The sequence below is a fragment of the Callithrix jacchus genome, chromosome Y (assembly GCF_049354715.1).
Source record: "Callithrix jacchus isolate 240 chromosome Y, calJac240_pri, whole genome shotgun sequence".
NCBI classification, from domain to species: Eukaryota; Metazoa; Chordata; class Mammalia; order Primates; family Cebidae; genus Callithrix; species Callithrix jacchus.
The window spans coordinates 11,178,632-11,250,720 of NC_133525.1; the positions used below are offsets into that span (position 1 = coordinate 11,178,632).

The 72,089-nt window shown below is 38.6% G+C and overlaps 1 protein-coding gene and 1 pseudogene across 1 annotated transcript; both read right to left on the reverse strand.

Moving 5' to 3' along the window:
* Positions 1-8,568: 8,568 nt before the first annotated feature.
* Positions 8,569-32,901, reverse strand: LOC144581324 (eukaryotic translation initiation factor 1A, Y-chromosomal-like). Its single transcript, XM_078364508.1, has 7 exons — positions 32,737-32,901; positions 29,791-29,874; positions 26,277-26,380; positions 24,421-24,471; positions 14,896-14,977; positions 13,437-13,528; positions 8,569-10,492 (listed from the first exon to the last, which is right to left on the reverse strand). The coding sequence occupies exons 1-7, from the start codon at positions 32,750-32,752 to the stop codon at positions 10,487-10,489; spliced, it is 435 nt and encodes a 144-aa protein (XP_078220634.1). The 5' UTR covers positions 32,753-32,901; the 3' UTR covers positions 8,569-10,486.
* A 38,717-nt stretch (positions 32,902-71,618) lies between these two features.
* Positions 71,619-72,089, reverse strand: part of LOC118150876 (testis-specific chromodomain protein Y 2-like) — a 1,015-nt pseudogene continuing 544 nt past the window's right edge.

The following is a 72,089-nucleotide window of genomic DNA, read 5'->3' on the forward strand; positions in this document are numbered from 1 at the left end:
AACTTCTGCATTTCTGTATTTCTAATCTCACCCAATATACAGACAATATTAACAAACCAATATAAGGCCCATAACAATGAACACAGATTTAACTCTCTAAGCCCTAATTTGCTTTCAACACAATCTGTCTTCATGTCTATCTCTGGGGCACCTACTGTCCCATTAATACCACTGTACCTTGCAGTTTCAGGCCTCAACTATTAAAACTTTCAAGTCTTCCAAGCGGCTCTATTTAATTGGCCTGTCCGCTTTTATAAGTAGAGTATTTTGCAATACTCTACTTATAAACAGTGAGGATTTTGCAATGGGAGGCATACTTGTTGCATGACTATACACCCATGGACTCCTTGCAGCCTATCCCCCACCCCTGAAGAATGCCTCCTTATACCTACATTTTACCACTCTTCTAAATGGATCATAGTAGATAAAAAATAATTCTTTCTCCAATCGGAAAACAAAACACAGAGAGCCACTCATTCTTCCCCACTAACCGCTTTTTAGCCGCTTCCTAGAGCTGCCCTAGCTAGCACCCTAGGCACATGGGAAAATGAGAACAGTAAACTCACACAGTTTTTTTTTAACACACATAAGCAGTTCTGTCTGCTGAACCAAGCCGTATTTTTCATGTGTGAAGCCTCAACTCACCTTGCTTCTCCACCAATTGGACTGGCTTCAGTACCCTGTTCAATTTAAGTCCCAAAATAGACATTGCTCAAGGGAACCGAAGCTTACCAGTCCCCATCAAAGCTCAAGTCTGCCAGCTCTGAGCTGTACAGCTAATAACTCTACTAACAGGACTTGGAATTACTGTGGCCCAGGAATAGGAATAGTAGGGCTGTCCACCTCCCTGTCCTACTTCACACCCTCTCCAAAGATCTCCCAGACAATCTGCAACATATAGTAGAATCCATTCTTACTCTTCAATGCCAAATAGATTCTCTAGCAGCAGTTACACTCCAAAAACATCAAGGTTTAGACCTCCTCACTGATGAAAAAGGAGAACTGTGTACCTTTTTAGTGGAAGAATCCTGTTTCTGTACTAACCAGTCAAGAGTAGTACAAGATGCTGCACGACAGTTAAATGAAAAAGCTTCTGACATCAGAAAGTTCTTCTAGGACTCCTGGGCTAATTTTTGGGGCAGTCTGGCTCCTCCCAATAGCTGGACCTCTTGTGTGTGTGTGTGTGTGTGTGTTTTTTCTGAGACGGAGTTTTGCTCTTTCTACCCAGGCTGGAGTGCAATGGCTCGATCTCGGCTCACCGCAACCTCCGCCTCCTGGGTTCAGGCAATTCTCCTGCCTCAGCCTCCTGAGTAGCTGGGATTACAGGTACGCGCCACCATGCCTAGGTAATTTTTCGTAGTTTTAGTAGAGACGGGGTTTCACCATGTTGGCCAGGATGGTCTCCATCTCTTGACCTCGTGATCCACCCGCCTCGGCCTCCCAAAGTGCTGGGATTACAGGTGTGAGCCACGGCGCCCGGCCCAGACCTCGTTTCTATCTTTCTCCTAGCAGTTGAGCCCTACCTTTTACAACTCCTCACCCAGGGCCTTATTAAACAATATAAGCTATTGTTTATATTTAAACAATATGAAACAATATAAGCTATTTGCCCTTGAAACAATATAAGCTATGTTGCTGATCCAAGAATACGAATAGTTCCAGGAAAGTCAGTCCCTATAATCTAGTCACTGCCCAAAAGTCACCTCTGTCCAGCCAGAAGCAGACAGATGACAAAGGCACTCCTCCTCTATAACCTATTAAAAGGCTGGAATGTTAGGAACAAGCTGCCTCAGAAAACCCACTCCATGCAGGTTGACCCATTCCCTCCATTCTGATTGCTCTGCAGCAGCATTCCTGAACTCCTATGTGGGCACCACATCAAGGCTGCCTGAAGTACTACAATGAAGCAAAACTTGATTACAGCCATCCCAGGCAGCTTGGGGGAGGACAGGGAAAACAAATGTTTATCCATACTTGTAAATTCCTGTTTGACACTTACCTGTAAAATCCGTTTTTGTTTTTGTGTTTTTAAATGCTGCCACAAAGTTTCATAATGTATTGTAAGTCTGTCACAAGTTGAGAAACTATCTCTGTGCTTATTGCAAGCTGATAGATTACTTCAGTCCTGAAACTCCATTTTGCCCCTTTCACCCTGTAAGGTCTATTACCGAGAAAATGAAAAGCCAATTTATTCAGCTCCCGGGAGAAGTTCTATGGTCCGGGAAAGGGCCAGAGAAGTCACCCTTGACTTCTCTGTTATTAAAGAGGAATTTGCTAATTTCCATGTAGTTTAGTGGGTGTTGTTTTCTATTTTTATTACAGTGTGGTTCATGAGTGTGACTGGTATGTTTTTTAAATTTTATTGTGGTGTGTTTTGTGACCAAGCATGTGGTTAATCTTAGGATATACGCTGTGTGCAAATGAGAGGAATGTATATACTGTGCCTGTTAGATGGAGTGGTCTGTAGATATCAATTAGATTTAACTGGTCAAGGGTTGTGTTCTGTATAAGAATCTCACTGGGGATGTTGACATCTTTTATTATAATTTGTAGTTGTTTACTAAATCTGGGTGATTCAATATTGAGTGAATATACATTAGGATGGTATCATTACTTCATGCCTTTTATTATTTTTATTAGTGGTTTACAGTTTCTTTTATGTAATATATAAATAGCAGCAATTCCTTTTCGTTTTCCTTTTCTTTTTTTTTTTTTTTTTTTTAGATGGAGTTTTTCTCTTGTCTCCCAGGCTGAAATGCAATGGCATGATCTCAGCTCACTGAAACCTCCACCACCCGGGTTTCAGCAGCATCTCGTACCACTCCTGCCTCAGACACCCCAGTAGCTGGAAATACAGGCACCTGCCACCATGACTGGCTAATTTTTATATTTGTAGTAGAGACAGGGTTTCATCATGTTGGCCAGGCTGGTCTCAAACTCCTGACTTTAAGCGATCTGCCCACCTCAGCCTCATTTAAATGATAAAATATAATAGAAAAGAAAAGAAATGGATGCAGGGATACAAATTACATTAAAGGGGAGAATAAAACAGACATCCTGAAAGGAAAAAAACACAGTAACTCTCCCCTGTAAAATATCTCAGGAAAAACAAAATACAGAAATTACTGAAGAAATAATCCAAAATAAAGGAAATGAGACCTAAAGATAGAGACATTTAACACAATCAGAAAAATTAATTCTTCTTAATCAGAAAGTTAACAGAGATAGGTATCATTTAAAAAATGAAATTTGACTCTGAATTAAATAAATTAATTTTTACAAATAACAATACTTTTAACTGCAGACTGGAACAAGCAAAAGGAAGACTCTGAAGACAGGCTGCATAAAATTACTCAATCAGAAAGTGAAAAATAAGAATGAAAACGTATGAAGGCAGCTGACAAGAAGGGACTCTGTTAAATTACACAAACTTCCACATTATGGGAGTTCAAGGTATGATGTCACTTTTGCTTGTAATGGCTGTATCCAAGACCTAAAGGGGTGTATAAGTGACCATGGCAAATGTGGTTGAGTGTGATAGGCGAGGGGTGGGGAAATTGAAAAATAGTAAAAAAGGTTAGTTGGATTTGAAGTCACATGGCAAATAAGGGTTGTTGCGCTATCCCTTAGCTGGCTGAGGCAGTACCTTGTAGAATCAGAAAAAGGCAAATTAAAGAAAGGTTTCCTTTTTACTTACAATGGCAACTAGAACTTTGTTTTTAGCCCTATTGAAATTTCTAAAGTTGGTAGGTTTTGTTCCTTAAGATCTGTAGAAGCATTTTAATGAGGTAACTTATTCAGATTACTAGTAACTTTTTTAAACAAGACCCAATATTCATAAAAATTAAAGATGCATTTGAGATATGAATTATTAAAAAACCTAATAAGAGTATGTGAAATTAACATATCCCTTCAAAAACAAATTATACGAGTAGGCAGTGAACTTCTGAAATAAAATATCCACTAATACTCTTTATCTTTTTATATACCTAACAAAAGAGTATCTTAAATTAGCAATGACATTTTATATTTTGTTCTACATTTTGAATCCTTTATTACTTACTAAACTGTGAAGTGAACACAACACATAATGAAAAAGACGAGCCTACTCTGTATTTATTTTGAGATGGATTCTCGCTGTGTCACCAAGCTGAATGCAGTGGCGTGATCTGGGCTCCCTGCAACCTCTGCGTCCCAGGTTTAAGTGGTTTTCCACCTCAGCCTCCTGAATAGCTAGGATTACAGATGCCCACCACCACACCTGGCTAATTTTTGTATTTTCAGTCGAAGTGGGGTTTCACCATGTTGTTCTGGCTTATCTAGAACTCCTGAACTCAGGCGATCAACCTGCATTGGGTTCACAAAGTGCTGGGATTACAGGTGTGAGTCACACTGTCCAGCTCAAGGTTTGCCTTTTAAGAGTTATGATGTTATTAAAAAGTAAAAATATGTATTTCATATATTTCCATATAGAATATTTTAAAATGTTAATTTGTCAAATATGATTTAGATCATGGTTTGCCATGACTACTGTACATCACTCAAAAAATGCAATCCCATATTTAGAATTTGGCCAACAGCCTTCATTCAGATCAATAAAGAAGAGGCATACACTTCCTTTACATTGTTCCAAATAAGACAAACACAATTTTATATGAAGTTGGTACAAATTAGTTATAAATTATTGTCAAATTCCTGATTAAGGACTTGAGAATAAAATATCAGTGGTATCAATATTAAAACTATAAAATTTTTGTAGGAATATATAGTAGTGGCATATCCTTCCTTTTGGCAAAGTAGGTTCAAGCAACTTATAGAACGCTATCTTGTCTGGAGTTAAATGATATTGACTACAATTATTTTAAATACTCTGTTAATAAGAATATACAGATGTCTAGTCCACATAGTCTATGACAGGCATTACGAACTGTAGATGTACGTGAAATACAGAATATAAAATATGTAGATATCTAATACCCCATACCTCTGATATCCACTATGACGTGTTAGAAATCACTCTACCTACTGTAAATGAATGTACACACATAGATCTTCCAACACTTCTGAGGAAATATTAAATTATTGTTTTGGATAGTATTGATGCACACTCCTTTATTACAGTGATGTCCATTTCACTCTCTAAACAATATAATTGAAATTTCAGTTAAGAATAATTAACTGTAAGCCCAGCACTTTGGGGGGCCGAGGCGGGTGGATCACGAGGTCAAGAGATCAAGACCATCCTCGTCAACATGGTGAAACCCCGTCTCTACTAAAAATACAAAAAATTAGCGGGACACGGTGGCGGCGTGCCTGTAATCCCAGCTACTCAGGAGGCTGAGGAAGGAGAATTGCGTGAATCCAGGAGGCAGAGGTTGCGGTGAGCCGAGATTGCGCCACTGCACTCCAGCCTGGGTAACAAGAGCGAAACTCCATCTCAAAAAAAAAAAAAAAAAAAAGAATAATAATTAACTGTAATGATTGTACTTTAAAAGTTTTTAATTTTTAAATTTTTTATACTTTTAAGTTCTGCAGCTGTAATCATTTTAAACTCAAACATTTGTATATCATGATCAATGACAACCACATTTTATTCAGTCCATCACTAATTGTCATTGCACATCTATTATTCACTTCATAAATATCAAAGAGCATGGTTTCATTTCTTCCTTTGTACCATTTGACAAGCCCAGGTGATATTTCACAAAAATAAATAACTGAAAGAGGCAATTGGCTAATTGCCTCAAGTATAGCGGAAAAACAAACTAAAGTGCAACACAGGTAGTAAAATCTGAATGAAATATAAATGGGAGTTGTAGAAACAACAAGTGATTGTAGGGATCTAATATTCCCAACATCCCGGCTAGATATGCAGCCAAAGAAACTTAGTAAACTTAATTAAAATAAACGAGAAAAAATGGCTGTTCCTAAAAAAGGTAGAAATATTGCAGAGAATATGACACCAGGAATAAAACTCATGTAGAAATCCTGGATTTATTTCATGACATTAAAAGTGAACTGATGAAGCATTGATATTTGCCAAGTATGTGTGACATTTTGACAAGTTAAGGAAGATAATTAACTTTTGGGAGCTGCATGGCAAAATGCAAGCACTGTTGGGCCTACTATTAGTATAATTTTTTGAAACAAAACATTTAATACTCAATGCTTTTAATATTTTGTGTTAATGTACTATATAAAATACTGTTTTCATTTCTCTACAAATTGTGATTAATTTATAATGTTTTTTTAACAAGAAATTGTAACAATCATAGAGCAGCTGTAATTTTTCTCATTATCTAGCGCTGTCTTCAGTTTTACCTTGTGGTCATCTTGGTAATCATGTACCAATTTGTGCTTTTTGTGGTTTTGTACTACCATGCAAAGCAAGACCAGTCTGCATTATCAATACTAGTTTACAGATTGTTGAGACCGCTTACACATGGCCACCGTGCCAGAGGGTGGAGGTGGAATTTGGATGCAGGCAGTTTAACTCCAGAACATGTGGCTGTATACTTCCTTATTGCATTAGCTTGCATTCGGTGTGGTGAGGATTCAGAGGAACATATAAAATCCAATTAAGTTTCAAAATGCCTGTTTATTCCACACCTGATAGTCTCCAGTCCTGTCAAATTTGTAATAGAACATAATTTAGACTTATTCCTGTCTTGAATATAAAGAAAAAACAAGAATAAAATGGATACACTTTTTCTTTATGAGAAAGCATCTTATTCTGTTGCCCAGGCTGGACTACAGTGGTGCAATAATGGCTCACTACAACATTCACCTGCTGGGCTCAAGTGATTATCATCCCTCAGACTCCTGAATAGCTGGAATTACTAACATGCACCAGCACCGCAGCTGGCTATCTTTTGTATTTTTAGTAGAAACAGAGTCTCACCATGTTGTCTAAATTGGTCCCAAACTTCTCATGTCAAGTGATCTGCCCGTCTCAGCCTCGCGAAGTGTTGGGATTACGGGTGTGTGCCACTATGCCTGGCCAAAATGCACATTTGAAAAAGGCTGGGAAGGCAGAAAGCAAATGAGGAGCAGAGTCAAAACTTGCGTGGGGGCAGATAAGAGAAGTATGGGTACTCCCATTTACAAATCCATCAGGTCTCATGAGACCATCACAAAAATAGCATGGGAAAGAACTGACCCCATGATTCAATTACCTCCTGGTCGCTTCCAGATTCGAGATGAGATTTCTGTGGGGTCACAGCCAAATCTATCACCCAAAACAGTATAAATTAAGCTTATCCAATTTTGGGAAGGGTAAAAGTCATCAAATGTTTGTCATATAAGCTTATTAAAAAGCCTCCATTTTAATATTTTGTATGTCAAGTCAAACAATGTTAAATGTAATTAAAAAATTTTTTGAGACAAAGTTTACTTTATCACCCAGGCTGGAGTGCAGTGGTGGTGATCCTGACTCATTGCAACCTCCAGCTCTCAGGTTCAAGTGATTCTCTTGACTCAGCCTCTCGAGTTGCTGAGTTATCACTATGTTGGCCAGGCTGGTCTCAAACTCCTGAAGTCAACTTCTGGAGTCAAGTGGCCCTCCTGCATTGCCTGCTAAAGTGCTGGGATTACAGGCATGAGCCACCACACCAGGCTGAAATGTGCTTAAAACTATATAAAATACAAATAAAAGTATCATCAATATATCTAGCCAGGCATTTTATTCAAAATGTGTTTACTTATGTGTGAATGATGACAGCATATACCTAATTAGTATTTACTTTACATGCTTGAGTAAACTACCAAGCACAGGTTTTGTAAGCAAATGTATTAGTAACTACGGGTACTAACATATGGGAAAAAAAGGAGTGGGGGGCATTCCTGAAAATGCAAGACTTTCCATCACTCATAATTCATAAGCTCCCGAAGAACTTTTTAGGCTCAATATGAAAATGTTGGCAGGGCGCAGTGGTTCACGCCTATAATCCCAGCACTTTGGGGAGGCCGAGGCAGGTGGATCAGGAGGTCAAGAAATCGAGACCATCCTGGTCAACAAGGTGAAACCCAGTCTCTACTAAAAACACAAAAAATAGCTAGGCATGGGGGTGTGCGCCTGTAGTCCCAGCTACTCAGGAGGCTGAGGCAGAACTGCTTGAACCCAGGAGGTGGAGGTTGCGGTGAGCCGAGATCGCACCATTGCACTCCAGCCTGGGTAACAAGAGCGAAACTCCATCTCAAAAAAAAAAAAAAAAAAATTGTAACACTTATGCAGTTCCAATATTTTTACCAAAACGTGCAAAGTGGATTAAGTACCACAAATAAGCCACAGTTGTTACAGAAAGCTGATAAGAAAAAGAAAAAAGTGTTTGAGTGGTTTTACTCCCATTAAGAATTGTATCACTTATGCAGAGTTCCAACGTTTTTACCAAAATGTGCCGAGTAGTTTAAGTACTATAAATTAAGCCATATACTTTTATGTACATTAGGCTAAAAATGTCAGGAAGTTTTGATAATCAGTGAACACAAGTTAAGTCAACTCTTCAAAAATATTAAAAAATAGTCTTCAGATACATTTCACCTAGATAAATGTTTATGAGTGACACAGAATAAGAATCATAAACCAAAACTGTAAGCTTTTATTTCTTAGATTTAATAATGTACCAACATTCTGGCCTTAATTTTGACTCCAGAGTTTTCACATGAAAGAACTAAAATGACCTTTTTCTTTTCTTTTTTTTTTTTTTTTTTTTTTGACAGTCTTGCTCCGTCACCAGGCTGGAGTGCAGCGGTGTGATCTCGGCTCACTATAACCTCCACCTCCTGGGTTCAAACAATTCTCCTGCCTCAGTCACCTGAGTAGCTTGGACTACAGGCATGGACCACCATGCCCAGCTAATTTTTGTATTTTAGTAGAGATGGGGTTTCATTATGTTGGCCAGGATGGTCTCAATCTCAAACTCATGGATCAGCCCACCTCAGCCTCCCAAACTGCTGGGATTACAGGTGAGAGCCATCTTGCCTGACCAATGAAGTTTTACTCTCTCGTATACATTTGTATTAGTGAAACCATGTGATTTCATATTCCCTTTATATTTTCATTACTTATGAATTATCGAGAAAAAATATATTCCACAACTCTATTAAAGTTATGTAAGACAGTACCCAGAGAACTCTAACTAGTCCAGCCTTTATTTTCACTTTATAGCTTTAAGAACAAAACTTAAAAAGGGAAAATTATAATACAAAATCTTACTAGTATGTATTTAAAAAAAATCAGTACCCACAATGAAATACACTAACACCACAGTTATGTCAAAATACAATGATCATTACTCTTTCTTATTACGTTAATTGATGTAGCTCTTCCATTCAGATTTTGAGAGGAAGTCCTGCTCTGTCACCCAGGTTGGAGTTCAGTGGCAAGATCTCGGTTCACTGCATCCTCCACCTTCCAGGTTCAAGCAATTCTGCTGCCTTAGCCTCCCGAGTAGCTGGGATACTGGCATGCACAAAGATGACCCACTACTTTTTGTATTTTTAGTAAAGATAGGGTTTCGCCATGTTGATTAGGCTGGTGTTGAACACCTGAACTTAGGGGATCTGCCCACCTTGGCCTTACACAGTGCTAGGATTACAGGTGTGAGCTACCACACTCAGCCTGAAATTATCTTCCCCTAACAGTATTGTTGCCTCCTCCTCTGGCAGTTTAGGGACAATGTGAGAAAAGCTGTTTATACAATGTACTATAAAATCAGTTTTTCATTTATACATTGCAATTTTCTTGTTCATGAAGACAAAGACTGTGGGTTGCAATGAATTACTTTTGAAAACAAAATGGCATAGCAGTATTTCCAGTGTTAAGACAATTGGTTGCCACCTAGGGTTCAATTTCTGCAACGGTTACACATTTTAAATTGCTACTCAAAGTTGCTACAATTTAAAAACTGCACGTTGGAAATGCTTCTTTTTTTCCCTTAACAGGAGGCACACATGACAAAAAGAATTTATAAGGCATCAATGTTAGTATAAAAATACATATGGCTAGATTAATATAAAAATTATGTCCACTTTTTTCTGATACCAAATGTAGATTTGTCTTATTTAAATTCTGTCAGAAACTTTAGGAGAACATCTGAGTAGCTGAAACATACACAAAGACTGTAGAGTAAATAGATTAACGGGAAGTAGGACTTATTATAACTTACAATGATTACAAAGCAGAAATGTATGCAAAATATCAAATTACTTGAAGTAAAGTTATCACAGTAGCAAAGGCATTTATTTGTTTTTATAGCAAATATGATCTTTTATCTGTAAGTTTACATCAAAACAATAAAGTATTAACATTTAAGATAATTCGGTGTCATCAGCTTTTACAGAAATAAATACTTTAAAACAATGAAGACAGATCAGTTTGCTTTAACAAACTATAAACTAAACGAATTTCTCTTAACTGGTGATAGTCAAAATCCCAACTGGAGAGCAATCCTCAGAAAACTTCAAATGTAAAATCACTCAGTTCAATTTAGATCTGTAATTGAAAAGAACATCAGATCCATATATCTAATTGCAACATTGTAATGCATACAAACACTCCGGGTAGCAATCTGAGAAGTAAACCCTTTTGACCTGGGTATTCTGTATACTAGATTTTTCTCATATCCTTTGTGTTACCAGTAAATCTTTATGGTCTTTCAGAATGTTACTATGTAACATATTATCAAAACATCTTTGAAGTTTTGCATCTCTTTATTTCCTTTGTGGTAGTGATTATACATCTTATATTCTGAGGGTGGACACAGACAAAATAGAATGTAATTCTTTTAAGAATGGGACAAATATTGTCCTAATCAAATTCAGAGTTCATTTAGTCAAAGAAGTAAAACTAAAACACCTATAAATCTTCTACAATGCTCTCTCGAGATAAGCAAAACAAACTCTTATTAATAAACTAAACTTCCTCTCATAGCCATTGTCTTTATATTCCTTTCCTGATTACCCTACTGGGTCTAGTTCCAAAGGAAACACTGGCATCAATCTAAGTACTTTCCTGACCCACTTCCTGAGAAAAGTCTTAACATTCCTAGATCCTAACTCTAATATCTGTGTATGTAGCTTTGTGTTTCTGTATGCAGTCTAGGTAGGTTCTTTTAATTTTCCAGACGCCTTCAAGCCCATTGGCTGTGGAAATGTTCACATTTGCCCTTAATCTACAACACAGTGTTTATGCTTGTGGTTACTGCAACATGAAGTAAATGTCTTTTCTGTTTAATTCCCAAAACACCTCTGACTCAGGGTCCCCAAAAGGAGGTATATAAAGAAATCAGAATATGAAAGGAAAATATCTTGGGCCCCCCAAATTGCTAAGAAAAACTCAAGGTGGAAAGTGCGGCAAACCTGCCTCCCATTCTATTCAAAGTGGTCCTTCAGCTCACTGAGTTAGAAGCATATCTGACCGCCTACTTTACAAAGGCTAACAAAGACACCTTCCCTTTCCTAACTGAACCAATGTGCTTCTCATATATATTGACTGACGTCTCATGTCTCCCTAAGATGTTCAAAACCAAGCGGTGCCTGACCACCTTGGGTGCATGTCATCACAACTTCCTGAGAATGTCATGGGTGCATCCTCAATCCTGGCAAAAATCAAGTTTCTAAATTAACATGACACCTGTCTAAGATTTCCTCATTCACAAGAACAACAGGTTTTTCAGGCTTTTTCATTTTCTCCTTTTGGTTGTACCTTAAAATTTATATTACATGAAGGCAGATTTATGACTCAGAAATATTTCCTGAAGAAAAAAAATTTATAAATTTTAGAGTATTTTATGTTTTACAAAATGTACAAATGCGTATGTACAACAGAATTATGTCCTGTTTATTTTCTTTAATTCAAAGTGTAGGTTATCTAAATAGTTTGGAAATGTGCCAAAATATAAGCTATAATATCAGAAGAAGAGAAGGATGGGTGTGATAGATGAAGAAGAAAAACTGTAAACTGTAGAATCCTGTTGGTGAGTATATGAATGTTTATAGAGGAAGTTTAAAATCCTTCTATTCCTCTGAACAGCTGGAAAACAATGTTAATGAGAAGGATGGGTGTGACAGATGAAGAAGAAAAACTAAACTGTAGAATCCTGTTGGTGAGTATATGAATGTTTACAGAGGAAGTTGAAAATCCTTCTATTCCTCTGAACAGCTGGAAAACAATTTTAATGAATGTTGGGGTCAAACAAAAGCTGTAGAGATCCCTGATGTAAAATAATGGTTCCCAATGGAGTGAGAGCATCAGTATCACTTGTGCCTGTCTTAGACTTTCCAGAGACTTGCCTTAGTAATTTATTTTTGAGACAGAGTCTCAATCTGTTGCCCAGGCTGGCGTGCAGTGGCAAGATCTCTGTCTCCCAGGTTCAAGCCATTCTCCTCCCTCAGCTTCCTGAATAGCTGGGATTACAGGTGTGAGCCACTGTACCCAGCTGGCCTTTGTAATTTTGAGAGCTCTAGTATTTGCGCAGTTATGTTAAGGATGACTACTTATTAATGTCCAGTCAATCATAATTTTGGGGTTTCCATATACACATAGTTTTTGAATCATATTTTCATTATAGGGATGTTGATCAAGAAAGCCTACACCCAAATGAAGTTAAGCTACACCACCAATTCCATATTTAACACACACACACACACACACACACACACAGTCACTCTCATAAAGGGAAGAAATCAAAGTAAATTTTATTTGAATACAGTTAACTTAAAAAGTAAGATGAGGCATTTACTGCTTTGTGAATTCTACTGCTTTGTTACTAGGAAAAACAATCATTTCCATAAAATAGGTGCAAACCAAATCTGAAGTCTGGCCAATACAAACTGATGTTCAACAACGTAATTCTATTACGTACCATGGCAACAGGCCCAACATTTTAACAAGCCTTTCAAGTATATTCTAAATTTCAGTGCTGCATCCAACTGGTTCAAACAAGATTCCTTTTTTCGTTTGAGACGGCGTTTCGCTTGTTACCCAGGCTGGAGTGCAATGGTGCGATCTCGGCTCACCGCAACCTCCACCTCCTGGATTCAGGCAATTCTCCTGCCTCAGCCTCCCGAGTAGCTGGGATTACAGGGACGCGCCACCATGCCCAGCTAATTTTTTTGTATTTTTAGTAGAGACGGGGTTTCATCATATTGACCGGGATGGTCTTGATCTCTTGACCTCGTGATCCACCCGCCTCGGCCTCCCGAAGTGCTGGGATTACAGGCATGAGCCACCGTGCCCGGCCAAGATTCTTCTAAGAGACTAAGCATTTCTCTTGAGAGGACATGTTCTCAGAACTACGTGTTTAGAAACTCTTACTTTAATTATGATTGCCGACTGCCAAAGCTAAAATTGATTTTTGAAGAAAAGAATATTCCAAAGGATTGTAAAGTTTACAGATAATGCACAGATAAAACACCTATTAGGTTTATCTACTTACATTTTCAATGTCTTCATCATCATCTTCAGCATCAACAAACTGGATTTCATCATCATCTCCAGGACCAAATGTGTCTGTTTCACTGATTTCAGCTAAAGATAAAATAATATACTGATTATATAATCAAGATTTTGCCTGTAATCTCAGCACTCTGGGAGGCTGAGGTGGGGGATAACCTGAGGTCAAGAGTTTTGAGACCTGCCTGGCCAACATGGTGAAATCCCATCTCTACTGAAAAAAAAAATAATAATTTCCTGGCTTGGTGGTGCACACCTGCAATACCAGCTACTTGGGAGTCTGAGCCAGGGAATAACTTAAACCTGGGAGGTGAGGTTTGCAGTGAGCTGAGATTGTGCCACTGCACTCCATCCTGGGTGACAGAATGAGACTCTGTTTAAAAAAAAAAAAAAAAAGAAAGAACATATGTGCTGTATTTTTTCTTTCATTTTAAAAAGATAATTATAATGTTCACGTAGCACACATACAAAAGGTATTTTAAATACGGCAAACAGACTCTAATTATACTAACTAAACAGCTAAACATTTCCATGTAGCCTTCAAAAATGATTTGAGCTCAGGTTAACAACTTATCCTCAAAATATATAGTTATCTTGAAATTACAACAGCTACTTCACCAATTATTAAACAGATTTATCAAATCAGTGAAAAATACTTGGTTAAATCGTAATCACGGTTATCATTAAGCAATAAAGGTGAAAAAAGGAGGTGCTAGCTAAATTCCCAATTATTTCAGCAGTTCCTGAAATGCCAATAATTTCATCAGGATGTTCATGTTTATGTAAAAATCTTATTTTCATAAGTTGCAATGTGATAAACAATGAAAACATCTCCTTGTAAAATACATAGGCTTTAAAACAGTGCATATTCTCTTTGATGGTGTTATGAGGGACTTATTTTAATCTTGTCAAGTTTTGTGCAGTAAGCATGCATGATGTCTACCTTTAAGAAAAAGAAAACACAATTGTTTGTTAAAAATAATCCCACAGTTACAACTTTGGTAAGAGAAACTGAATACTTTTTTCTGTAAGATTCAAACATTACTATTATAATTGTTGCCTTTCCTTAAATGAAAACTGCCAATCTTTTAAGAATTGTTTAGAAAAAGTCTATACAAAATATATTCCTTTGAGAGATTATATACAAATCCAGAGCTTATGAATTAAAAAACTCATCATCAAAGGAAATTTCATAATTCAAAATCTCTTTATTAGAGGCTTCTATTTTTAAGTTCACACTGGCTTTATTTGAGATTTCCACTTATTAATATCTTTTCGAAAGTCTTAGAAGTATACTGAAGTATAGGCAAGACTACTTACCACAAATTTTGTACGTATACACTAAAATAGTAAGCAAAACAGAATTCTACTAAAATCCCTTCACCTAAATTCCACAAACATTAATATGAAAGAACAAGTAGATATAATAATTTTGATATTACCATGTTCTGGAAGCTCGCCATATGCCTTCAGACTTCTAGCTTCATCTGCATTGTACTTGAAAATTACATCAGCTTTGCTATCCTGAGAAATAAACAAATAATGTTCAAAACTGCTTATACCAAAGTATCACCAGTTGTTTCACAATTTACTTTCAAATTAAAGACATCTAAAGAAAGGCCACATAATGTTTGTTACAAGTGGTCCTGCTTTTCTTTGCCTACCCGAATACCTTCTAGAAAAAATTGTTGAGTCTGAATAATTAGGAAGTGGTTTGTATTCATTGGTAAACAATAATTAATAGATTTGGAAAGATACATACAGATTTCATTTTAATAAAGCATAAGTGGCAAGCCCGGTCTTTTATATACTATTACCTTTTAATTAGAAGTCTCTTTGAAAAAAAAATGGAAGATGAATTTTTAAAAATTGCATTGTAAAACTCTTAGGTCAAAGATTACAATTTAAAACTTAAATGCATTAAGGAATAATGTTAAAAAAGTAATATAGTTTTCTATGAATCAGTAGTTCTTAGTATCAGAATTATCTATGGAACTTGAAAAACAGACAGCTAGAGTTTAAGAATAGATACCTACTTCCTTAAGACTGAAAGTAGACCTGCCCAGGATGTGGTACATAAATGTACATTTTTAAAAGCTCTTCTGGGTGGGTGTTTCTAATGCAACCATTGAAAAACACTCTCCTAAGATGTGAAAACACTTCCCCATTTAAAATTATTTTATCCAACTTGGGAGGAGAGGAATTCTGATTGCTTACAATTTGCAATCTAGATCTAAAAACTAAAGTGATCTGTCACAATGGCAGTAAAACCAAAACTTTTCAAACCATCATGTGCAAACAAGATTTTGTTAAACTGGTGACTCAAATAATATAATGGACATAAAAATAACATTTTAAAAGCACAGTACAATTTATATATATGTGTATACACACACACCAAAACATAGTCAATGTGCAATCAAATATATATTTAATATATATACATACACGCACAGACACACACACACACACACACACATCAATGTGTAATTAAGTCTATCAAAATAAATGCCTCCTTGCAGCAATTGTACAAATGGCAGCACAAGGATTTACTAAAATTTGTTTCTTCATGAAAGAAATTAGAATACTGACAAAATTGGTCAAAGTCCATAAATCAGTAATCTGAAAATTAACCAAATGAAGCAATAAACACTAAGGAGTGTTTATTCAAGAAAAACAGGTGAATCTCACTAAGAAAAAGTGGCTTTTTAAGTTTCCCCATTCCCATTTCTCATCTCAGTTTCATAAACACCAACAGCCTCTCAGCTACTGAAAAACACAGAACAAGTCTGAAGTTTCTTGTTAACTCTATTCTATAGGTAGTAGACTGCCAGTTCCTGGAAACTCCCATTTTAAGAGCTTTTCTTTCACTTAACTGATTCAGAACTTACTCACTTTGAATGCTTACCTCCCAAGGCTTTTGTAGAAAACATAATCTGGCAGTAAAACCAAAACTTTTCAAACCATCATGTGCAAACAAGATTTTGTTAAACTGGTGACTCAAATAATATAATGGACATAAAAATAACATTTTAAAAAGCACAGTACAATTTATATATATATGTATATATTTTAACATGTTTTAAGTGGCAATAACAGTCTGGATAAAAAAGAAAACTAACCAAAAACTTAGAAGAAAAAGCTATGTAAGAGATATGCATAGGAAATGTGTAAAGTCCAAAATACTTCTGCAAATCTAAAAGGCCAAATACAGGTTCACGGCAATGCACATGATAAAGACACAGATATGAAAGACCTAATCTTACCCCTGACTGAAGTTAACATCCTGCACAGCATGAGATCAAGAATAAGGAAGAGGTGTCAGTTGACTGACACTGGTTGAATGTTGAAAGTATTACTCCACATGTTCAAGATTTCTCTTTGAATGCTCAATCCCTTAGTGGTTTTAATGAAATCTAAATTCAACATGAACTGCCTGTTAAACCAACCAACCATTCAATGGCCGAAGAATTAGTTCTGAAAAGTCACCAAACAAGCAGTAGTAACAAGAGCCCTGAGAAGTAGGAATCTGAGTTCCAGAACAGCTATGTGGTAGTTAAAATGTTCAGCTTTTGGGAGGAACTCAAGATGGCGCTGTGACAACAACCCAGGATTTCAGCTCTCTGTTAATCCGCGGAGAGGTGAGTCAAAGCTGCATTTTCAGACTGACCTTTGTTGCCCACAGAACGGGGAAATTCCCAAATATAAAGGAGACGCGGGAACCCAGGCAGAGGCTCTGCCTGGAAAAGCCGGCAGCCAGGGAAGTGGCAGCCGGCCGGCCCTACCCAGCGATCCCCACAGGGCACACTTGTCCGTGTGCCCTGTTGAAATGGCAACCTGAGACTTGAGAGGGCTGAACTTGAGACTGAAAGTGACTTGGGCAGTGGGCCAGCCCAGGGGATCGCAGGGACACAGCCTGTGGGATAGCGCAGTGAGAAAGAAAAAATGGCGATTCCCACCATGGAGACCGTCCCTGAGGCGCTCCCTGGGGGAGGGGCATCCACCATTACCGAGGCAACCCGCCCGGACTGAGACACACGCCCACTGCTGATGCAGCCTGCAGTTGCCCAGGCAACCCGCCCCTACTGAGATACACGCCCACTGTTGATGCAGCCGGCCGTTGCCGAGGCAACCCACTACAACAGAGAGACTCCGCTGCAGGGCGTAGCCCATGGTGGAGAATGCAGCAGAACAGCAAGAGCCTGCAGCAACAGGGCAAGCCTCAGAACAGCAGGGCAGAGCCTCGGCAGTCAACTAGTGATTAGACTGCCTCCTAGCTGGGCAGGACACCTCAACAGATATCCAAAAACAAAGCCCCAACGCCCCAAGACAGAGCATTTGAGAAAAAAAGGTTTTTTTTTTTTTAAATGAGCTCTGTTGCAGCAGAATCAAACATAGCAGCCTAACAGCCCTGAATGAACAACAGAGCTCACAGCTCAGCAATTGAGCTCCTATAAAGTACAAACTGTCTCCTCAAGCAGCTCTCTGACCCCTCTATATACAAAAGACTGACATTTGGCAGGCATCAACTGGGACGAATATAGCAGAAAAAGAAACTGGTAGCATCCCACACTGTTCCGCAGCTGCTATAGGTGTACTCCAGACAAGCAGGGCCTGGAGTGGACCTCAGCAGTCGTACAGCGAAGGGGCTAGACTGGTAGAAGGAAAACCAAGTAACAGAAATACTTCATCACCAACAATCTGGGTGTCCACTAAGAGACCCAATCGAAAAGTCAGCAACTACGCAGATGACAAGTGGATAAATCCACAAAGATGGGAAGAAACCAGCGCAAAAAGGAGGAAAAAACCCAAAACCAGAACAACTCACCTCCTAGAAAGAAACAAAATTCCTCACCAGCAAGGGAACAAAGCTGGACGGAGAATGACTGTGGTGAAATGACGGAATTAGACTTCAGAACATGCATAATCAGAAAATTCCATGAGCTAAAAGAACATGTTCTAAATCAATGCAAAGAAACTAAGAACCTTGAAAAAAGATTTGAGGAAATGATGACAAGAATGGATAACTTAGAGAGGAATAGGAATGAACTAAAGGAGCTGAAAAACACAATACGAGAACTTCACGAAGCATGCACAAGTTTCAATAGCCGAATTGACCAAGCAGAAGAAAGAATATCTGAAGTCGAAGATCAACTCAATGAAATAAAACGAGAAACCAAGATCAGAGGAAAAAGCGCAAAATGGTATGAACAAAGGCTCCAAGAAACTATGTGAAAAGGGACTATGTGAAAAGACCTAACCTACGTTTGATAGGTGTACCAGAAGGGTACGGAGAATGAATCCAAACTGGAAAATACTCTTCAGGATATCATCCAGGAAAATTTACCCCACCTAGCAAGACAGGTGAACATTCAAATGCAGGAAATACAGAGAACACAACAACGATATTCCACAAGAAGAGCAACCCCAAGGCACAGAATCGTCAGATTCAACAAGGTTTAAAGGAAGGAGAAAATACTAAGGGCAGCCAGAGAGAAAGGTCAGGACACGCACAAAGGGAAGCTCATCAGACTCACAGCAGATCTCTCGGCAGAAACACTACAAGCCAGAAGAGAGTGGGGGCCAATATTCAACATTCTTAAAGAAAACAACTTTCAACCTAGAATTTCATATCCAGCACAACTGAGCTTCAGAAGTGAAGGAAAAATAAAATCCTTTGCGAACAAGCAAGTACTCAGAGATTTTGTCACCACCAGGCCTGCTTTACAAGAGCTCCTGAAAGAGGCACTACACATACAAAGGAACAACCAGTACCAGCCATACCAAAAATCACACTAAATGCTAAAGAGCATCAACATAATGAAGAATCTACATCAACTAACGGGAAAAACAGCCACTTAGAATCAAAATGGCAGTATCAAATTCACACATAACAATATTAACCCTAAATGTAAATGGACTAAATGCACCAATCAAAAGACACAGACTGGCAAATTAGATAAAAATCCAAAACCCATCAGTGTGCTGTATTCAGGAAACCCATCTCACATGCAAGGATACACAAAAACTCAAAATAAAAAGATGGAGGAAGATGGACCAAGCAAATGGAGAGCAAAAAAAAAGCAAAAGTTGCAATTCTCATCTCAGATAAAATAGACTTTAAAGCGACAAAGATCAAAAGAGACAAAGAAGGCCATTACATAATGGTAAAAGGATCGATACAACAAGAGCTAACGATCCTAAACATATATGGACTCAATACAGGAGCACCCAGATACATAAGGCAAGTTCTTAATGACTTACAAAGAGACTTAGATTCCCACACAATAATAGTGGGAGACTTTAGCACTCCACTGTCAATATTAGACAGATCAACAAGACAGAAAATCAACAAGATATCCAGGGCTTGAACTCAGACCTGGAGCAAGCAAACCTGATAGACATTTACAGAACTCTCCACACCAAATCCACAGAATATACATTTTTCTGAGCACCACATAACACCTACTCTAAAATTGACCACAGGATTGGAAGTAAAGCACTGCTCAGCAAATGCAAAACAACCCAAATCATAACAAACAGCCTCTCAGACCATAGTGCAATCAAGTTAGAACTCAGAATTCAGAAACCAATCCAGAACCGCACAGCTTCATGGAAACTGAACAACTGGCTTTTGAATGTTGACTGAGTAAACAATGAAATGAAGGCAGAAATAAAGAAGTTCTTCGAAACCAATGACAACGAAGACACAAAATGCCAGAATCTCTGGGACACATTTAAAGCAGTCTCTAGAGGAAAGTATATAGCAATAAGTGCCCATATGAGGAGAATGGAGAGATCCAAAATGGACACCCTATCGTCAAAATTGAAAGAGCTAGAGGAGCAAGATCAAAAGAACTCTAAACCCAGCAGAAGACAAGAAATAACTAAGATCAGAGCTGAACTGAAGGAGATTGAGACACGAAAAACCCTTCAAAAAATCAATAAATCCAAGAGCTGGTTTTTTGAAAAGATCATCAAAATAGACATACCACTAGGCAGATTGATTACAGCTAAAAGAGAGAACAACCAAACAGATGCATTAAAAAATGATAAACGGGAAATCACGACAGACTCCACAGAAATTCAAACCATCATCAGAGAACATTACAAACAACTCTATGCACATAAACTAGTAAACCTGGAAGAAATAAATAAATTCCTGGACTCCTGTGTCCTCCCAAGCCTAAATAAGGAGGAAGCTGAAACTATGAATAGACCAATAACATGGTCAGAAGTCGAGGCAGCAATTAAGAGCCTACGACTCAAAAAAAGCCCAGGTCCAGACAAGTTCAAAGCCGAATTCTACCAGACACACAAAGAGGAGCTCGAACCATTCCTTCTAAAACTATTCCAAATAATCCAAAAAAAGGGAATCCTTCCCAAATCATTTTATGAGACCAACATCATCCTGATACCAAAACCCGGCAGAAACCCAACAAGAAAAGAAAACTTCAGGCCAATATCCATGATGGACATAGAGGCAAAAATCTTCAATAAAATATTGGCAAGCCGATTGCAACAGCAAATCAAAAAACTTATTCATCACAATCAAGTAGGAATCATCCCAGGGATGCAAGGCTGGTTCAACATACGCAAGTCTATAAACGTAATTCACCACATAAAAAGAACCAAAAACAAAATCCACATGATTATCTCAATTGATGCAGAGAAGGCATTTGACAAAACACAACAGCCCTTTATGCTAAAAACCCTCAATAAACTCGGTATCGATGGAACGTATCTCAAAGTAATAAAAGCTATTTATGACAAACCAACAGACAATATCATACTGAATGGGCAAAAACTGGAAGCATTCCCTTTGAAATCTGGCACTAGACAAGGATGCCCTCTCTCACCACTCCTATTCAATATAGTACTGGAAGTTCTAGCCAGAGCAATCAGGCAAGAAAAAGAAATAAAGGGTATTCAAATAGAAAAGGTGGAAGCCAAATTGTCTCTATTTGCAGACGGCATGATAGTATACCTAGAAGACCCCATCGCCTCAGCCCAAAAACTCCTGAAACTGATAAGCAACTTCAGCAAAGTCTCAGGATATACAATCAATGTGTAAAAATCACAAGCATTCGTCTACCCCAATAACAAACTTAAAGAAAGCCAAATCAAGAACGAACTGCCATTCACAATTGCTACAAAAAGAATAAAATACCTTGGAATACAACTCACAAGGAACATAAGAGACCTCTTCAAGGAGAACTACAAGCTACTGCTCAACGAAATCAGAGAGGAAACAAACAGATGGAGAAACAGTCCATGTTCATGGTTAGGAAGAATTAATATCGTGAAAATGGCTATACTGCCCAAAGTAATTTACAGAATCAACGCTATCCCCATCAAGCTACCACTGACTTTCTTCACAGAGCTGGAAAAAACCACCATGAACTTCATATGGAACCAGAAGAGAGCCCGCATAGCCAAGTCAATTCTAAGCAAAAAGAACACAGCGGGGGGCATCACACTACCGGATTTCAAACTATACTACAAGGCTACAGTAATCAAAACAGCATGGTAACGGTACCAACACAAAGATATAGACATATGGAACAAAACAGAGGCACCGGAGAAAACACAACATATCTACAACTATACAATCTTTGATAAACCTGACAAAAACAAGGAATGAGGAAAGGATTCCCTGTTTAACAAATGGTGTTGGGAAAACTGGCTAGCCATGTGCAGAAAGCAGAAACTGGACCCCTTCCTGACACCTTACACTAAAATTAACTCCAGATGGATTAAAGACTTAAACATACGACCTGGCACCATAAAAACCCTAGAAGGAAATCTAGGCAAAACTATCCAGGACATAGGAGTAGGCAAGGACTTCATGAACAAACACCAAAAGCATTGGCAACAAAAGCCAAAATAGAAAAATGGGACCTAATCAAACTCCACAGCTTCTGCATGGCAAAAGAAACAGTCACTAGAGTGGATCGGCAACCAACAGAATGGGAACAAATTTTTGCAGTTTACCCATCTGACAAAGGGCTGATATCCTTTTGAATTTACAAAGAACTCAAACAGATTTACAAGAAAAAAACAAACAAGCCCATTCAAAAGTGGGCAAAGGATATGAACAGACACTTTATGAAAGAAGACATATATGTGGCCAACAATCATATGAAAAAATGCTCATCGTCACTGGTCATCAGAGAGATGCAAATCAAAACCACATTGAGATACCATCTCATGCCAGTTAGAATGGCGATCATTAAAAAATCTGGAGACAGCAGATGCTGGAGAGGATGTGGAGAAAAAGGAACACTTTTACACTGTTGGTGGGAGTGTAAATTAGTCTAACCATTGTGGAAGACAGTGTGGCGATTCCTCAAGGCCTTAGAAATAGAAATTCCATTTGACCCAGCAATCCCATTACTGGGTATATACCCAAAGGACTATAAATCATTCTACTATAAGGACACATGCACACGAATGTGTATTGCTGCACTGTTTACAACAGCAAAGACCTGGAATCAACCCAAATGCCCATCGATGATAGACTGGATTGGGAAAATGTGGCACATATACACCATGGAATATTATGCAGCAATCAGAAATGATGAGTTCGTGTCGTTTGCAGGGACATGGATGAATCTGGAGAACATCATTCTCAGCAAACTGACACAAGAACAGAAAATGAAACACCGCATATTCTCACTCATAGGCAGGTGATGAAAAATGAAAACACATGGACACAGAGAGGGGAGTACTAAACACTGGGGTCTATTGTGGGGAAAAGGGGAGGGCCAGTGGGAGGGGGAGTTGGGGAGGGATAGCCTGGGGAGAAACGCCAAATGTGGGTGAAGGGGTGAAAGCAAACAGAACACACTGCCATGTGTGTACCTATGCAACTGTATTGCATGCTCTGCACATGTACCCCAAAACCTAAAATGCAATAAAAAAAGAAAAAAATAAAAAAAAAATAATAAAATAAAATAAGATGTTCAGTTTTTAAGAAATAAATTAAGATACCTAAAAAGGTGGACAGAAGACTTTAACACTAGCAAGCAACTAGACTTAACAGATGACTACACGAAACTCCAACCAGTAGCAAGAGAATAAGAATCCAGACATAGCAGTAATTTTAATGTGGTTAAGCAATGGTAATAAGTTCCATGGGCAGTAATCAAATGGATTTTATAGACCTATGACATGTAAATAGTTTCAAGGTTAGAGATAAATGGCTACTCCTGTCTTTGTTCTATACTGCTCCTCTTAAAATTAAAGCATATACAACAGTCTGTACTGTAACTACTTGTGTGCATGCGTAACTTTATACTACAAAACCAAAAAACTCTTAGAGGAGAACTGACTTATTCAACAGCATCATCTCGACTTGCGGTTTCCCAACTAAGTTTCAAAATATTAAAATAATATTAAGAACATGAGTCTCCAAAATTATTAAATTTTGCTTTGACATATCAGGATACTAATAAAAAATTACTACCTATATACTATCATTCTCATTTTTAAAAATATTAAAAACATATTTAAAAACAAAAAATTGTGTTCCATGAAAAACAACTACATATCTTCTAATATGACTTCAAAGCACTGAAATTCAGCCTACTCCAATACTATTTCATGTCTGAAATGCCTAGCTGAATGCCTCAAACACCACTAGCGTTTAAATGGATGATGACAGAATGGTCTACTTGTCCGAACCTGCAAGAAAATATTTACTACACACGGTATTAATAATAAAATCAAAGAATTAAAACAAATCATGTCTTTCCACAAAATACATGTACCATTAACTATCTGTGCAAATTATTCTGAATTTGAAAAATTTTACAGTCTTAAACACAACTGGCCCTAAATAATGATGCTGGCAGAACCCTGAGAAAGTATACGGGGCTGGAACAAGTTAAAGATGCTAGTTGGTATCTTCTAAACATCAACGACTACTTTTAAAGACACAACACATACTTAGATGTTATTTTTACCTGATAGTCTCGTAGACCAACCAATATAATGTCTGAAGTATTTATCCAAACCTGTAAGAAATTTATGCAGATTATTTTAAAAATAAAAGCAAATAAGAAGGAGAATGTTTAGTGAATCTTCCCATAAAACGGATACGCTATTCACCTAATGTGAAAAAAAAAATAAAATTAAGACTTTGATGCCAGGCCAGGTGTCTCATGCCTATAATCCCAGCACTTTGGGACGCTAAGGCAGGAGGATCACCTGAGCACAGGAGTTTGACACCAAAACTAGAAAACATAGAGATGCCTAGACTGTACAAAGAGTCAAAAAATTTCAAAAAGTTGGGTGTAGTAGCACATGCCTGCAGTTACTTTAGAAGGCTGATATGGGAGAACTACTTGAGGTGGAGGCTGCAGTTGAGTGATGACTATGCCACTGTACTCCAGCCTAGAGCACAGAGATCCTGTCTCATAAAATTGGGGAAAAAAACTGTAACATATATACATAGTATAGTGGTATGTAGCACATAGTTAAGGTCTGGCATGGAAAAAATTACAGTACCAATTGAGTTTGTTAAAATTTTCTTTCTTAGAATGTTAAAAATCATAACAATTTTATTCCAATTACTCAAGAATTTAGAATTCCAGATAATCTTTGTGGTAGAAATTCGGACATGCAATTGTATCTAAACAAAATGTTTCTAACAAACATTTGTATCTAAACAACAAACAAGATGTATCTAAACAAAATGATTCTAAAGCACCCAATCTACATAAATATAGCCTCTGCTATTGCCTTAACGTTTGTATTCCTCAAGATTTTTGTCGAAATTTGAATCCCATGGTACTAGGAGGTTGGGCCTTTGGGAGGTGATTATGTAATGAGGGCTGATCCCTGATGAATGGGATTTTTGCCCTTATAAAAGAGGCCCAAGGGAGCTCATTCATCTCTTCTAAAATATGTGGAGAATGCAGAAGGCACCACATATGAATGAGAAAATGGGTCATCACCAATATTAAATGGATTTCTCTTTCTCCAGAGCTATGAGAAATAAAATTTCTGTTGTTTATAATCTACCCAGTCAAAGGTACTTTGTGATGGTAGCCCAAACGGACTAAGAGAACCCATAAAATTGCCACTAATTTGGAAATGAAAGCATGTGAACACACCAAATAGATTCTATTTTCTTCTTTTTGAGATAGAAACTCTCACTCTGTCACCCAAACTGAAGTGCATTAGCAGAATTCTTAGCTCATGGCAACCTTGCGCTCCGGGGTTCAAGCAATCATCCTGCCTTAAGCCTCCTGAGGAGATGGAACTATAGGTATATGCTGGCTAATACTTGTAGAGAGCTCAGCCAAAATAAAGTTTTTATTATTTTAATTATAAAATTTAAGTACCACAGACTTTTAATCAATTTGATTTATAAAACTACCTGATATGGTATTGTAACAAATCTGCTGTCTACCATTTCATATTCCAATTTTCCTCATACCACCTACAACTATTTCAACCAAGACAAAACCTAATGAAGGAATATGCAGCAATTAGTCTCTTTTAATGTAAATTCCCACATTTTTTATTGTTTCAAAGTATTAACATTTGAGTCAAGACGATTTGTATTATATATTAAAACATGTGATTTAGTCAATACTAACATCAGAGTAAACACTTCTGGCAGGAATACAACAGAAGCCAAACAAAGGAATTATTCTTTAAAAGTAAATCTAAAAGTTATCAAAGACCTTTTCTGTTTATTCTTATTGTCATGAGTCACGGTTGTATAAATTATTTTGAGAACTCAAATTGCTTAGACCATGTATTTAAAGCAGAGACTTTTTTAAATTGAAGTAAAAGAAATCTACACACCTACCTTTTTTCTCAATTTTCCTCGGATATGGCATAACCTCTTTACACCATCAAAACACAATGCTTCCAATCGTCCATTCCCCAGCATTTTAATTACCTGAGCATACTCTGAGAAGAGGAGAGTAAAACAAGGGTGAGATCCTATTCAGCGTTTGTTAAAATGTAATGAGTGAAATTTAGCTGTTTGGTTGGGCATGGTGGCTCACACTCATAAACCCAGCAATTTGGGGGGCAGCCAAGGCTGGTGAATCTCCTGAGGTCAGGAGTTCAAGACTAGTTTAGCTAACATGGGGAAACCCCATCTCTACTAAACATACAAAAATCAGTTGGCTGTGGTAGTTGGTGCCTGTAATCCCAGGTACTCAGGAGGCTCACGTAGGAGAATGGCTTGAACACAGGAGGCAGAGGTTTCAGTGGGGCTGAGATTATGCCACTGTATGCCAGCCTGGGTGACAACAGCAAAACACCACCTCAAAACAAAACTAAAACAAAAAACAGAAGAAAATTATCTGTTAATAAAAGCTCCTCTAACTGCTAAATCAGATCAAACTACAAAGAAAAACAGAATAAAACAAACAGCAAAAAGTTTAAGAAATTCATTCAGACAGTCCTATTTCAAAATGTCACATATTATGGTAGGAAAACCGGAGTCCCAGCTATGCATATTTACTTTAACACCTTTATTTTTAGAATAAATAAAAGCCTAAGTCAAGTAACTTGTTTAGTGTTACAAACGCCATTTCCATGACAAGCTATATCCGTTAGTAGAGGCATTTTAACTACCTACCCATTCTGAATATGTCAACAGTTGTTTTTCACGATTGTACACTTTAGTTTGGAACATCGAAGTGGCTCATTTCATAATATACACTATAACCCTTCATCAGTCTCCCCACATGAGCCCTAACTCAATCTTCACCATCCTTAATCTCAGAAATGACTGAGACAAATTATAGCCTAACTATTAAAAATTCCCATTTACTTTAGACTATCTCAGTGATTATTCTTAAGTTCTTGAATCTTGAAAAATGGGAGTGACATTCCTAAGTAAAATGTAACACGTTTATGGGAAATACTTTCAAAAGTGCCCTGATTCCACTGCTACTAGAAAGTACTCTTATAAGAATATGAGCATTAGCCAGTACAGCCATTCTCTTCTAAGAGGCAGGAAAGAGAAAAAAACAAACAAAGGAAATAGAGGGAAACAGACAATTCCAAAATTTTCACACTAATAAGGTTTCTTCTTAGAACTATCCAAGAGAAGACCAGGCATGGTGGCTCACGCCTGTAATCCCAGCACTTTGGGAGACCGAGGTGGGGAGATGATGAGGTCAAGAGAGCGAGACCATCCTGGACAACATGGTGAAACCCCGTCTCTACTCTAAAAATACAAAAAATTAGCTGGGCATGGTGGTGCATGCCTGAACCAGGTGGCAGAGGTTGTGGTGAGCCGAGATCACACCATTGCACTCCAGCCAGGGTAAGGAGCAGAACTTCGTCTCAAAAAAAAAAAAAAAGAACTATCCAAGAGAATGTCGACTAACACATAATTACATTTAAGAGATAAATTTATAAAGCTACATTGAGAGGTTGTTATATATGTGGCAACTGAGTTCATTTTACAGAAGTCGGTGAGCCCAGCTTATCATTAAGCACTTCTGCAACATGGATAAAAATAACAATAAAATAAGAACAAATGGAAATTAAAAACCTGGTCCTGAAAGTACAGTCAATATCTATTAGAAATGAAAGAAGATAGCTAAATAGGTGTCTTTTGCCAGAAAATAAGTTTCATATAATTAAAACATGTTAACTTTTTAGTGGCTTCTATCTAGAATATAAAAGACTAACAAAAATTCAACATAGAAACATACATAGTTTTTGTCATAAATATTAAATAATGTATTTATGCTGAAAATAATTAAACGTGGAGAAATTTGAATATAGATTATCTAAGAGATTAGGACTCTTCACAAAATGTCCTGTTAGGGAACTATTAAACTGTAAGCTAATCTAAACAGTCATATGTAGTTAGTGGTACCTATTTGAAACAGCATAGTATAAAAGTTAAAAACAATATAACATTAAAGTTAAATTTGTTGCAATAATTCTACTGTAGTTAGAGAAAGAAATGTGCTTCATCTTAGAAGATATACATTGAAGTATTTAGGTCTGAGGCCTGTAAATTCATGTTACTAGTTATCTGTATAGAAAATCAAAATGGTCAGAAAAATGTGTAAACATGCAGAAATGCAAAGATAGAAATAAACGATGTAAAGGTTAAAAACTAGTAAATTCAGGTGAGGAATATTTACAATTTTGTTGTGTACTAATATTTCAAATTTTTCCTATGTTCATTATTTTAAAAAGAAAAAATGAAGACAAAATCAAATGCACCAATGAATTTATTTTGTTCTTTTGTATCTCCTTTTATCAATCCAGTGGGGTTAGTCAATTATTAAAACTGTATTACAGGCTGGGCATGGTGGCTCACACTGTAATCCCAGCACTTTGGGAGGCAAAGACGGGTAGATCACGAGGTCAAGAGATCAAGACCAACCTAGCCAACACAGTGAAACCCCAACTCTACTAAAATACAAAAATTGGCTGGGTGTGGTGGCTCACGCCTGCAGTGCCAACTACTGAGAGGCAGAGGCAGGAGAACTGCTTGAACCCAGAAGGTGGAGGTTGCAGGGGGACAAGATTCTGCCACTGCACTCCAGCCTGGCACCTGGTGAGAAAACAAGACCATTAAAAAAATAATTATATATATATATATATATATATATATATATATATATGTATATATAGTATTACATTTTATGATTAAGTACTAGTGGCAGTGAAGCACTTGGGGTTCAAAAAGGTTTTATGATTTTTATCCTAAAAAATACCCATGGTCTACTAATAGTGTATGACATTACGCATTAACAACATATGAAATATTTAATCATCACAGTCTATGCTTAATTTGCTCTAAACTTTTTTTTTGTTTCGAGCAGGGTCTTGGTCTGTCACCCAGGCTGAATACAGTCATGCCCTCACAGCTCCCTGCACCCTTAACCTCCTGGGTTTAAGCCCTCCTCTCCCCTAATCCCGCGGAGTACCTCGGACTCCTGTCGTGTACTACTATGCCTCATTATTATTATTACTATTTTTGTAGAGACAGGGTTCTGCCCTATTGCTCCCAGCTTTAAGCAAGTGAAACACTTCACTTCCCAAAAGGCTGGGATTACAGCAATCAGTTAGATTGTATTCCTCCACGCTAAACAATGAAACTGTGTTTGCAAAAATGCTCTCAATGAATCCTCTATCCAGACTTAATATATCCTAGAAATTATTATTTAATAAACAAATTCTAGATAAATGTGGATGATGAGAAATGACAACAGGAAAAATGGAAACATAGGACAACTGCTTAGCATAATGACTAAGACTCCTTTAAGAAAAAGACAGAAAATTATACTCATGGCAACAATGAAACATGTTAATAAAAGAAGCCTAACTTAAAGTCTTACCTTGTCCATCCTCTTTAAACACCAACTCTCTTTTTTCAGATTCCTTCTCATTCTTACCCCTGCGCCTGGTTTTACCTCCTTTACCTAATTAATTTAAAAAGAAGATAAAAAATTCACTGTAAAAATCTACATATTATATACATTAAACTATAATACAAAAGAAGACTTTTGAAGTTTGCTTTTGAAACCACTTGCAGGAAAATTGAAAATGTGTCATTTAAACAGATTTATTATCTGTTTAAATGTATTTACATTACAACATTAACATTACAGAATTAACAGGACTTGTCAGAGTTCTCTTTAAGTCTTTTACCAGGTACATATCAATACTATCCTCTTGGACATTTGTTTGGATACTTCTGAGATAAATGTACATCTTATGTAAAACTGTATGAAAGAAACATTTTATTACTCAAAGAACTATTGTGAAGATGTTGTTCATGCTTTCCAAATAAAAACAGGACTCTATTCATTTTCTTCTATAGCATCTTTTAACTCTACTCAATAATTAGTCCTGAGTATCTTTCCATTACAATAGCTGCAGACCTGGGCCAACATTTTAACTGTTAAAGTATATTAATGCTGTATCTTGATTTCTTCAATGTTTCACTATTATGACACAATGCTGCATTGAAGGTTGTCTGCAAACAACCTTCATAAGGTAAATGAACACAAGGAGAATTTCTGAGTTAAAAGTTTACAAATTCACTTCCTTACTCTTTAGATCAACTATTTCAACTGCCATCACATTTCTTTCCATTTTTATATTTTCGCTTATTGCTAGACACATAAGCGAAAGGATTTTCTATTGAATCACCAAGGAATTGGGGTAATTTTCCGTAACATTTTGTCCCCATTACCGAATGTTAATGAAAATAGCAGTGGTTTCCAAAAGGAGGGTTAAAGACCGCAAATCAAGTAATATTAAAGGATCGATGGAAGAATCTGAATAAAAAAGATAACACTGCAAATAAAATAAAATTTACATACTTGACCACTGTAAACTCAGACATCTAATTCTTGAATGCATCCAATACCTCAGGGGCAGTTACAGTACTGTGTGCCACTATAAATCAAAGTGACTCGTCTACATTTTGATCCATTCTTAGCACACACCAAAACTAAATTTCTAAAAGAAAAACACGTTCTATATTTTGAGTCATTAATCTTGCCTGAACTTAGCGGTGTCAGGACAAGGATCATACCTGCTTTGCTTACTGAGTTTTACAAAAGTTTGGCAGCTTTTCAAATGACTAAATAATGCTTAGTTCAAGTTCTAAAAGAATGGCAACTTTTAAATTGCATATCGCAATCTCAAAGGTGGAGGCACCTTGGTCTATCTCTTCAGGAGTAGGCCAAAGGCTGCCCGTTTCCCGATGTGAGGATTGGTTTCTAAGACTTCGGAAGAAAACCAGCTGAATGAGTGCAAAGAAAAAGTCACACTACATATGGCCCATGCTCATTTACATGTTTACTTGGATAAACCTCATCACAATATTAACAGGCATCTGGATTTTCAGGTAAAAAACAACAACAACAAGAAAACCAAATTAGCAACTTTTATTTCTACATTAGTAAGTCTAATAAAATACGGGTCTTCCGCAGTATCCTTCAACGAATAAGCCCAGCAGATAACACCGATTTTACATAATAACAAAAACATTCCATTTAGGATGGGGATTATCTCAAGAAGAAAAAATGGCGAGTGGTGGCAGAGGACTTTATGAATCTGTGCTGTAATTCTTAGACATATCTTTCTTTTAAGTGCCTCACATATGATTAAAAAAAAAAAAACTGTTCTCAGTCTACCATAATTAACCAAACCCTTATGATTCTCCTTTTATTGTAATGTCGTGCAATAGAATTCACTATCTTTTAAGAGAATGAGACTAGGCATGCACATACCACAATTAAAGTCGTTTAATATTCTTTTTTAATCTTCCTTTCTAAGAACAAAAAATCCACACCTCCTACTTAAACAATTTAGATGTGTTTTGGAGATACTCTTTCTAATGAGAATATTCTTAGGCATCATTCAGTGTAAAAGTTCTACCCTACAAGAACAAAGCAAGCCTTACTATTTAAGGAATGGTGTCAGGTACAGGTACAGTAACATCAACAAAGATTTATTGGACACTTTGCAAGGGATACTGTGATCTTTAGTTGATAGCTTATTTAAGAGAACTGTGAATCTCATCAACAGAAATAAAGGTGGAAACAAGATAACTACTGAAGTTGTTCAGTGCTATCTGAAAAATAAGTTCACTTACAACTTAAAAAGTGGGAGGCCTAACCTCTCCTTAGGCCTCCCACTTTATAATTGTAAGTAAACTTACATTCAAGTCTAAGCTTGGTGTGAAAATTTAGCCGCAGAATGAAGGTAACCTTTATGTCTTTATTCCCACAATATTTATTTGATAAGGAAGTTGAAAACTTGCCTAAATATGTAACACATCTTCTGCAAAAGAATGATCAACTTTTTTAAAGAGCTGGGGCAGAGTAAAACGCCAGAGATGAACCTAAACATGTTTCAAGGTTTCCTCACCGTTTAACACAAAAAAGGGAATATCCTTAACAACACTTTTAACTGTCCGGATAGTCTTCAAAATGAATAACTGCTTCAGGAAAGTAGCAGGGAAGTTGGTAGGAACCTATACTTGAAGGCCAGGCCTTCCGGATAAGGTCCCTCAATCGTCTCTTCCTATACACGGTAAGTCTGGTATGAATCAGTCTCAAAAGCCCACGATCCTCCGAAGGCCTCATAAACATGGCGGCTGTCCCACCCCAATGTGACCAAACTGAGTGTTCCCAGCGTCTTTCCCTAACACATAAGAAGGGGCGCGGCGCCCAATACCCGCGGGAAGAACCGTCACTGCGACCTGGAACAGACGTCGAGATTAATGGCAGAGCAGGCAGAGGTACAGTCCCAGAGGCCTGCAGGATTACCTTTATTCTTGGGCATGCTGGTGTTAAGGGCCTCGTGTGACCTCTTCCGACTCCTTTCTGGCGGTTACTACTCCACAGCAGCCTGAACTAAGATGTCGCAGACGGGCGCGTCGAAGAGACTGGCTACTGAGCTCTGTAACACACTTCAGACGGGCACTTTATGACGCCAGCAAAAGGCGACGAAACTAATTACGATACTTCCCCCGCCCCCAACCGCTTCTCTATGTCGGAGGCGTGGCCAAATGACTGACGTAGTAGATCAAGTCAATAAGAAAGAGTTTGGTCCACGAAAAAACTCGGGGCGGGGCGGGACTAGACTCAGCATGGAGAAGGCGGAGTCAGGAACGGAAGGAGCGGGGTGGTGGGGTCTACCGCTTTGTAAAAAAAACCGTCTTCGGGCTGGCTGCGGTGGCTGACGCCTGTAATCCCAGCACTTTGGGAGGCCTAGACGGGTGGATCACGAGGTCAAGAGATCAAGACCATGGTGAAACTCCGTCTCTACTAAAAAATACAAAATTATCTTGGTGTGGTGGCGCGCGCCTGTAGTCCCAGCTACTCGGGAGGATGAGGCAGGAGAATTGCTTGAACCTGGGAGGCAGAGGTTGCAGTGAGCCGAGATCGCGCCACTGCACTCCAGCCTGGCGAAACAGCAAAACGCTGTCTCAAAAATAAATAAATAAATAATAAAAAAAAAACAACCATCTTTCCGGGTCTGGAGCTGTGGCTCACTGCCATAATCCCAGCACTTTGGGAGGCCGAGGCTAGCGGATCACGAGGTCAGGAGATGGAGATCATCGTAGCCAACGTAGTGAAACCCGGTCTCTACTAAATTAAAAAAAAAAAAAATTACCTGGGCGTGATGGCACATGCCTGTATTCCCAGCTACTCAGGAGGCTGAGGCAGGAGAATAGCTTGAACCCAGGAGGCGGAGTTTGCCATAAACCGAGATCGCCCCTCTGCCCTACATTATGCGTGACAGTGAAAGACTCCGTGTCCGTGTCAAACAAACAAACAACAGTCTTCCAGTTTCACAACTTACTGTGGCATTTACCTATAACCTCCTAAAACAAGTCCTTGCTCTTATACAATGAGATTGGAGGACTGGTGAAGGACAAGGACCCCTATGTTCCGAATGATTATTACTTTTCTCCATCTTTTTTTTTTTTTTTTTTTTTTTCTTGAGACAGTTTTGCTCTGTTTGCCCAGGCTGGAGTGCAGTGGCCAGATCTCGGTTCGCTGGAAGATCCTTCTTTTGGTTTCAAGCGATTCTCTTACCTCAGCCTCCACAGTAACTGGGATTACAGACGCTGGTCACCACGCCCGGCTAATTTTTGTGTATTTAGTAGACAAAATGGGTTTTCACCGTATTGGCCAGGCTGGTCTCGAACTCCTGACCTCGTGATCTGCCGGGGCCTCCCAAAGTGCTGGGATTATAGCATGAGCCACCACCCGCGGCCTACTTTTCTCTATCTCTGTCTTCTCTATCTCACCATAAACCATATCAGTACAGACACCAGATCTGTTGCCTAAGCCTCTGAATTTTGCAGTATATCATGACTTAACCAAATGTCTCAAATGGACTGGCTGTGGTGGTCAAATTATTTCAGGAAAAATTCCACTGGGTTATGGTATTCGATCATTTAGTTAACTGTATTTGTTGTACTACTATTATGTTTAGAATGTTGGCATCTGTGTTAAGATATATCGGTTTGTAGTTTCTTGTGATGACTGGGTCTAGGATAAATAAAATCCTGGCTTCATAGAATTAATTACATAGTGTCCCTTTTTCCCTGTGTTTTTGCACAAATTTGAGTATTGAGGTAAGTTATTTAAATGGTGGTAGGATTTAATTTTGATTATTAATTTATAATGTATTTATTCCTAAGTCAGTTTTGGTAGTTTGTATCAGGAATTTCTTCATTTATTCTAAATTATCTAACTTGTTGGGCATATACTTGGCCATAATATAGATAGTATAGTAGCCTCTTAATCCTTTTGTTTCTTTCATTGTGCAAGATAAGTCACAGTACTCCAATTATCAGGCACTCAAAACCAGTCTATGAAAGTAGCCACAGGGGTTGTTCACTACAAAGCCCCAGGGGCAGAGTTGGCCAAATCTGTGGGAGCTCACCCTTAGTATCATGAGTATGCCCTGGGTGTAAGCATAGAGTCAAATGAGGTTTTGGAGCTTTATGATTTAATGACTGCCTGGCCACGTTTCATACTTGCCTGAGGCTTGTGTCCTCTTTGCTTGGCCGATTTCTTTTATTTTAAATGGTAACATTTATCCAATGCCTGTATTACTATTGTATTTTGAAAGTAACTAACTTGCTTTTAATTTTCCAGGCTCATAGGCGAAAGGAACTTCCCCTTTCTCAGATGAAACTTTACACTTGGACTTCTGCATCAATGTCAAACTGAGTTAAGGCTTTGGGTGACTGTTGGGAAGGCATTACTGGTTTTCAAATATGATAAAGACATGAGAAATAGGAGGAATTAGGAGATATAGTTTGGCTCTGTGTTCCCACTAAAATATCATCTCCAATTTTAATCCCCACGTTTTGAGAGAGGGACCAGATTGAGGGTGATATGGTCATGGGGGCAGTTTGTCCTGTGCTGTTCTCATGATACTGAGGTAGTACTCATGAGAGATGATAGTTTTAAAAGCGTTTGGATTTCTTCCTTTGCTTCTTTCCTACCACCATGTAGGATGTGCCTTGCCTCCCCTACATCTTACAGCATAATTGTAAGTTCCCTGAGTCCTCCTCAGCCATGCAAAACTGTGAGTCAATTAAAACCCTTTTCTTTGTAAATTACTTAATCTGAGGTAGTATATTTATAACATTGTGAGAACAGACTAATGCAGTTATAAAGCTGACAAAAGGCTTATCTAGTTTTCAGAAAGATTTACATACTTTTAAAGAAAGGAAAAGCAGGCCTGGCGCGGTGGCTCAAGCCTGTAATCCCAGCACTTTGGGAGGCCCAGGTGGGTGAATCACGAGGTCAAGAGATCAAGACCACCTTGGTCAACATGGTGAAACCCCGTCTCTACTAAAAATACAAAAAATTAGCTGGGCATGGTGGCGCGTGCCTGTAATCCCAGCTACTCGGGAGGCTTTGGCAGGAGAATTGCCTGAACCCAGGAGGCGGAGGTTGCGGGGAGCCGAGATCGCACCACTGCACTCCAGCCTGGGTAACAAGAGCAAAACTCCGTGTCAACAAAAAAAAAAAAAAAAAAAAAAAAAAAAAAAAAAAAGAAAGGAAAAGCAATTACAATTTTCTAAAGCAAATGTTCTGAGAAAAGGGAGAGCCACTGAGGGAATTATTTATTATATTATTTTTAATTTGTATTTGTCCTCACACTGGCTAAAGGTTTGTTACTCTTGTAAATCTTTTCAAATAATAAATTTGGTTTTGTTGATTATATTGTTTCCCTATTTTCTTTTTTTTATTGCATTTTAGGTTTTGGGGTACATGTGCAGAGCATGCAATACAGTTGCATAGGTAAACACAGGGCAGTGTGTTTTGTTTGCTCTCTCCCCTTCACCCACATTTGGTATTTCCCCCCTGGCAATCCCTCCCCACCTCCCCCTCCCACTGGCCCTCCCCTTTTCCCCCTATGGACCCCAGTGTTTAGTACTCCCCTCTCTGTGTCCATGTGTTCTCATTTTTCATCACCCGCCTATGAGTGAGACTATGCGGTGTTTCATTCTCTGTTCTTGTGTCAGTTTGCTGAGAATGATGTTCTGCAGATTCATCCATGTCTCTATAAATGACACGAACTCATCATTTCTGATTGCTGCATAATATTCCATGGTGTATATGTGCCACATTTTCCCAATCCAGTCTATCACCGATGGGCATTTGGGTTGATTCCAGGTCTTGGCTATTGTAAACAGTGCTGCAATGAACATTCGTGTGCATGTGTCCTTGTAGTAGAACGATTTATAGTCCTTTGGATATATACCCAGTAATGGGATTGCTGGGCCAAATGGGATTTCTATTTCTAAGGCCTTGAGGAATCGCCACACTGTCTTCCACAATGGTTGGACTAATTTACACTCCCACCAACTATTTTCTATATCATTTATTTTTTCCCTAATATTTTACTTTTTAAAATTTTTATTAATAGCCAACCCAGCTCTCTTTTGGTAACTATTTAAATAGAGTATCTTAGTTTGTCAGTTTGCATTTGTGTACTTGAATCTAACATGAGTTGCCGGGAGGGAAAATCGCCTGATTAAAAACTGACCCAGTAGTCCCATAGGTTTTTTTGTTTTTTTTTTTTTGAGAAACAAAAATTTACCCCTTTGGTCTTAAAGCTATAACCTTACATTTGTTTTGTCTAAGTTCCTTCTTCAGGAAAGATCTTCAGGACTTGTTCAAAAAGTAGTAAGGAACTGAAACTCACCAGAATATCATAACCTGGCAATGAGATAACAGACCCCTCATTCATTATGATTGTTTCCTTGCCTTTCTGGTTCCTATTTGCTTACACATTTACGTTTTTTTCTCTGCTATATAAACCTCTAGTTTTAGTTAGGGAGATGAACTTAAAACTCATCTTCCAATTCCTCAGCTGCAGTACATGAATAAAGCCTCTTCCTTGGAAATACTTGTTATCTCAGTGATTGACTTTCTGTGCAACAAGCAGCAGGACTCAGACAAAACCATTGGTGCTTCAGTAACATTGAAACAATCTTTTTTTTTTTTTAATTTTTTATTGGATTTTAGGTTTTGGGGTACATGAGCGGAGCATGCAAACAGTTGCATAGGAACACACATGGCAGTGTGCTTTTCTTTCCTTCTCTTCTTCACCCACATTTGGCATTTCCCCCCAGGCTATCCCTCCCCACCTCCCCCTCCCACTGGCCCTCCCCTTTTCCCCCCAATAGACCCCAGTGTTTAGTACTCCCATTTCTGTGTCCATGTGTTCTCATTTTTCATCTTAAATAAACTATACTGATGGAAAATTATAACAATGAAAAAGATGTGATCTTGCCAACACTCGTCCTGCCTTTAGCCTTCAAATTCTTAATTATTCTTAAGCTCTTAATTATTCCTGGGCTTAAGCCAAGCTAATGCTGGGAAATATTTAATGTATAGCTTAAATGATGGCGGCACTTTCCGAAAAGTCAACTGCCCATCTAAAGCTCGTAAGAGACACCCCAAACTAGGAAGACAGGGGAGGCTGAATTCTGGTAAGGTGTATTCCCAGCCATTATTCCAGAAGGCATAAGATATGCAACTTCCCCAATTACTCCTGCAGGTAACAACACTAAGGTACAAGTTAAGGACTGGCTTTTGAGATACCTGTTCAGGTTTTCTTTTTTTTTGACACCGAGTTTCGCTCGTTACCCAGGCTGGAGTGCAGTGGCATGATCTCGGCTCACCTCAGCCTCCGCCTCCTGGGTTCGGGCAATTCTCCTGCCTCAGCCTCCTCAGTAGCTGGGATTATAGGCACGCGCCACCGTGCCCAGCTAATTTTTTGTATTTTTAGTAGAGACGGGGTTTCACCATGTTGACCAGGCTGGTCTCGATCTCTTGACCTCATGGTCCTCCTGCCTCGGCCTCAAAAAGTGCTGGGATTACAGGCTTGAGCCACCGCGCCCAGCCTGTTCAGGTTTTCTTTTGTGGTTCCTGACTGGGAGCTCCACCTAGAACCGTCAACGACTCCTGTGGCCACACCTAGAAGTGACTCAGTGCACAGGACCATTTTCTGTACTTCCATGATTTCATCCCTAACTAATTATCTGCAAACACCTACTGTCTAGAACCCCCACTTCATACCCCAAACTACCTTTGAAAAACTCTTAACACCCAAATGCTTGGGGAGGCTTATTTGAGTAATAATAAAACTTCACTTTTTTGTTTAGCCAGCTCAACATGTGTAAAACTATTTATCTGTTCAATTACCTTGCCTTTATAAATTGACCCTAACTGTGCATGAGTAAGGAAGATCCTATTTGTCAATTATAGGATAATATAGATTTGTCTATTCTTTCAGGATTTTTAATGACCCATTTTGATCCATTTATGTTTACGTGATGACTAAAATAAGAACTTCATGCATTTTTCTTTTTATTTTCTACATGGCTTTTGTCTTTGTGAAATATAAATTGTATTTATTTATATAATACAAGCATAATTTTTTACTTGCATGGATTGCATAGTGATGAAGTCAGGTCGTTTAAGATCCCCATCAACCACTGAAATAATGGATGTTGCATCCATTAAGTAATTTCTTGTCTTCCACCCCTCTGTACCTGCAACCTTTTTGATAGTCCAGTGCCTATCAGTGCATAATCTACTCATACACATTGTTTAACTTTTATTTGTAATTTAGAACTTGAAATATTTAACTCCATGTTATGTTCTTTAACATAATGGCTTCCAGTTCTCCCAAAGTTGTTGCACGTATATGGCTTTATTATTTTTTTATGGCTGTATGGTATTTTATTTTGTATATATCATAAGGACATTTTTTATTTTTGACAATAATGACTTGGTGGAATCTTAGCTTGATTCCATTTTTTTTTTAATTTTTTATTGCATTTTAGGTTTTGGGGTACATGTGCAGAACATGCAAGACAGTTGCATAGGTACAGACATGGCAGTGTGTTTTGCTTCCTTTCTCCCCTTCACCCACATTTGGCATTTCTCCCCAGCCTATCCCTCGCCAGCACCCCGCCACCAACTGGCCCTCCCCTTTTCCCCCCATTAGACCCAGTGTTTAGTACTCCCCTCCCTGGGTCCATGTGTTCTCATTTTTCATCAACCGCCTATGAGTGAGAATATGCGGTATTTCATTTGCTGTTCTAGTGTCAGTTTGCTGAGAATGATGTTCTCCAGATTCACCCATGTCCATACAAATGACACAAACTCATCATTTCTGATTGCTGCATAACATTCCATGGTGTATATGAGCCACATTTTCCAAATCCAGTCTATCATCGATAAGCATGGGTTATCAATGCTGGGTTGGTTCCAGGTCTTTGCTATTGTAAACAGTGCTGCAATGAACATACGTGTGCATGTGTCCTTATAGTAGAACGATTTATAGTCTTTTGGATATATACCCAGTAATGGGATTGCTGGGTCAAATGGAATTTCTATTTCTAAGGCCTTGAGGAATCGCCACACTGTCTTCCACAATGGTTGAACTAATTTACACTCCCACCAACAATGTAAAAGTGTTCCTTTTTCTCCACATCCTCTCCAGCATCTGTTGTCTCCAGATTTTTTTAATGATCGCCATTCTAACTGGCGTGAGATGGTATCTCAATGTGGTTTTGATTTGCGTCTCTCTGATGACCAGTGACGATGAGCATTTTTTCATATGATTGTTGGCCTCATATATGTCTTCTTTTGTAAAGTGTCTGTTCATATCCTATGCCACTTTTTAAATGGGCTTTTTTTCCTGTAAATCTGTTTGAGTTCTTTGTAAATTCTGGATATCAGCCCTTTGTCAGATGCGTAAATTGCAAAAAAATTTTTCCCATTCTGTTGGTTGCCGATTCACTTTAGTGACTGTTTCTTTTGCCCTGCAGAAGCTGTGGAGTTCCATTAGGTCCCATTTGTCTATTTTGGCTTTTGTTGCCAGTGCTTTTGGTGTTTTGGTCATGAAGTCCTTGCCTACTCCTATGTCCTGGATGGCTTTGCCTAGATTTTCTTTTAGGGTTTTTATGGTGCCACGTCTTATGTTTAAGTCTTTAATCCATCTGGAGTTAATTTTAGTGTAAGGTGTCAGGAAGGGGTCCAGTTTCTGCTTTCTGCACATGGCTAGCCAGTTTTCCCAACACCATTTATTAAACAGGGAATCCTTTCCCCATTGCTGGTTTTTGTCAGGTTTATCCAAGGTTGTATGGTTGTAGATATGTTGTGTTCCCTCTGTTCTCTTCCATTGGTCTGTATCTCTATTTTGATACCAGTACCATGCTGTTTTGATTACTGTAGCCTTGTAGTATAGTTTGGAGTTTGGCAGTATGATGCGTCCTGATTTGTTCTTTTTGCTCAGAATTGACGTGGTTATGTGGGCTCTCTTTTGGTTCCATATGAAGTTTAAGTTGGGTTTTTCCAGTTCTGTGAAGAAGGTCATTGGTAGCTTGATGGGGTTAGCGTTGAATCTGTAAATTACTTTGGGCAGTATGGCCATTTTCACAATACTGATTTTTCCTAACCATGAACAAGAAATGTTCCTCCATCTGTTTGTGTCCTCCCTTGTTTCGTTGAGCAGTGGGTTTGTAGTTCTTCTTGAAGAGGACATTACGTTCCTTGTTAGTTGTATTCCTAGGTATTTTATTCTCTTTGTAGCAATTGTGAATGGCAGGTCGTTCTTGATTTGGCTCTCTTTAAGTCTGCTATTGGTTTATAGGAATGCTTGTGATTTATGCACATTGATTTTATATCCTGAGACTTTGCTGAAGTTGCTTATCAGTTTCAGGATTTTTTGCGCTGAGATGATGGGGTCTTCTAGGTATACTATCATGTCGTCTGCAAATAGAGACTATTTGGCTTCCTTCTTTCATATTTGAATACCCTTTATTTCTTTTTCTTGAATGATTGCTCTGGCTACAACTTCCAGTACTATATTGAATAGGAGTGGTGAGAGAGGGCATCCTTGTCTAGTGCCAGAGTTCAAAGGGAATGCTTCCAGTTTTTGCCCATTCAGTATGATATTGGCTGTTGGTTTGTCATAAATAGCTTTTATTATTTTGAGATACGTTCCACCAATACCGAGTTTATTGAGGGCTTTCAGCATAAAGAGCTGTTGAATTTTGTCAAAGGCCTTCTCTGCATCAATTGAGAAAACCATCACAGCAGATCTTTAGGCAGAAACCCCACAAGTCAGAATAGATTGGGGGCCAATATTCAAAATCCTTAAAGAGAAGAACTTTTAACCCTGAATTTCATAACCAGGCACACTAAGGTTTATAAGTGAAGGAGAAATAAAATCCTTTAAGGACAAGCAATTGCTAATTGATTTTGTCACCAACGAAAAGCTCCTAAAGGAAGCACAAAACATGGAAAGGAACAACCAATATCAACTAGTGCAAAAACAAACCAAATAGTAACGACCATTGATACAATAGAGAAACCACATCAACTAATGGGCAAAACAACCCACTAGTATCCAAATGGCAGGATCAAATACAGACATAACAAAATTAACCTAAGAGGCTAATACCCCAATCAAAAGACACAAAGTGGCAATTTGAATAAAGAGTCAAGACCAGAAGATGGCAGCATAGGACCAGCTCAGGGTTGCAGCTCCCAGTGAAAGCACAGAGGGTGAGTGGATGACGCATTTCCAGATGGATCTTTACTGCACAGAGTCCAGGAGATTCCCAGGAGGAGGAGCCCGACGGGTCACCAGCGCAGCTATTTTGACCAGCACGGCTGTTTGGGCCAGTGCCGCTGTTTTGACTAGTGCCACAGCACGGCAGCTCTTTGTGCAAAATGCACTGGTCTGGCTGCCCTATTAAACTGGCAATTAGAGATCCAGGAAGGCAGATTAGCATATTCATCTTATTAAATAGGACTGAAACATAAAGCCAGGTCAGGAGATTCCTGGGCATTGACATTGTTTCAGCTGGTGCAGTGGGTCGCCACACAAAAATTCACAGAGATCCCAGCGCCATTTCAGGGGGTGACTGGCTAGGAGAGAGTCAACCTTTCAACTTATTAAAAAAAAAAGCTCTGAGGCAGGGAGCCAGGTGAGCGGGCTCAGCGGGTCCCACCCCCCCCCAAACACAAACAAACAAAAACCACTGCAATTGGAAAGGCTCCACGTTAAGAGTTCCACGGCAAACATAGCTGAACCCAAAATGGTGCAGATATGTGGGATAGGGGCGTCTGCTATTACCGAGGCAATCAACCCCTACAAAGGTAGTCTGCCATTGCTGATGCAGCCTGTCATTGCTGAAACAACCTGCCAAAACAGAGAGAGTTCACCATTAGAGAGGTGAGCCACCATCTCCACGGCAGTTCTAACCACACCCATATAAACAGGAGGGGAGGGAAATACACATGGAAGCATGGTGGAGCCCATGGCAATACCATGAAGCCTGGGCAGCAGGGTGGACCCCCAAACAGCTCAGTAAAGCCTCTGCAGGCAGGCAGTGACAAAGCTACCTCTTTTCTGGGCAGGACAGTGCAATGAATACTCATAAATAAAGCCCTACCTCCCCGGGACAGAACACCTGGGAAAAAATTAAGGTTTTCTAAGTTCTAGTGCAGCAGACTTAAACATTCCTGCCTAGCAGCTCTGAATGAACAATGGAGCTCACAGCTCAACACGGGAGCTCCTATAAAGTACAGACTGCCTCCTCAAACAGCACCCTGACCCCTGTATATCCAAAGACTCACCTCACAAAAGACTGATCAGACTGACATTTGGTGGGCATCATTCTGGGACAAAGACAGCAGAAGAAGAAACTGGTAGCAACCCTCACAGTTCCACAGCTGCTACAGGTGTTCCCCAGGCAAGAAGGGCCTGTAGTGGACCTCAGCAGTCATAAAGCAGAGGGGCCAGACTGGTAGAAAAAAAACGAAGAAACAGAAATCACTTCATCATCAACAATATGGACATCCACTCAGAGACCCAATCTGAAAATCAGCAACTACACAGATGACAAGCGGGTAATCCACAAAGGTAGGAAGACACCAGCGCAAAAAGGAGGAAAACACACGAAACCGAAACACCTCACCTCCTACAAGAGATCACAACTCCTCACCAGGAAAGAAACAAAGTGGGACAAAGAATGAGTGTGATAAAATGACAAAATCGGAATTCAGAAGGTGGGTTATGAGAAGCTTCTGTGAGCTAAAAGAACATGTTCTAACTCAATGCAAAGAAAGTAAGAACCTTGAAAAAAATTTGAGGAAATAATAATAAGAATCGACAACTTAGAGAGGAATATGAGTGAATTAATGGAGTTGAAAAACACAACACGAAAAATTTGTGAAGCATGCACAAGTCTCAAAAGCCAAGTTGACCAAGCAGAAAAAAGAAACATCAGAGGTTAAAGATCAACTCAATGAAATAAAATGAGAAGGCAAGATTAGAGAAAAAAGCACACACACAAAAAAATGAACAAAGTTTCCAAGAAACGTGGGACTATGTGAAGAGTCCTAATCAACCTTTGATAGGTGTACCTGAAAATGATGAAGAGATGAATCCAATCTGGAAAACGCTCTTCAGAATATTATCCGAAAGGAAAAAAAAAAAAAAACCCAACATAACAAGGCAGCCCAATATTCAAGTCCAGGAAATACAGAGAACACCGCAAAGATATTCTTCAAGAAGAGCAACCCCAAGGGACATAATTGTCAGATTCACGAGGGTTGAAATGAAGGAGAAAATGCTAAGGGCACCCAGAGAGAAAGGTTGGGTGACTCACAAATGGAAGCCCATCAGACACAGCAGATCTCTTGGCAGGAACCCTACAAGGCAGAAGACAGTGGGGGCCAATATTCAACATCCTTAAAGAAAAGAACTTTCAATCCAGAATTTCATATCCAGCCAAACTAAGCTTTATAAGTGAAGAAAAAATAAAATCCTTTGCGAACTAGCAAGTACTAAGAGGTTTTGTCACCACCAGGCCTGCTTTACTAGAGCTTCGAAAAAAGGCACTACACATAGGAAAAAAAAAAAAAAAACAGTACCAGCCACTCCAAAAACATAACAAATGCTAAAGAGCTTCAACAAAATGAAGAATCTGCATCAACTAATGAGCATAACAGCCAGCTAGCATCAAAATGGCAGTATAAAATGCACACAAAACAATATTAACCCTAAATGTAAATGGGCTAAATGCAGCAATCAAAAGACAGACTGAAAAATTGGATAAAAAGCCAAACACCATCAATGTGCTGTATCCAGGAAACGCATCTCACATGCAAGAATACACAAAGGCTAAAATAAAGGGTTGGAGGAAGATTTGCCAAGCAAATGGAGAGAAGAAAAAAAAAAAAAAAAACAGGATTCTCTGATAAAATAGACTTTTAAGCAACAAAGAAAGTCATTACTTAATGGTAAAAGGATCAATACAACAAGAAGAGCTAATGATCCTTAATTTACATTGACCCAATACAGGAGCACCCAGATGTATAAGGCAAGTTTTTAATTACTTAAAAAGAGACTTAGACTTTCACACAATAATAGTGGGAGACTTTAACACTTCACTGTCAATATTAGACAGATCCACCAGATAGAAAATTAACAAGGATATCCAGGGCTTGAACTCAGACCTGGAACAAGCAAACCTGATAGACATTTACAGAACTCTCCACCTCAAATCCAATAAATATACATTCTTCTCAGCACCACATCACACCTACTCTAAAATTGACCACGTAATTGGAAGTAAAGCACTCCTCAGCAAATGCAAAACAACTGAAATCATAACAAACAGTCTCTCCGACCATAGTGCCATAAAGTTAGAACTCAGAATTCAGAAACTAACTGAGAACCACACAGCTTCATGGAAACTGAACAACTGGCTCTTGAATGTTGACTAGATAACGAAATGAAGGCAGAAATAAAAAAGTTATTCAAAACCAATGAGAATGAAGACACAACATACCAGAATCTCTGGGACACATTTAAAGCAGTCTCTAAAAAAAAAAAAAAAAAAAAAAAAGCAATAAGTGCCCACATGGGAAAAGTGGAGAGATCCAAAATTGACACCCTATTGTCAAAATTGAAAGAACAATAGGAGCAAGATCAAAAAAACTCAAAACCCAGCAGAAGACAAAAAATAACTAAGATCAAAGCAGAACTAAAAAAGATAGAGGCACAAAAAAGCCTTCAAATCATCAATAAATCCAAGAGCTGGTTTTTTGAAAAGATCCACAAAATAGACAAACCACTAGCCAGATTAATAAAAAAGAAAAGAGAAAACCAAATAGATGCAATAAAAAACGTTCAAGAGGAAATCACTACAGATTTCATAAAAATTCAAACCATCATAAGGGAATATTACAAACAACTCTATACACATAAACTAGTGAACCTGGAAGAAATGGATAGATTCCTGCACACTTTTGTCCCCCCAAGCGTAAACCAGAAAGAAGTCAAAACTATGAATCGACCAATGACAGGGCCTGAAGTTGAGACAGCCATTAAGAGCCTACCACACAAAAAATGCCCAGGTCCAGATGAATTCACAGCCAAATTCTACCAGACACACAAAGCGGAACTGTTACCATTCCTTTTAAAACTATTCCTAATTATCCAAAAAGAGGAAGTCCTTCCCAAATCATTTTATGAGACCAACATCATCCTGATACCAAAACCCGACAGAGACTCAAACCCGACAGGAAGAAAAGAAAACTTCAGGCCAATATCCATGAAGAACATATATGAAACAAATCTTTAAAAAAATATTGGCAAGCCGATTGCAACAGCAAATCAAAAACTTATCCATCATGAGCAAGTAGGATTGATCCTGGGGATGAAAGGCCAGTTCAACATACGCAAGTCTATAAACATAATTTACCACATAGACAGAACCTAAAACAAACACCACATGATTATCCCAATTGATGCAGAGAAGACTTTGACAGAATTCAAGAGGCCTTTATGTTAAAAATCCTTAATAAACTTGGTATTGATGAAACCTATCTCAAAATAATAAAAGCTATTTATGACAAACCAACAGCCAATATCATACTCAATGAGCAAAAACTGGAAACATTCCCTTTGAAATCCGGCACTAGACAAGGATGCCCTCTCTCACCACTCCTATTCAATATAGTAATGGAAGTTCTAGCTAGAGCAGTCAGGCAAGAAAAAGAAATAAAGGGTATTCAAATAGGAAAGGTGGAGGCCAAATTGTCTCCATTCGCAGATGACATGATAGTATACCTAGAAGACCTCATCGCCTCAGCCCAAAAACTCCTGAAACTAATAAGCAACTTTAGCAAAGTCTCAGGATACAAAATACATGTGAAAAGATCACAAGCATTCCTATACACCAATAACAGACTTGAAGAGAGCCAAATGAAGAACAAACTGCCGGCCGGGCACGGTGGCTCACGCCTGTAATCCCAGCATGTTGGGAGGCCAAAGCAGGTGGATCACGAGGTCAAGAGTTCATAGACCATCCTGGTCAACATGGTGAAACCTCGTCTCTACTAAAAATACAAAAAAAAGTTAGCTGGGCACAGTGGCACGTGCCTTTAATCCCAGCTACTAGGGTGGCTGAGGCAGGAGAATTGCCTCGACCCTGGTGGTGGAGGTTGCAGTGAGCCGAGATCGAGCCATTGCACTCCAGCCAGGGTAACAAGAGCGAAACTCCATCTCAAAAAAAAAAAAAAAAAGAAAAAAAAAAAAAGAACAAACTGCCATTTACTATTGCTACAAAGAAAATAAAATACCTAAGAATAAAGCTGACAGGGAACGTAAAGGACCTCTTCAAAAAGAACTACAAACCACGGCTCAACGAAATAAGAGAGAACACAAACAGATGGAGAAACATTCCATGTACATGGTTTGGAAGAATCAACATCGTGAAAATGGCTATACTGCCCTAAGTAATTTACAGACTCAATGCTATCCCCATCAAGCTACCAATGACTTTCTTCACAGAACTGGAAAAAACCACCTTAAATTTCACATGGAACCAAAAGAGAGCCCGCATAGCCAAGTCCATTCTAAGCAAAAATAACACAGCAAAAGTCATCATACTACCAGACTTCAAATTATACCACAGGGATACAGTAATCAAAACAGCATGGCACTGGTACCAAAACAGAAATATAGACCAATGAAAGAGAACAGAAGCCTTGGAGCCAACACAACATATCTGCAACCATACAATCTTTGATAAAGCTGACAAAAACATGCAATGGGGAAAGGATTCCCTGTTTAATAAATGCTGTTGGGAAAACTGGCTGGCCATGTTCAGAAAGCAAAATCTGGACCGCTTTTTGACACCTTGCACTAAAATAAACTCCAGATGAATTAAGGACTTAAATATGACCTAACACCATGAAATCCCTAGAAGAAAATCTAGGCAAAACCATTCAGGACATAGGAGTAGGCAAGGACTTCATGAACAAAACACCAAAAGCATTGGCAACAAAAGCCAAAATAGATACATAGAACCTAATCAAACTCCACAGCTTCTGCATAGCAAAAGAAACAGTCATTAGGGTGAATCGGCAACCAACAAAGTGGAAAAAATTTTTTGTAGTTTACCCATCTGATAAAGGGCTGATATCCAGAATTTACAAAGAACTAAAACAGATTAACAAGAAAAATAACAAAAAAGACCATTCAGAAATGGGCAAAGGATACAAACAGACACTTTACTAAAGAAGACATACATGAGGTCAACAAACATATAAAAAATGCTTATCATCATTGGTAATCAGAGAAATGCAGATCAAAACTACATTGAGATACCATCTCATACCAGTTAGAATGGTGATCATTAAAAAATCTGGAGACAGCAGATGCTGGAGAGGATGTGGAAAAATAGAAACACTTTTACACCGCTGGTGGGGGGTGTAAATTAGTTCAACCATTGTGGGAGACAGGGTGGAGATTCCTCAAGGACCTAGAAATAAAAATTCCATTTGACCCAGCAATCCCATTATCGGGTATATATCCAGAGGACTATAAATCATTCTAATATAAACACACATGCCCACGAATGTTCACTGCAGCACTGTTTACAATAGCAAAGACCTGGAACCAACCCAAATGCCCCCTGATGATAGACTGGACTGGGAAAATGTGGCGCATATACACCATGGAATATTATGCAGCCATCAAAAGCAATGCATTCATGTCCTTAGTAGGGACATTGATGAACCTGGAGAATATCATTCTCAGAAAACTGATACAAGAACAGAAAATGAAATACCACATGTTCTCACTCATGGGTGGGTGATGAACAATGAGAACACATCGACACAGGGAGGTGAGCATTACACACTGGGGTCTATTGTGGTGAATCGGGGATGGACAGTGGGGCGGGGAAGTTGGGGAGAGATAGCATGGGGAGAAATGTTACATATAGGTGAAGTGGAGGAAGGCAGCAAATCACACTGCCACGTGTGTACCTATGCACCTATCTTGCATGTTCTTCACATGTACCCCCAAACCTAAAATGCAAATAAATAAATAAATAAATAAAAAGAACACCAAAAACAGAGCAAAACAAAACAAAAAAAGAGTCAATACCAATTGCTGTGCTGTATTGGGGAGACTCGTCTCACTTGCAAAGACACACCTAGACTCCAAATAAAGGGATGGAGGAAGACATACCATGCAAAAGAGCTAAAAAAAAAATCCATTTACCATTACATAATGCCCTTTGTCTCTTTTCATCTTTGTTGGTTTAAAGTCTGTTTTATCAGAGACTAGAATATATCTAAAATCAACACCCTAATGTCACAACTAAAAGAACAAGAGAAGCAACATAAAACAAATTCAAAAGCTAGAATAAGACTGGAATAACGAATCAATGAATCTAGGAGCTGATTTTGTGAAAAAATCATCAAAATAATAGATTGCTAGCCAGACTAATGAATAAAAGAGACAAGAATCAAATACCTGCAATACAACATGATATCACCACTGATCACAAAGACAGACAAACTAACATCAGAGAATACTACAAACAGCTTTATACATATAAACCTGTAAATATAGAAGAAATGGATACATTTCTGGACACTTAAATCCTACCAAGAGTAAACGAGGAAAACCTCTATCTCTAAATAGTCTGAGGAGAAGGTCTAAAATTCAGGCAGTGATAACCTACCAGCCAAAAAAAAAAGAAAAAATGTCCAGCACCAGATGGATTCACAGCTGAATCCATACCAGAAGTACAAAGAAGAGCTGATACCATTTTTTTCTACAATATTGCAAACAATAGGAAAAAGAAAAAACCACCCTAACTGATTTTATGGGACCAACATCAACCTGATACCCAAACCTGGCAGAGACACCACAACAATAACAAAATTGAAGCTAATAGCCATGATAAACATTGATGCAAAACCCTCAATAAAATATTAGCAAACTGAATCAAACAGCACATCAAAAAGCTTATCCATCACAATCAAGGCGACTTAATTCCTAGGATGCAAGGCTGGTTCAACATACGAAAATCTATTAATTTAATTATTCCATCAAATAAACAACAAAAGACAAAAACCTAAATGATCTCAATAGATGCAGAGAAGGCCTTCAACAAAATGCAACAGGTGTTTTGCTAAAAACTCTCAATAAACTTAAGTATTGATAGAAGGTGTGTCAGAATAGTAAGAGCTGTTTATAACAAACCCACAGACAATATCACCCAGATTGGGTAAAAACTGAAAGCATTCCCTTTGAAATCTAGCACTAGACAAGGATGCCCTCTCTCACCACTGCAATTTATCATAATATTGGAAGTCTGGTAGGGCAATCAGGCAAGAGAAAGAAATAAACAATTTTAGGAAAAGAGAAAGTAAAATTGTCTCTATTTGCAGAAGACATAATTGCATTTAGAAGACTCCATCATATCAGCCCAAATTCTCCTTAAGATGACAAGCAACTTTAGCAAAGTCTCAGGATACAAAATCAATGTGTGAAAATTACAAGCATTCCTATATACCAGTAATGTGAAAACAGAAGGTCAAATCATGAGTGCATTCCCATTCACAATTGCTAGGAAGAGTATTAAATATCTACAAATGCAACTAACAAGGGATGTGAAGGACCTCTTCAAGAAGAACTACAAATTACTTCTCAAGAAAATAAGAGGAAACACAGATAGATGGATAAACATTCCATCTTCATGGTTAGGAAGAATCCGTATTGTTGAAATCACTGTAGTGATTCAAAGTAACTCATAGTGATTTCAAAGTAATTCATAGATTCAATGCTATCTCCATCAAGCCACCATTGACTTTCTTCACAGAACTGATTTAAAAAAATACTTAAAACTTTCTATAAAATGAAAAAAGAGACACAGAGCCAAGACAATCCTAAGCAAAGACAACACAAAACAAAACAAAAACAAAAAAGGGGAGGATTCAGGATCACAGCTCTCAGTGAACGCGCAGAGGGTGAGTCAACGCTGCATTTCCAGACAGATCTTTGTTGCCCACAGAATGAAGAAATTCCCAGGTGTAGGAGAGACACGGGACGCCAGTGCAGCTATTTTCGCTGGTGCGGCCTCTTTGGCCGGCCCGGCAGCGCAGCGGCACTCCACAACACGTCGCACAGAATGCACTGATCTGGGTGCCCTGTTAAACTGGCAATCTGAGATTTGGGAGGGCAGATTAGCATTTCCATCTGATTAAACAAGACTAAGACAGTGAGCCAGACCAGGAGATTCCTGGGAAGCAGCGTCTGAGCCAGCACAGTGGGTCGCTGCACAGGAAATCACAGAGATCCTGGTGCCCTAACAGCAGGCGACTTAAACAGCTGGGAGAGAGTCAACTGTTCAACTTTCAAAAAAAAAAAAAAGGCACTCTGAGGCAGGGAGCCAGGTGAGCAGACTCGGTGGGTTTCACCCCCACAGGAACAAACAAAACGGCAATCCAAAACGCTCTGAGTGGAGGTTCACTGCGGGTACAGCTGAACCCAGGATGGTGCGGCTCGGTGGGAAAAGGGTGTCCGCCATTACCGAGGCAATCTGCCCCTACTGAGGTACACTAACATTGCTGATTCAGCCTGCCATTGCCGAGGCAACCCGCCAAAACAGAGAGACTCTGCCACAGGGTGGAGCCCATGGCAGCAGGGTGGAGACTGTGGCAGCAGGGCAGAGCCCACAGCAACAGGGCAAATCCCATGCCAGCAGGGCCCAGCCTCGGAAGGCAAATAGTGACTAGACTGCCTCCTACCTGGGCGGGACAGTACAATGGACACTCATAAAGAAAGCCCTAACTCCCCGAGACAGAGCATCTGAGGAAAAAAAAAAAAGTTTTTATGAGTTCTGCTGCAGCAGACTTAAATGTAGCAGCCTAACAGTCTATAATGAACAACGAAGCTAACAGCTCAGGACTTGAGCTCCTATAAACTACAGACTGTCTCCTCAAGCAGCTCCCTGACCCCTGTATATCCAAAGAGTAACTTAAAAAAAAAAAAAAAAAACTGATCAGAGTGACATTTGGCAGGCACCATTCTGGAACAAAGATAGAAGGAGAAGAAACTAGTAGCATCCCACACTGTTCCACAGCTGCTACAGGTGTACCCCAGACAATCAGGGCCTGGAGTGGAACTCAGCAGTGGTACAGCAGAGGGGCTAGACTGTTAGATAATAAACCAAGTAACAGAAATACTTCATCATCAACAATCTGGGAATCCACATAGAGACCCAATCAAAAAATAAGCAACTACTCAGACGACAGGTGGATAAATCCAAAAAGATGGGAAGAAACCAGGGCAAAAAAACCCAAAAAAAACAAAAAAAACACACAAAACCAGAACCCCTCTCCTTTTACAAAGGAACAAAACGCCTCACCAGCAAGGGAACAAAGCTGGATGCAGAATGACTGTGACAAAATGGCAGAATTAGACTTCAGAAAGTGGGTAATGAGAAACTCCTGCGAGCTAAAAGAACATGTTTTAAATCAATGCAAAGATAATAAGAACTTTGAAAAAACATTCGAGGAAATGATAACAAGAATGGATAACCTTAGAGTGGAATATGAATGATTGAAGGAGCTAAAAAAAAAACACGAGAACTTCATGAAGCCTGCACAAGTTTCAACAGCTGAATTGACCAAACAGAAGAAAGAATATCAGAACTCGAAGAACAACTCAATGAAATAACACGAGAAACCAAGATTAGAAAAAAAAAAAAAAAAGAATGAAAAAAGTCTCCAAGAAATGTGGAACTATGTGAAGACACCTAACCTACGTTTGATAGGTGTACCACAATGTGAGGAAGAGAACGAATCCAAGCTGGAAAATACTCGTCAGAATATTATCCAGGAAAATTTCCACAACCTAGCAAGGCAGGCCAACACTGAAATCCAGGAAATACAGAGAAAACCACAAAGATATTCCACAAGAAGAAAAACCCCAAGGCACATAATCCTCAGATTCACCAGGGTTGAAATGAAGGAGAAAATACTAAGGGCAGCCAGAGAGAAAGGTCGGGTCACCCACAAAGGGAAGCCCATCAGACTCACAGCAGATTTCTTGGCAGAAACTCTAAAAGCCAGAAGAGAGTGGGGGCCAATATTCAACATCCTTAAAGAAAAGAACTCTCAACCAAGAATTTCATATCCAGCCAAACTGAGCTTCATAAGTGAAGAAATAATAAAATCCTTTGCACACAAGCAAGTACTCAAAGATTTTGTGACCACCAGACCTGCTGTACAAGAGACCCTGAAAGAGGCACTACACATAGAAAGGAACAACCAGCACCGGCCATTCCAAAATCACACTAAATGCTAAAGAGCCTGAACAAAATGAAGAATCTACATCAACTAACGGGAAAAATAGCCAGATAGCATCAAAATGGCAATATCAAATTCACACATAACAATATTAACCCCAAATGTAAATGGGCTAAATGCACCAATCAAAAGACACAGACTGGCAAATTGGATAATAAGCCAAAAACCATCAGTGTGCTGAATTTAGGGAACCCATCTCCCATGCAAGGATACACAAAGGCTCAAAATGAAGGGATGGAGGAAGATCTGCCAAGCAAAGGGAGAGCAAAAAAAAAAGCAGGAGTTGCAACTTTCATCTCTGATGAAAGAGACTTTAAAGCAAAAAAGATCAAAAGAGACAAAGAAGGCCATTACATAATGGCAAAAGAATCGATACAACAAGAAGAGCTAACAATCCTAAACATATATGGACCCCATACAGGAGCACTGAGATACATAAGGCAAGTTCTTAATGACTTACACAGAGACTTAGCCTCCCACACAATAATAGTGGGAGACTTTAACACTCCACTGTCAATATTAGACAGATCCACCAGACAGAAAATTAACAAGGATATCCAGGGCTTGAACTCAGACCTGGAACAAGCAAACCTGATAGACATTTACAGAACTCTCCACCCCAAATCCACAGAATATACATTCTCCTCAGCACCACATCACACCCACTCTAAAATTGACCACATAATTGGAAGTAAAGCACTGCTCAGCAAATGCAAAACAACCAAAATCATAACAAACAGTCTCTCAGACCATAGTGCAATCAAGTCAGAACTCAAAATTCAGAAACAAACCCAGAACCGCACAGCTTCATGGAAACTGAACAACTGGCTCTTGAATGTTGACTGAGTAAACAATGAAATGAAGGCAGAAATAAAGAAGTTCTTCGAAACCAATGAGAACAAAGACACAACATGTCAGAATCTCTGGGACACATTTAAAGCAGTATCTAGAGAAAAATACATAGCGATAAGTGCCCATATGAGAAGAGTGGAGAGACACAAAATTGACACCCTACAGTCAAAATTGAAAAAGCTAGAGGATCAAGATCAAAAAAACTCAAAACCTAGCAGAAGACAAGAAATAACTAATAACAGAGCAGAACTGAAGGAGATAAAGACACGAAAAACCCTTCAAATAATCAATAAATCCAAGAGCTGCTTTTATGAAAAGATCAACAAAATAGACAGACCAGTAGCAAGACTGAATAGAAACAAAAAGAGAGAACAACCAAATACATGCAATAAAAAACGATAAAGGGGAAATCACGACAAATTCCACAGAAATTCAAACCATCATCAGAGAATATTACAAACAACTCTATGCACATGAACTAGTAAACCTGGAAGAAATGGATAAATTCCTGGACTCCTGTGTCCTCCCAAGCCTAAACAAGGAGGAAGCTGAAACTATGAATAGACCAATAACAAGGTCTGAAGTCAAGGCAGCAATTAAGAGCCTACCACACAAAGGAAGCCCAGGTCCAGACGGGTTCACAGCCGAATTCTACCAGACACATGATGAGAAACTGGTATCATTCCTTCTGAAATGATTGCAAATAATCCAAAAAGAGGGAATCCTTCCCAAATCATTTTATGAGACCAACATCATCCTGTTACCAAAACCCAGTGAGAAAACTCGGGTTCTCTCCAAAACCCGGAGAGAACCAATGAGAAAAGAAAACTTCAGGCCAATATCCATGATGAACATAGATGCAAAAATCTTCAATAAAATACTGGCAAGCTGATTGCAACAGCACATCAAAAAACTTATCCATCATAATCAAGTAGGATTCATCCTGGGGATGCAAGGCTGGTTCAACATACGCAAGTCTATAAACGTAATTCACCACATAAACAGGACAAAAAACAAAAACCACATGATTATCTCAATTGATACAGAGAAGGCATTTGACAAAATTCAACAGCCGTTTATGCTAAAAACTTTCAATAAACTCGGTATCAATGGAATGTATCTAAAAGTAATAAAAGCTATTTATGGCAAACCAACAGCCAATATCATACTGAATGGGCAAAAGCTGGAAGCATTCCCTTTGAAATCTGGCACCAGACAAGGATGCCCTCTTTCAGCACTCCTATTCAATATAGCACTGGAAGTTCTAGCTAGAGCAATCAGGCAAGAAAAATAAATAAAGGGTATTCAAATAGGAAAGGTGGAAGCCAAACTGTCTCTAATTGCAGATGATATGATAGTATACCTAGAAGACCCCATTACCTAAGGACAAAAACTCCTGAAACTGATAAGTAACTTCAGCAAAGTCTCAAGATATAAAATCAATGTGCAAAAATCACAAGCATTTGTATACACCAATAACAGACTTAAGAGAGCCAAATAAAGAACGAACTGCCATTCACAATTGCTACAAATAGAATAAAATAACCAGGAATACAACTAACAAGGAACGTAAGGGACCTCTTCTAGGAAAACTAAAAACCACAGATCAACAAAATAGGAGAGGGCACAAACAGATGGAGAAACATTCCTTGTTCATGTTTAGGAAGAATTAATATTGTGAAATTGGCTATACTGCCCAAAGTAATATACAGACTCAATGCTATTGCCATCAAGCTACCACTGACTTTCTTCACAGAATTGGAAAAAACCACCTTGAACTTCATATGGAACCAAAACAGAGCCTGCATAGCCAAGTCAATTCTAAGCAAATAGAACACAGTGGGGGGCTACCAGATTTCAAACTGTACTACAAGGCTACAGTAATCAAAACAACATGATACAGGTACAAAAACAGAGATATAGACCAATGGAACAGAACAGAGGCATCGGGGGCAACACAATATATCTACAACCATACAATCTTTCATAAACCTGACAGAAACAAGCAATGGGGAAAGGATTCCCTGTTTAATAAATGGTATTGGAAAAACTGGCTAGCCATGTGCAGAGAGCAAAAACTGGACTCCTTCCTGACACCTTACACTGAAATTAACTCCAGATGGATTAAAGACTTAAACATAAGACCTGGCACCATAAAAACCCTAGAAGAAAATCTAGGCAGAACCATCCAGGACATAGGAGTAGGCAAGGACTTCAAGAACAAAACACCAAAAGCCTTGGCAACAAAAGCCAAAATAGACAAATGGGATCTAATGAATCTCCACAGCTTCTGCATGGCAAAGGAAACAGTCACTAGAGTGAATCAGCAACCAACAGAATGGGAAAAAATTTTTGCAGTTTACCCATCTGACAAAGGGCTGATATCCAGAATTTACAAAGAACTCAAACATATTTACAGAAAAAACATTCAAAAATGGGCAAAGGATATGAACAAATACTTTACAAAAAAAGACATACATGGGGCCAACAAACATATAGAAAAATGCTCATCATCACTGGTCAATACAGAGATGCAAATCAAAACCACATTGAGATACCATCTCACGCCAGTTAGAATGGCGATCATTAAAAAAATCTGGAGACAACAGATGCTGGAGAGGATGTGGAGAAATAGGAACATTTTTACACTGTTGGTGGGAGTGTAAATTAGTTCAACCATCGTGGAAGACAGTGTGGTGATTCCTCAAGGCCTTAGAAATAGAAATTCCATTTGACCCAGCAATCCCATTCCTGGGTATATATCCAAAGGACTATAAATCATTCTACTATAAGGACACATGCACACGAATGTTCACTGCGGCACTGTTTACAATAGCAAAGACCTGGAATCAACCCAAATGCCCATCGATGATAGACTGGATTGGAAAAATGTGGCACATATACACCATGGAATATTATGCAGCATTCAGAAATGATGAGTTCCTGTCATTTGTAGGGACATGGATGAATCTGGAGAACATCATTCTCAGCAAACTGACACAAGAACAGAAAATGAAATACCACATATTCTCACTCATAGGTGGGTGATGAAAAATGAGAACACATGAACACAGGGAAGGAAGTACTAAACACTCGGGCCTGTTCAGGGGGAAGAGGGGAAGGACAGTGGAGGGTGAGGGAGCTAGGGAGGGATAGCCTGGGGAGAAATGCCAAATGTGGGTGAAGGGGAGAAAGGCAGCAAAACACACTGCCATGTGTGTACCTATGCAACTGTCTTGCATGTTCCGCACATGTACCCCAAAACCTAAAATGCAATTAAAAAAAAAAAAAAAAACAGGAAAAAACATTTGAATTCAGATGAAACTACAAGACTATCATAATCAAAACAGCATGGTCCTGGTACCAAAACAGAGATATAGCCTGATGGGGCAGAACAGAGGCATCAGAAATAATGTCCCATATGATATTTGACAAATCTGACAAAAACAAGCAGTGGGGAAAGGATTCCCTGTTTAATAAATGGCGTTGAGATAAACCAGCTAGCCACATGCAGAAAGCTGAAAATTGAACCCTGTCCTTACACCTTATACCAAAATTAACTCCAGGTGGATTGAAGATTTAAACATAAGACCTAACACCATAAAAACCCTAGAAGAAAAGCCAGGCAATATCATTCAGGAAACAGGGATGGGCAAGGACTTCATGACTAAAACACCTAAAGCAATGACAACAAAAGCTGAAATAGACAAATTAAATCTAATTAGACTAAAGAGCTTCTGAACAGCAACAGAAACTATCATTCGAGTGAACTAGCAATCAGAATAGAAAAAAATTTTTTGCAATCTACTCATCTAACAAAGGTCTGCTACCCAGAATTTACAAAGAAGTTCAATAAATTTACAAAAAACAAACGATCCCATCACATGTGGGTGAAGGATATGAACAGACAGTTCTCAAAAGAAGACATTTATGCAGCCAACAGACATATGAAAAACTCCTCGTTTGTTATTAGAGAAATGCAAATCAAAACCACATTGAGATACTACCTCACACCAGTTACAATGGCAATCAATAAAAAATCAGGAGATGAAAATGCTGGAGAGAATGTGAAGAAACTGGAATGCTTTTACACTCTTGGCAGGAGTGTAAATTAGTTCAACCGTTGTGGAAGACAGTGTGGTGATTTCTCAAAGACCTAAAAATGAAAATATCATGTGACCCAGCAATGTAATTTCTGGGTATATACCCAAAGGACTATAATCATTCTATTATAAAGACATGTGCATAAGTATGTTTGCTGTTGGTATTGTTTACAATTTTAAAGCCCTGGAACCGACCCAAATGGCCATCAATAACAGACTGGATAAAGAAAATGTGGCACATATATACCATGGAACACTATGTAGCCATAAAAAAGGATGAATTCAGGTCCTTCGCAGGAATGTGAATGAAGCTGGAAACCATCATTCTCAGCAAAATGGCAGAAGTACAGGAAACAAACACTGTATGCTCTAACTCATAAAAGGGGGTTGAACAACAAGAACAGCATGGACACAGGGAGTGGAACATCACACACCAGTGCCTGTCAGAGTGTGGGGGTTCGGGGAAAGATAGCAGGGTGTGGGGACATAGGGGAGGGATAGCATTAGGATAAATACCTAATGTAGATGACAAGGCGATGGATGCAGCAAACCACCATGGAATGTGTATACCTATGCAACAAACCTGATTATTCTGCACAGGTACCCCAGAGGTTAAAGTATAATATGAAAAAAATTTAAAAAGGGAAAATGCATCAGAAGTAAAACTAAATAAATAGGATATACTAAAACTAAAAAATTTTGTCTAGCAAAAGAAATACTTATGAGGACAAGCAACCTATAGGAGAAAATATCTGCAAATTACACATCTGACAAAGAACAAACATCCAGAAACAACATGAAACTCAAGTAAGCTAGAAAGCAAAAATAATGATTCCATTAAAATCATTAAAACATGAGTGAATGCATGAGTGGCTATTTCTGACACCGAAAACAACTAGCAACAAACACATTTTAAAATGCACAATATCATTAATCATCAGGCAAATTAAAACAACAGTGGGATACCATCCTATCTCAGCCAGAATGAAAAGTACTAAAAAAATAAAAAAAAGGATAGATATTGTCATGGATATGGTAGAAAGGGAATGCATGTTATAGACTGCTGGTGGGAATGTAAATTAATACAAACTTTATAGGAAAAACTATGAGGATTTCTCAAATAACAAAAAGTACATCTTCCATTTGATTCAGCAAATTGTATGCTAGCTATAGATCCAAGAGAGAAGTTGCTATGTCAGAAAGACAGCAGTATTTATATGTTCATCACAGCACAATTCACAATTGCAAAGACTAATCAGCTAAAATGCCCAGAGAAAATGTGGTGTGTTTCAAGAATTGAAAATGAAATACGGCATATTCTCACTCATAGGCACGTGATGAAAAATGAGAACCCATGGACACAGAGAAGGGAGTACTAAACACGGGGGTCTATTGGGAAGAATCGGGGAGGGACAGCGGTGAGGGGGAGCTGGGGAGCGATAGCCTGGGGAGAAATGCCAAATGTAAATAAAGGGGAGGAAAACAGCAAAACACACTGGCATGTGTGTACCTATGCAACTGTCTTGCATGTTCTGCACATGTACCCCTAAACCTAAAATGCAATTAAAAAAAAGAGTAGAAAAAGGACATTATATATCTTTTCTAACAGGAAAAAAAAAAAAACCAGAATGTGGTGTGTTCATGTGCATGTGCGCCCCCCCGTGTATGTGTGTGTGTGTGTGTGTGTGTGTCTGTGTGTGTGTACGGCAAAAAAAAAACAAAACAAAGGCAGCAAAACACACTGCCATGTGTATACCTATGCAACTGTCTTGCACGTCCTGCACATGTACCCCAAAACCTAAAATGCAATAAAAAAATTATTTTTTTATTTGATAAAAGGAGAGGGGCTACTCAGTGACTCTTCTGAATATTACATTTTTTCAATCTGCACTCCGCACTAAGTCCCCAACCCCTTATGGTGCAGCACACTCTCTCTGCACTTTTGTTTCAGACCGATATAACAGCCCCTCTTTCAGAAGCTTCTTGGCATTGGAGAGTTTGTTATTCCCTCAATATTTCCTAGATTGTGGCGGCACCTCCTTTAGTCTTATTCAAAATGCCCCTGGTTCTAGCTGGCCTTGCGATTTGCTCAACATCAAGGGTCCAATGTAATGGACTTAGAGTTCCCACACGTTTTAACCAGTGATCTTAATTGGGCTTTTTCACACTCGCTCACATGCGTACACCTCCCATCATCCACGTTTGGAGAAAAGATTACTCAAAACAGTTACAAAGAGACAAAAATCAAATTCTACGTGCCAAAATAAGTTGACATGTCATGGTTGATCAGGTCAGGCTTTCAAACAAAGGGAGGGCAAATCAAGAATTAATCCCAGAATTAATGCTACTGTGTTTCTGATATTTAGACTACAAGTACTGGATTCTTTCAGTGTTCATTCTTTGAGCAAGTCTGCTGTGGAATTCTGCCTGGCTGTGCTCTGGTGAAGAATTACACCTGGGCTAATGCCTACAAGGGAGTGCTCTTAGTTTCTATGTTACTGAAGAAGTTGGGAGTCCCCTGTGGGAATGCATTTTTCTGCGAAAAATAAACTGCTATTTAATACAGGAAATGAGAAAACCAAATTGTTTTTGTTTGCTTAATATAGAAAGAAAGAGCTATGCTGTTTAGACACATTCTTTGAGTAATGCAAACAATGTGAAATCAGAGAATTGGCAGATATTAAGTGTTGTACAGAAGCCTGCAGTATTTGTACAAACACAGACATTCAGGCCAAACTTGCAGCCAAAGAGGTATATTTATTAAAGTTCGTTGTGGCGTTACTGAGTTTTTGAAGTCCTGGCACAGTTTCATTATTTTTATTGGTAACAGTGTTTCATTGAGGAAACGAGCCTTTGTAGTTACCTACATTTAAACCTAGCTTATATGACTACATATATACAATGAATACAGAGCCAATATTACCTCAATATTTGTTAAAGTTTACATATTTTTTAATAAAAAGCCATAATGCAACTATATTTTTTTTTAAAAGTGATATTTACTAATTTACCATTCTTTAAGCAGCTCTTCTGATGTTGATTTTAGAACATTGGCAGTAGCTAAACATAAAAACATAGTACTTTTGGAGTGATATTTTTACAAAGATTATTATGGATTATTTAAACATGCACACACACACACATGCATGTAGATATATGTAGATTTGTATAGAATTACTTTATTATATCTCTATCCAATGACATCACTTATTTTTATTTATTTATTTTTCTTTCAGTTACGGGGTACCTATGTAGATCATGCAGATTTATTACAAACTTACACATGTGCCATGGGACTGGTTTTCTGCATCAGTAGCCCCGTCATCTACATTAGGTATTTCTTCTAACCCTATGCCTCTTTATTCTTCACACTCAAACTTATGTCTCCCTAATTTTTCACGCAAAGACTTCGATGGGTGATGGTCCCATCTTTATGTCCATGTGTTTTTCTTGCTCAAAGGGGACTTATGAGTGAGAAAGTGCTGTTTATGGTTTTCCATTCTTCTGCAAGCTTGCTGGCAATAATGGTTTCATCCGTGTCTGTGCAGATAACATGAATTCATCTATTTTTTGAAATGACTGTAAAATATTTCATGGTATATACGTGCTATATTTTCTCTATGTAGTCTATCATTGACGGGCATTTGGATTTTTAACAAGTCTTTGCTATTGTAAACAGTACAGCAATAAACATACGTGAGGATGTATCTTTATAATGGAAAGATTTATAGTCCCTTGGGTATATTCCAAGTAATGAGATTGTTGGGTCAAACAGCATTTCTATTTCTATATCTCTAAGAAATGTCACACTTTATTCCACAATGGTTAAATCAATTTTCACTCCCACCATCAGTGTAAAAGTGCTTCTATTACTCTACATCCTCTTTTGTTTTAAGATATTTCAACAATCACCATTCTAACTGATTTGAGGTGGTATATCAATGTAGTTTTTATTTGCTTTTCTTTAATGAGCAGTGATAATGAGCATTTTTACACATGGTTTTTGGTCACACAAGTGTGTTCCTTGAAAACGGTTCATATGCTTTTTCCACTCCTTGATAAAGTTTCTTTGTTTTGTATGTTTCTTTTTTAAAATCTGCTTTAGTTCTTTGTAGAATCTGAATATTAGACCTTTGTCAGATGAGGAGAATGCAAAATATTCTTTCGATGCTGTTGGTTGCTCGCGTATTCTATTAATAGTTTCTTTTTCTGTGCTGAAACTCTTAATTAGATCCCACTTGTCTATTTTGGCTTTGTAGCTATTGCTTTTGGTGTTTTAGTCATGAAGTCCTTTTCCATGCCTATGTCCTGGATGGTATTGCCTACGATTTTCTACAGATTTTATGGTTTTAGGCCTAATGTTTAAATATTTAATCTGTATAGTGTTAATTTCTATATAAAATGTAAGAAAGGGATCCAGTTTTAGCTTTGTGCCTATGGCCGGCTGGTTTTTAAAACAAACAACATTTATAAAATAGAGGATTCTTTCCCATTTTTTCTGATCTCACAGAAACCATAATAGCTCTGAACTAGTATCTAGTAGTTTCTGAAAATTTTGATAATTTTCCTTTTTTTTATGCAGAGTCATTCTGGCAAAATTTTCAGTCCTCCTCCAGATAGGATAAGTACCCATTGCATAAATTCATAGGCATATAGTCGGGCAATTCCACAGGAATTTATCTTCCTCATTCAAAAAATTGTGGGTGTTTAAACAGACTCTAATCTGAAAAATGATTGAGGGACTGTACTTTACTTTATTACTTAGTTTTTACCATTTAGAACAGTATTTTTTCCATTTTTCCAGAAAGTTATCTGCTTGTATAACATCAGTATGAGGCCCTTTTTTTTTTTTTTTTTTTGTAATCTATTTCACTTCCAGGACCATGGTGATTTATTTTCCAATGCCAGAGTTCTCCGGGAGTCAAAGTATTCTCATTGTCCCTCTTTCTTACCTATTCCCCTTTTGGGTTTGATGGTAGAGTACTGCAACTTGGCTCCTAATATTGATGTGGTTAATGCCATAACAACGGATGCATCAGGAATGTCAAATGTATTTATTCTGCATAACTTTATAAGCTGGTTCTACCAGAGACTATCAGTGTTCTTCATATGATTGAAAATAGTTTACTTGGAATCATTATATCAGATTATATTAAGTAGCCCAACTCCAGAAACTGCAAATCCAGAGATACTTTCCTTTCAATATTATGTTTCTCTACAACCACTTATGGTACTAAGTTGTGTATTCCTTATGGTTCTTTCAGAAAAAAAATATATATATAAAGGTGAGTTTATTAAGTGTTAACTTACAAAATATCAATATTCCACAACAGGCCATCTGCAAGTGTAGCAAAAAAGAGAATCAGTGCGAGTCGCAGAACTGAACAACTTGGAGTTCTACATGCGAAAATAGAGAGTATCTGTCACAGGAGGAAAATATAGGCTAAGAGGCTAAGCCCATCTCACCTTTATTTCCATATCTTTCTGCCTATTTTAAATTCATAGAGAGTGGAATAGATTATGTTTTCCCAGATTAAGGGTTGATCTGCCCTCTGTAGCACACTGATCTCTTTTGGGCAACACTTACACAGAGAAATTTAGAATTAATAATCTGTATATTTCAATACAACCATCGCAGACTCCTGGTCATATATCTGAACGTTTCCATTGTTGCTTCACCTATAAGCCAGTGACAGAATTCCAGGTGCTAGACTGATGTACAACAATGGAAACTAATAGTGTTTTTGTTCTTCATTCTGTTCATTTATGCTGACCAATGTAATTAGCAAGCAGTTTCTATTTACTTTGAAGCACATACCTTTGTTGTAGTAAGCCAGATTAAAGAATTTTTAGATTGTCAGCTGTGGGAAACAGTTACTCACTCAAAATCTTTCTTTCTGCTAAAACCCGACAAGGTTCCAGGACTATAATTGTTGGGCTTAATCTCTTTTGGATAACAGGCTCTAATGAGAGCTGGGGAGAAGACAGGATGGCCAGATGGAGAGAGGAGCTACCCATTCTAGGGTGTCCTCTCAGCTGAAGATGTAGCAAGTATTGGTACCATCAGATGTGAAGAGGAACTACCCACTCCAAGGTCTTCTCTCCGTGGAGACCTATACACCTAATAAGATGATCAGCTGGATAGAGATGGTACTCATTCTATGGTCTTTGCTCTGCTAATTGATGATCACAAATAAACACCCTGCCTGCAGGAAAAAAAAGCCACTCACTCCAGATCTTCTCTCTGCTGAGAGCTGGATATTCAGGACATTCATCTGCTTGTGGAGAGGAGTTAACAAATGGGACCCTTTTCAGAGCCCTGTTCCTCAGTAAGGCTCTTTACGTTGTTCACACTCCACCGGCACAGGTACCTCATTCTTCCTGAATGCAAAAATATTATTTGAGATATACTGAATATTTAAATGGAAAGATCTGTAACCAAAACAGGAGTAAAAGTATCTCCGGCCTATCACATTGTGGAAGACAAAAATAGAAGGAGAGCTCTGGCTTTTCAGGGTGTACAGACATAGGGGTTCTAATACCAGAGCTTTAATACGCTTGTCAGGGTTTTTTTGTTCCTGGCACATTCAAGGTTCTGGGTGACACTACAAATCTCAGTCTCAACTGAGAATCTTCTTGCAGTATTCCTGGTCCTGCATCAGTTACTCAATGAGATGAAACTCTAGCTGGCACTGGAAAACTTCCGCTTTGCCACAGCTGAAATGCCTGGTCGTGTGTATTAGCTGGACCCAAAAGATGCACCTACATTCCTCAAATGTCTATGTCATGTTTGCCCATGGCAGTTGTTCCGTCCAGGCCTGTAATCCAATTTTAGTGCATTCTCTCAGACAGAGTAGATAGAATAAACTTAACAAGCCAGAGAAGGTTCAGGCAAAGAAACAACTGCCCACAAATATTTTCCACTGTCAATATGACGTCCCCAGAATGTTTTGATAAAAGAAGACTGGCTGGCTGTATTTAGATGTCTCACTTCAATTGGGTCTTGAAATGCCTATAATTTAGTGTCTAAAAATTTGGTATTTTTAAATCTGTTGCTATTCACTGAGTGTTGCTGGCAAGATATTACTAATATGAACTATTGAAATAGATATAGATTGTCATCCCAAACTGTTTTGAGGACCAAGAGTTTCTATCGGGGCAAGTTTATGGCAGCTGCCTCGAAAACATGAGTATAGAACAAGATTAGACAACGATCGAAAGGCCTTAACCCACACGCATATGTCTCCAGTCTAACTGTTTATTCATGTCAATTTTGTTCTCGGAGGTCTCTCTACGAGAATCAAAGGGAATTACCCATTAATTGCATTTACTCTGGAGCCCAAAACCAAAATATTTTCTCAGTTTTAAAGTCAGACCTTTAACCATGTCCATTATCCACAAGAGTGTTATCTTAGAATTTCTATTGTAATGTCTACAATCTAAACATGCTGATGAGTCAGGGAATATGGTTTGCTTGATTGCGTTTTGCTCTCTGAAGGCAGACAACAGCCATATTCTAGGCCACTTGAAACAGTGTAGTGGTGAGACAGTGCATTCATTCATACACCACGGAGCCGTAATCTGCAGGTCAGATTTCTGCAGTGGTGGTACACACGTCTCAGTTTGTGATCTCAACGTGATAGAGGGCGCAAGCGGTTCTCAATGTGAAGAAAGGTGACACGATAGCTGTTAAAGCAGATACTCAAACACAGAGTGAACTATTGTAATCAACAGTGCAAAGAAGAAAACAGGTAAGAGTGGATTACGCAGAATGGAAAGTAAGGAACACCACAGTCAAGTGAAGAAATTAGTAAGTCATTGGTTTCCACTGAGGATTACCAATTATGGTGAGACAATGTTTCAAACTAGGGTTTCCTGATGAGACAACTGTCATCAGCACAGCAAGGGAAGCATATGAATGACTAGAAAAGGTTCTTAAGGCTACTGAGAGTTTAGTCTTACAAAATGAATTAAGACATTTAATACAAGCTAATTTCTCTCCTGATCCTTGGTCAGCAGCAGAGAGCACCTTAGATATAGATAGCTGGGTGAAAGCGGGAAGCATTTCAAAACAGAATTACATCAAAGGGAAACAGGTTACTGTTAACATCTCTTACATCATGAACATTCATAAGAGTTGCCCGAGTACAATTATATGTATAAGGGTCCAATGAGGGGAAGGAGAAAAAGCCATAATCTTTTTTACTCCTTTTGGCCTCTTCCTCAACCCAGCTATCATGCGGTAAAGATACAAAGAATACAAAGATTTTTCCTGTGCCTTGTCCTCAAATCAGTAAGGAAAAAGGTATGCCTTTTTTAATTTTTAGAATTAAAGTAATTCTGCAGGTATGACTTCTTGTTTGAAACAAGCAGCTTTGGAAAGTGAACTTCTTTCCTTGACCCAAAATTGAAGATCAGCATGACAGTCAGACACAGGAACACATCTCCTTTAGCACTTCTAAAGAGCTTAGAGAAAGCATTGAGAAAAATGGAGCTTCTAGCCAATTATGAAAGAAATAATTGAGGCTTTAGTAGACAACTTTCAAATGAACCCATGGAACTAGTCAATGCTAGGTCGAACGACTTGGAAGCCCAGCCTCTTTTGGAGTGCAAAATATTTTGACTTGTGTGAAAAATAAGATAAAAGTAATCAGGTGACAGGGAAAGTCCTCATAGCTGCTATGTTCCAGGAGAAGAGTCCCCATGTTGACTACAAAAATTAGATTTTGGTCACCAGGTATATCATCAAATTTCTATTTGTGCCCTTTGCACCTGGGACAAAATTTCTCAGAGAATAGCTCAGCAGGCATCTTTTTGTAAATCTTCCTAAGGGACCTCAGGAGCCTTTTGTTGAATTTATTGATCATGTAACCCTGGCATATAAAAGACAAATTATTCACAACCAGTCTGCTGAAATTTCATTGTTGCAATTAACTTGTGAAAACACCAGTGTGGATTACACACAGTTAGGTAAAAAGCAGCCACATGTGGGCATTTATAAAACCAAGCAAACTAGTAAAAACATAATGCCACAATTTTGGCTATGACAGTAAGGACTCCTAGAACGAGAAGGGAGGAAAACTAACTGTTTTTTCAGTGGTGAGTCAGGTCATATGAGAAGGGACTGCCCAAATAATAGGAAAAAAAGGTAAATCAGAGAAAAAACTAGATTCTGGCTGATCAGTGTGGCTCTCACCTGTAATTACAGCACTTTGGGAGAATGAGGTGGGTGCATCACAAGGTCAGAAATTCAAGATCAGCATGGCCAACGTGATAAAACCCATTTTTTCTAAAAATTAAAAAAAAAAAACACACAGTTGGGCATGACGATGTGTGCCTGTTACTTCAGCTACTAAAAAAGTTAAGGCAGAAGAATTTCTTGGACAAGGACCTGGGAGGTGAAGGTTTCTGTGAGCTGAGTTTGAGCCTCTGTCCTCCAGCCTGGCAGACAGAGGGAGACTACATCTCATACAGACAACAGAGACATTTTCAGTATGACTTTGATGTGAAAAGTGAAAACATTGGCAAACCAATGGTGATCCAAATACAACAAAAATGGTAAACTCATAGGTAATCAGACAGAAAAATTCATGAGGGGCCAACCTTGAGCACTGTTTCAAGTTGGGGCAATGCTAACAGCTTTCCTCAGCCAGAGAGACAGCCCACAATTCTCTCTTGAAGAGCAGCCACCACTGGGGTCGCAGGGCTAGAATTGCTCTGCCCCCGTGAGTTAGTGTTAAAAGAAGAAGAGAACCCAGAAGAGTCACGACCAGAATGTGAAAGCTACTGCCTTTGTTAGCAGTGGAATTAAGCCCAGGATGGTCTACCCTATCCAGAAAAGGAATTAAGGAGCTCCCAGAGGCTATTGATAGTGATTATCAAGGTGAAGTATTTGTGCTGATGGAATGTAAATGATTGTATATTCTTACTTCTGGGTCAAAGATAGCTAGGTTACTGATCTTACCATACTGCTTTCCTAATGCCGAAAAAAAAATTAGGGGTACGGAAAGTTTTGGAATCACAGGGGCCACAGAAGTTTATTGGAATCAAATAATCATTGATCAGAGACCCATGGTTACCTTAAAAATTGGAAATAAACATGTGACTGGCTTTCTGGACACAGGAGTGAATATTTCAATTATCAGTTTTCAAAACTGGCAGATAACGTGGCCTCATGTCACGTAGGAACAAAGAATTGTTGGCATTGGGGAAGCACATATAACAAATTAGAGCACACACCTCCTGATGTGCTGTTTTCCAGAAGGGAGAAAGTCATTGATACAACCTCTCGTCATGAACATCCCTGTTAAGCTTTGGGGATGGGATCCAGTAGCCCAACAGTGGTCACTCTGCAGGCCTCTTTCTAAAAAAGGCCACTGTTGTTATTTCTACCCTACCATCCTGTGCCCATGTCAAGATGCTGTCTGGGTAGAACAATGACGCCTAAAGGGGAATAAATTACTGATAGCCCATGAATTAGTGACTGAACAATTTCTGACCAGACATATTCAACTTCAGCAAGTCCTTGGAACTCGCCTATTTTCATCATCCCTAAAAAGCCTGGCAAGAGGAGACTTTGTATAACTTATGTGCTATTAACACTGAATTGTAACCTATGAGGCTTCTGCAACTCGGAATGCACACAGTGATGTTTTAGGACTGGCCTATAGTTTTCATTGACCTAAAACAGTATTTTCATACAACTTCTCTAACAGAACAGAACCCGGGGAAATTTGCATTTACCCTAACAGCTATTACTAATGAAAAGCTGGCTTCCCAGTTTTATTGGAATATATGTGCATCCTTATGTAATGCTGAACAGTCTTACCATGAGTCAGTATTTTGGAAACCAAGATTTACCTCCCAGTAAAAAAAAAAAAAAAAAAAAATGCAATTTCAAGATATATTCATTTTATGTATACGATTTTACTGGTAGCTCCAAAGAGCCTTTAATTTTAAAGTTGTACTCCTCTGTCATGTAGAGAATGCACATTGAGGCGGTTTATTCATTGCACCTGGGAAAGTACAAATATACTCACTCTGGAATATCTTGGATAGATATTTGCTTCCTGATTAGTAAGACCTCCAATGGTAAATTAAATACTAACAACCTACATACACTTATGAATGATTATACTAAATTATGAGGGGATGTTAAGTAGATTTGTTCTCTTTGGTATTCCTACTTATAAGATACAGACCTGTTTTTATTTTTAATTGTATTTTAAGTTCTGGGGCACATGTGCAGATCTTGCAGGATGATTGCACAGATTCACACATGCCATGGTTTTCTCCTATCTCCATCCCCTGCTGTTACCTACATCAGATGTTTCCTTCGGTGTTAAACCCTCCAAACCTCCTCACTCCTCACTGTACCTCCCCACTTCTCCCTGTACCTCCCCTATGCCCTCACCCTTCCAAAGACCCCAGACTGGTATGTTCACCTCTCTGTGCCCATATGTTCTCATAGTTAAACATCCAATGATGTAAATCAGACAGATTTTATAGCCTCTCCCTTCCTGCAGTTCTCTCCTTTGGGTGCACAGTTGGATCACGCTGTAACCAGAACTTTGTAGCCATTGCAACGGCATTCTGCTTGGCAAGTCCCCTATGTGTTGTGAATACCCACCCCCTTTGGTAACCAGCAACTATGGGAACCTTCAGCTCTCTCGTTACCAACTTGCTTTTCTAATTGCTTTTTCTGCTTCTGTAAAATTCTGCTACAGTGAGACTAGCCCTCCCCACTTTACTACCATAGATATAAAAGCAAATCACGCCCCCTCGTCAGGGCAGAGAGATTTTAGAATGTGAGCCACATCTCAATTGCCAGCAATACATGGCTCCTAATTAAAACTCAGAGTGTGGTGCTTTTTGTCTAACTCGCTTGCATATAACATTTGGGAGCCTCAAGAAGATCTCCATCCATAGAGGACCACACATTTTCTAAGTTCTTCTGGACTAATTGGGGACTATGCGGCAGGTGCTTCCTGAGACTTTTCAGGACCCCATAGGCCACTGCCTTTTGAAGGGGACCAGATCACAACCAGCGTGCCCAATGAAATACAAATCCTGAGTTATCAATCTCGGTCTGTGAAGGTTAGTGAGATCTGACTCTGTCTTTTTGGGAGGAAAATGACCCTGGCAGAAGTATTCCCTCATGACTGTGTCATCACTCCAGGATGCTGAAGGACAGAGTTTCAGTTTCAGTCATTGATTTTGTCTGTTTCAAATTAGTTTTCCTCTTTTTTGTTATGTCTGTTGTGTTTTAACTCAACAATGGATGTGTCTTCATCGCGACCCTCCTCACCTCTTCAATGTATGCTGAGAACAGTTTTTTTCAAGAAACTGACAAAGAAACAAACAAGAAACCTTAACACAGTTTTATTACATGAACTAGTAGCACTATGTCTCATGATAAAACCCTGGCACTGAGACTAAAGATGAGAGTAGAAACTCTCCCTAGGAAATGCTATGAAAAATTCTCAAATGGGGGCATTCTACTTATGTGTATCTCCCATTTTGTTCCCCTCACTTCTGGATGGCAAGGAGAGAATAAATAAATAAAATAGCAAAGAGCATAAACCTGTTGTCAGGTGGCTTGCTGACACCAATTGCTGGGCTATACTGAGGTCCAAGGACTGGGAAGGTGACTCTCCTGTCCATTTTCAGCATGTCTGTTATGCATTACCGTTGAAAGACTTGAAAATCCATGTTATCACTACCAGCTGAAGCTGATCTTTGGGTTACATTCCCCAAGTTTACACGACCCAGACTACCTTCTGGAAATACTTCTGCCAACTAATAAAAAGGGAGCAAATCACACTGCCATGGGTTTACCCGTGCAGCAATGTTGCATGTTCTTCATATGTACCCCAAAAGCTAAAATGCAGTTACAAAGTAGAATCCATTTCTACTCAATATCCATCAATCCTAATACAGGGTGACTCACTGAGGTCAATTATATGTATCTCTCCAAAGACAGGAAGTTATACAGTGGTGCACGAAAGCAAAACTGTAAAATATGTAGGTTAAAGTATGTAAAAGTAGGGAGTTGAAAAAAGGTTGGTACTCTTTACTTCTCACAGGACAATTTTCCTTTGATAGTGTCTGAGCTATGAACTCTTTTGTAAATTCTCTCTGGGTGACTGTGAAAGAACACTGCTAAACACCCTAAAGTCAGAGCTCAACTTCATCTTAATATTACAGCACACTAGGGCCTTACGCTTTTACAGTATAACAGGATTACAGGAGGCAATCCTTTTAATTTGAATCATCACCTCTCCGGTGTAAGTTGAAGTCAAGAACACCTGAGAGACCAGGCCTTTGACAGATGCCTCCCGTGCTGTCAGCTTTCGCCCACCAATCAACATTTCATTGGCAGAGTCTTCACCCATGATTCTTGTGAAGCAACAGTAGCAGAGCCATCTGGACTCTGTCCAGTGGTCATATATGGAATTTGAAATCAAGCCTTTTCAATTGCCCAAACCAAGTCACAAAGAGGTAGTATGGATGCACCTAGCCCAATGGCTGGGCTGTTGATAGATACAATAAGTTTTTTAAAATGAATGAAAACATTCACAAAGCTCTTAATGGTGTCCACCATTTCAGTGCTCATTCTGTTTCTGTCATGTCTTAAATTCTTCAAAATGTACCCAACATTAAGACCAGAGCAAAAGACACTGCCAGCGGCGCTGAACAAATCAAGCTTGCTGTCATCCACAGCAGCCCTTTCCAGAGCATTCATGATTTGTTTAAAAACTCCTGTATTTAGTGCATTTTTTTCTGTTGATATAGTGGATAGCAATATGTAGGTGAATACCTCGTCTTTCTTGACTACAATGTCTCTGTATCCGTTGGCATTTTTTTTTAAGCTTATGGTGAAATACATTTTCCTGATAGAAGCCTGGTATTTTCTCTCATCAATAATCTCTCTTTTTCCAGCTTTAACTCTTGGAGCAGATGTATGCCTGTTTGTTGTTCCATTGT

What these genes read in the sequence shown, in the direction of transcription:
- LOC144581324 (XM_078364508.1), bottom strand. An exon ending in GAGGAAAATTGAGAAAAAAG is followed by an intron (nt 24,472 to 26,276) that starts GTAGGTGTGTAG and finishes AATTTCTTACAG; the next exon opens with GTTTGGATAAATACTTCAGA. An exon ending in TGGCGAGCTTCCAGAACATG is followed by an intron (nt 13,529 to 14,895) that starts GTAATATCAAAA and finishes TTTTATCTTTAG; the next exon opens with CTGAAATCAGTGAAACAGAC.